The sequence below is a fragment of the Malurus melanocephalus genome, unplaced genomic scaffold, assembly GCF_030028575.1.
Source record: "Malurus melanocephalus ecotype Western Australia unplaced genomic scaffold, MMel_1.1 scaffold_50, whole genome shotgun sequence".
Taxonomy (NCBI): domain Eukaryota; kingdom Metazoa; phylum Chordata; class Aves; order Passeriformes; family Maluridae; genus Malurus; species Malurus melanocephalus.
Window position 1 is genome coordinate 29217 of NW_026623282.1, and position 72089 is coordinate 101305.

The following is a 72089-nucleotide window of genomic DNA, read 5'->3' on the forward strand; positions in this document are numbered from 1 at the left end:
CAATCCAACCTCACTTTCTTCAGAATTTTCTGTTCCCTGGCATGTRTTTGTGCAAATTATGTATTTATCCATCTGGCCTTGCACTATCCAGAAATATTGCCCAGGCCCATTTCTTTCTTCATGTACTTCTACTCCTACATCTCCCATCTTTTACCATAATCTGACCARAATGTTCTAAAAGTAAAAGAAATCCATACCTGACAGTAACTATGAACACTTGYATACTGACAAATAGTTTAAAGGCARAAACTGACAGCAGAGCTGGGATGAACTGTAACAAAGATGGTACTGTGGATATAAATGTACAAACTATGGAAAATAAAACGTGAGCTTGAATGAGATGGACCTCAGAGAAAAATCTTAAGGAACTTCTGCTCCATCACTGTGTGCCTGGATTAACATTTTAACAGAGCACATCTCTTTCAACTCAAGCYTCATTTATGCCTCAGGTTCAACACATGGCCTCTTTTTATATAATTYCAGTTCTTGCATTCCCATAACAACCATCTAAGACACTAAAGGAGCATGCATTAAGAGAAGAGTGAGCACTGCTCAGAGCATTTCCAAAAAGCAAATGGATATAAAACGCCTTCATCTACATACAGAACTGAAATATGCCAGGCCAATCTCTGCACCAATGGCCTCTTACAGTGCTTGTGTCTCAGCCTGCAGCAAAGCCCCAGTGCCTCAGTGAATGATCCTAGGAGTGGCCTCCTTGAACCTGTAGAGCATCTCTCCAAACAGCAGTCTCTCCACCMTTAAGAAGAATCACCTCTTCTACAAGATCCAAGATTCTTGGGTCTCCTGTTTAAATCTCCCATGTATGCATTCACTTCATACTAATAACCTAACTAAGTGCACCCACCCAGAAACAAAAACCTCAAATCTCAAAACACCCCACACTACCTCAGGTGCAAGAAACAAAGTCATCCCAGTGGAYCAAGAAGTACAAACAGAGCAGAGAMTGAAAACAAATGTTCTAAGCCRTACAGAGTATCCCAGCTTCTGTATCACAGTAACTAATTTTAGCAGTATTAACAGTAAGGCATGTGTTTTTTCAATGCAGAACAAAAACACCATCTCAAAAGATAATTAAGGCAGAATTTAAAAGTCTTTAGAAAACCTTCCTGCCTAAATGCACCATGAATTAGTGCATATTACAATCACAAAACATTTATTTTCAGCAGGCTTTGGAAAACCAACACAGAGATATTCACCCCTTGCCATATGAAACCTGAAAGCGAAGCTGGCATCTCACAGAGATGAAACACAGCAGACCCTAATAAGCATTACGGAATYCAACTCCTGCATAAATACAGAGGCACATCAAGCTTACTGTCAGTGAGACCAACCGTGTAAGAAGAGACATTACTGTGTATACATGATGGGTTCTCAGCATAGGGCAGGGATCTCACGGAGCAAAAGGAATCTTTGAATGAAGTGGGTGTTAATTTCTTCCCCCTTACAAAATTTGCTATGARTTCTTTCTAATAATTCTATTAATTTTAAAATAAATAAATACTGTCCATTAAAATTGACATCATTTCTTGGGATTGACTGATTAGGCAGTGTGGTGCGTTAGTCATGGCTAGAAAATACATAAATACCTAAGAAAAATAATTCTTGCTTGTTAGTTAAGCTTGTGCCYACTACATCTTCCCTGTAATTGTGAGATCTTGCAAATCTGCAGTGACTTGCAGGCCTAGCCATTGCTTTAAGGGCTGACGGAAAGAACTTTTTTTAAAATCTCACCCATCCACTAGAACAAACCAGTCTTGATGGGGAACCAAGWGAGAAAAATTACAGTGTGTGCAGCTACTCCTCTCATCCAGCCCCCTGGAGTGATGTGTTCTGTAGTGTTGCCATAGAAAACGGAAAGGAAGCCTCCAATTAGGGACGAGGTCACATTTAAGCAGAGATATTATGTAAATATCAGCCAGCCAGTACCCAGAAAAACAAAAAAAAATAAAGGCCTCATCCTGCCAGCCCTCCAAGGGCAGACCCGGGGTTTGCTCCTGGAAAAGCCCTGCCAGCAGGATCCGGCTTGAGGAGCAGGTGCCACCTCCGGAGGCTGCCCCGGGGACCCCCCRGCACCGCAGGTCCGGCCCGGGAGGGGGCGGGCGGCAGAGCCCTGCGGGGACCGGGATGCTCCGGACCGTCATCCCGCCCTGCCGCGGGTACCGCCGGGGATGGGGGAGCACCGGCAGCCCCCGCAGCTCTCCCGACCCCTCCGCGGCCGCGCCCCGGCCCGCTGATGGCTGCGGGGGAGTTGCGGGAGGGCGGGGGCCAGGGGGGACCAGCCGAGMGGGCCCCCACAGCCTCGCCCCGCCTGGGGACAGGCAGCCCCTGCCCCGCCAAGGACCGGCCGCCCTTCCCGAGGCTTCCTCGCCCGTCGGGGCACGGACGGGAGAGCGGAGAGGGGCACAGGGTCGCCCCGCCCCGGGATGCACTTTTTACCCTTAGGCACCTGGCATGACCAAAGTCTCCGGGCGCGGCAGCATCCTCCCTCCATCCCTCCATCCCTCCATCCCTCCATCCCTCCATCCCTCCATCCCTCCATCCCTCCATCCCTCCCCTGCCACCCCCGCATCACCCCCTCGTGCCTCCCGCGGCCGCCACTCACCCACACGCGGCCGGCGACGGCGGCAGGGCCCGGCCAAGCCCTCGCCCGCTGCTCCCGGGGGGCTCGGCTGGCGCGATGCGGACACAGCGGCCGCGAAGCACCGCCCGGCAGCCGCACCTCGCTGCCGGCGCCGGGTCCCTCCCCAGCTGTCACCGGCGGTCCGCCCTCGGGGGCGGTGGCGGCCGGGCCCTCCCGCGGCCCCGCCCCGCGCCCGGCGCCGCCCGGGGTGCTCGGCAGCGGGCGAGGGGCTGCGGCTCCGGGAGAGCCCGCACGGAGCCCCGCGGTGTGCGAGACATGGGCACGCTGCCCCTCGCTCGGCTCCCCCGCAGCGCGTCCGGCACGGGGTGCAGAGCAGGACGGACCCACTGCATTTTTTGTATCACACGCGGCCGCCGCACACGAGAATTTAGAGTTGTCAGATTAACTCAGCTGCTGGACGCCTCTAAACCCTGATGCCATTTAAACCCTCGCTCTTTTGTCAGAATGGAAGGGGATATCAGCCTGAAGCTCCCGGGCCCAGGCTTTGCTGTAGCTGACTCCTCTGTGCCGATGTTCGTCAGCTGTGAACGCATCTTTACTAAAATGCTGTTCTTGGTTATATTTCTGTTGATCCAGATTCAGTGACTGACCCAGTGTACGCAGCAGCAATGTGTTTCTGTAAGCCAAGTACCGAGACCTCAAAGAGTGGGAATGGCCATGATAACTGGCTCAAGTGTTACATTGATGGCTTATGCAATATTTGTGTAAATGGTCCCCGAATCAAGGAGAAAATCAGCAAGTTTACCACTCCATTTGTTTTGCTGTTGTTCTTGCTGCTGTAGTGCTAGGTTTGTACTTAGTTTAATAAGACAAGGTGGCTATCGGAAAATAGATTTGAAACAGGAACCGCAATATACAAGAAGTGTTCATCAGCTCAAAACCTACTCAAGGTAGTACTTTGGTGAGGTTCAGCGGAAGGATAGCTCAGGGCAGGATCACAAGCACAGAAATTTGAGAAGGGAGCACTTCAGTGTCCAAGATAAAACTAACACTATTGATGGCCACACTGAATGATTAAAATCCAAATTGGAACGCACATTTTGACAGTCAAGGCAATTAAACGGTCAGAAACACCTTTTGAGACTAAAAGGGAACATGCGTTGCTGGCCGATGTGAAGCAGCACTTACACAGATATCTTTCCAAAGGGAGGAATTTCAAACAGGAGCTAAAGGAATTCTTGTAGCCAGAATAACCCGAAAAGTTCCTCCTCTGTAGAGAAAATGCTGCTTCTGATTTTAAAATCAGTATGAATTGAATGACCCAGTTGATGTTAATTACTTCATATGGTTAATTTGTTCCATTTTTCTAAAAAAAAATTTCAGGTATAAATGTTTGATACTTATGCTTTTAAAAAATGCCAACACATTTATTAGTGGCTATGTTCCAAATCTGGATTAATGAAACCATAATGAGSAGCTTGTTATGCTTTAGCTGCTATCTAACTGTTCCTCATAGGAGTAGGAATCTGGGGCCTTGGTTCTGGCCCTGGTCAGGGAGAGAGGAAATTGGAGYTCATAAATAATATATGCATAGCATTATATTAGTGTTATGTTGTGCAAGGATACAATGTTGTGTTCTGAAGAAAGGACGTTCTGCAAATAAAGGATTTGCTTGTACTGGGTTGGTTCATAGGTTTTTACATGCAAAGTATCTTCTTATTAAATATTTTTCGCTTGAAAGTACTTGAAAATAAAGAAGAAAGTGAAGTTTATAAGCACTTTGTTTCTCTATTTGAGCTTTTTTTTAAACTTAACATAAATTTGTTATAATTTAAAAGTAAGATCAGGTGATTATCTTGTCTGCACAGTCAAAAATATTAGCTTCTTGTMAGGCATGGCTCTATAACCTGCTGTTCCCTTCAGCTAGAGAGCAACCATCACYTCATAAACCCTAGAGCATTCTTTTGAGAGCATGGAGTTTGGTAATTCACTAATGCCTAGAAGCTGAGGGACCCATTGCACTGTCTGCACTGCACAGATGTAAAGATGGTCCCATCCCCAAAGAACTAATGCTATTAGTGGTCATGGAATCRTCAAGACGCTGGCATATTAAGTGAAAGTAAAGATTTATAATCTGGCCTGGTTTTTGTTTGCCTATTTATTTACAGCAGAGTTGTATCTTACTGGAAGAAAACTACTCGGTCAAACCCAAGTTCACATAGGAATTCTGTGGATCAGCCAAAAATTAATCCTGATATGTCCTGGTAACTGTGGTGTCCATGCTGATGTGAGAAACATCTGAACAACACAAACRGAGTGCAAAATCGTGAAATACAGAAGATATCTACAAAGGAAGAGAAGTATTTTGCCCAGCTATCAGCTGATTTGTTTGGTCAGTGTGTTACCAGCTTCCTAACTCTGCTATTAGAGATTGGCAAAGCAGACTGAAATACTGAATGTGAAAAGTGCTGTGTGRGACATCAGCAACAAAATACTCAGCTATGCTCTGAATACTTTAAAAGTCAATGCAAATTCTTCATTTAGTTCAGGAGGAATAAAACTGACTTTTCAAAGTAACAGTTGAAAAATGTATTAAAAACCTTTTGGTAATTTTATGACTATGCAATTTAGAATTAGAGTCACTTTGACTTTATTGGACTCATGCTGCAGTAACTATATTAAGTAGAAAGCAAAATAAAATTTCAAGGACAGGTCATAACTGGAAAGTTAATTCATTTTTATATTGATATACTCATTTTAAAGACCTTTAAGCCTGCAGATTATCATAGTAATATCAGACTCCTTGCTTTAAATTTGCCTTTTAATCATAATTAAAATCTCTTGTAAATAGAGGTGGTCCTCCTGTTCGGGTAAAACTCAAAGTTTGAGAAGTTTTTGAAGCTGGAGGTCCTAATARTAGTAATGCCTTAAGCTTTTACATTCTTTTAAATCCTAGAGCACATTTAAAACTGATTTACATACAGACTATCTACTGCTGTAAATGTAAAAGCAGTGCATTGATTATTTTTATTACTGTTGTTATTATTGTTAATATTATGAAAATTATCACTTAGAAATCAGAAATACACATCTAAAGAACAGGGKTTTTTAAAACAGTATGTTTTTTTCCCATTGAAATGCAGCCATCTGCAGGCAGTTATATAATAGTGCATAGCAACAGTACAACAATTATGTACAATGTGTGGTTATATTTAAAACCTCTTACAGCGCTGATTATTATGAATGTTAATACTGATCAGGACAGACAAGAGAAAATTAGTTTTAAGGGAAACCTTAAGTAGGCTGATTATAATTAGGCACTTTAAAAGATTTGGGTGTGTTCTTTTATGGGAATGATTTTTCTAGAAAAGTTGGATTCAAGACATCTCTTTCAGAAAGCCTGGGAGATTCAAAGTCATTGAAATGGAATGAGGTTTATTCTTCTAAGCTATTGTGGCATTGTGAAACTTGCAGTGGATTTTCATTTAAAACAGTCATGCTTTTACATTCATTTACATTTTTTTTAAAAACACTATTTATTCAGATTCAAGATTGCTAGAAAGAGGTGGCCTGATTTTCTGTAGCTGAGATGTGTTTTGCTGRGAGAACTGGCTGCTGAGTGTCTGTGTATGGGATGCCTGGGCTCCCCCTCTGTGTTGTGGGTGAGTCTTTGGCAAGGCTGCCCTGGAGCAGAGGTGCCTCTTACAAACCTCAAGAGAATCTGCCTTGCTGTGCAGTCATGTACAAAATTGATAGTGGCACCAACACAGAACAAAAAAACAATCACCTACCATGCTGCTGGATTTCCAAATGCAGAATATGTGTCTGCCACACCAGCAGGGGAAGCAGTGCTGGTGTGTGCAGCTCACAAGGTGGGGCCATCACTGCTTTGGCCAAGGGCAGAACCTGCTCACACCTGCCACGAGCCGTGTGTGCATTGGATAAATTCTTCCTACAACACACGTGTTGTCAGAATCTCACCTTTTACAAATGCTTGAAATGCTGATATGACAAGTTGCAGTATATCTTCTTGGAGATGTTCTCCCCTCTTTCTCACCCTGTTGATGGGTTCTGCCTTGGGTGGGTGTTGGTAGAATATCCAGAAATAGAATGTGTTACAAACTCGTGCTTCTAATTGGGAATAGTTACCATGCAAGGGTATCAATAGCAACCTAAGGAATTAGACTGCAATTGATAGTTGAAATATGTAGTTTTAACAATCATAAGTTGTGTTTCTGTATTTTACTGTACAATATTCCTTTCTTTTGGGTGTCAGCATGTGTCTGAGCAGATACGTATGTGCTTTTAATGTTTTCTTGCACCTGTTTTAGAGAAGTCATTTCTTAATAGAGACGGAAAAATCTTCTGGGAATATACACCCTGAAATTAGGATTTATGATAGGCTTTATGTACAGCTGACTTGGTTAAAAGCTGCCTTGCTGTGCAGTCACATATCAAATTAAAAATGACAATAYAAATAGATGAAGTTAATGACTATGCTGTGGAATATGGGAATAAAGCATTTGACTCATGCTAAAACAAAGGGGGAAACTGAAGATTCACAATATATTAACCATATGTGGTTAAAGGTGCTGCTATAGAAGCAAGCAGTAGTGCTTTGGATGGCAATTGATTTCTCGTGCTGCACTACCTGCATAGCCCTCTTTAATGCATATGCTGAGATGATTAGCTGTAATAAGGAGAGGCYAGGGATTAAAAGTGTAAAAATAACAGCCATTATACTTCTTAGAAGGAATTCTCTGAGGATGTGTGCCTGTGGCTCACTCACGCTTGCTTTACTACATGATGTATTGAGCTAGTGAGAGCTTTGTTGGAAAAAGGCTGCTAAACATGGCTGTTAAAATCATGACATTTTGGTGCACCTTYGTTTCTCTTCATGATTCTTTTTCTTTCTTTTTAAACATTAGTTGTTGGATGATAATGACCACCTTGACTTTCTGAAGACAAGATCTTATAATATTGTATATGTTTATAATATAAGTTTATCAACACTTGAGCTGTAGCATTCCTGTTATTGAAACTTATTATGCAAAGGAAAAAAAAATAAAATAAAATATGCTTTACTGATCTTCCAATTAATATAATATTGAATCATTTATTCAYATTGAATATTTTAGTACTGCCACACCAGCCTATATGTTTAGAATGTAGGTGTATTTTTCTTGTATCTATGGATTCAAAACCACAGGTTCAGGAAATAACACAAGGTTATTGTCATTTGAAAGGACACTAGCTAGCTGGAAATGCCCTTTAAGAACTACCACAGCTTCTGTTATGCACATTGATGTAAATCTTCAATCTGTATGCAAAATCAAGAAATACTTTACTGCTGTCTTGCAAGGTCTTTGTTTGAGGGGGATAATGAGGAATTCCCCTGGATGTGTCTTTCTTAGAGAATGAAAAAAGGTTGCTCTCATATAGTTCATCTTTGTGAAGAAATAAAGGGTGATAGGGAAGTGAACAGATAGTYTGATAAATTCCTTCCCTTTTCCCTATTAAAAGAGAAGGTTGAGCCAAAGATTTGTTTATCTTTGGAAACTAGGGTGTAACTGAGCATAGGAGATGAGTAAGATTTGCTGTTTCTCACTTGGAAGCAGCTCTCTTCAAAGACAGAGTAGGACTTCAAATACTGAATGAGATCTTTAAAGGCAGAAAGTTGATAGGACCAGTTGCTAACCAAAGATACTGGAATCAGTGAGTATACCTTGTGGAAGATGAAATGGGCCCTTTCATTACTCACCCCAGAGATGCACTACCACAGTCAGTGAAGATACCAAAATTCCTCCTGTATTATCATATTCTTGCATATCTGAAGTTATTCCTTGCTGTCTGTAGATTTCTGGTGGTGCAGAASTTGGGTGCTTTTRTATGYAATAAAAGTATATTTAATCTCTGTWAAGTGAMAGCTTAATGTGCAACAGAGGAAAATAAAAATGTTTCTCAAGTTTAAAAAATAATTACATCAGGTATAATTAATAAGAAAAAAAAATTGTATTAATTGCCCCTATAGCTTTGGTCTCCTTGTATCACTTTAAAGGCAATTTCACATAAATTCAATAAAGCAGGCTGCAATTAGCAGAAAGTTTAGACAGGACTGATGACACTAGCTTTGTCTTTACAATGTCTGTCCTTAGGAAAGGTACCAAATTGATTATTTTGGTAAAGTACACTGCTCAGAGTTCARTAACAACATGAGTAATTAAGAGTATGTAAACATAGACTTCTGTCCAAATAGCATGGAGTGCATTTATATTTTCCTATGGGCCCCTCTTTTTTTTTAGATGATTTCTAAAAAAATAACTTGGAGAATAGAATGGAATGGAATGGAATGGAATGGAATGGAATGGAATGGAATAGAATAGAATAGAATAGAATAGAATAGAATAGAATAGAATAGAATAGAATAGAATAGAATAGAATAGAATAGAATAGAATAGAATAGAATAGGACAGTTGAGTTGGAAGAGACCTACACCAACCCTCCAGTCCAACTGCAATATATGCTGGTGGAGATTGCCACTATCATTTTGTAATGGAGGGTGGAGTGATATTGCACATAAAGACTAAGAAAAAAATGGGATGCAYGTCAAACAAAATTTAATTAAACTGTGTAATTGCAGGCTCAGATAAAGGGTAACACTATGAAAATGTTGTAAGTACTCCCACAAGATTGCATTATACATACAACAGTTTGAAAAAGGCTCAGTCATTTTTTGTGTAGCCACGGTAATGCAGTAGTGGGTTCAAACAGATCCAGTGGGTAGATGATGGTAGAAGGAATCAGTAAATTTGGCTATGAGAAGACAGAAAGAATGTGTAATGGAGGAAGGGGTAGTCAGCACTMGAGGTGACTGAACTGCTGTGATTCCTCAGCTCACACTGTGTATGATTTGGCTGCTCCCAGCCCAGTGGGCTCATGTCTGTGCTGCTTCCCTGCAGCTTGGTCAGTCTCTGTGCAGGCTCTCGAGGGCTGGCTCTAGCCACAGTACTCTGTAATAGGGACTTTTTCCTCTGTGGCTCTTCCTTTGCTGATGATTCATGATTTACTTCAAAAAGAGAGCACTGCCAAGATGATAAATTTAGGCTGCAGATCCTGTGTGCAAATTAATTCTGTCTCTGTGCAGTCTTTCCAGTTTCCCAAAGCTCATCTAAGGAGGTTGCAGGGCAAAAAGAAGCAAAGAGAACACTGTTCATTGATACCCCAGAGCTCAGTGTATAAAATGTGTTTAATCTGSTGAACCAGGTAAAGCTCATAAAGCACCCAGAAGATGCTCAAAATTTCTGTATTATTTCCCTAGATTATTTTTTATTTATTTAAGATGTCAGTACAACTGCAGAACTCAGTGTTTGAAATGTATTTAATCTGGTGAAGCAGGTAAAGCTCGTAAAGCACTCAGAAGATGCTCAGAACTTCTTCATTATTTCCCTAGCCTACTTTTTTATTTATTTAAGACATCAGTACAACTGCATTTGGAATTTAGCCTGCCTATTTCCTGCAGAAGCCTTTCTTGCTCAGATGGAATGAGTCAGGCACGGTGTGTATGAAACACTTTGTGGTGCCAGACACMAGGCAGTGTAAGGCAAAGTATTTCTCTGCTTCAAAAAAGAAATGTCCTCTTGCCTAAAGTGAAAATGAAACGAAACCTCCAAAGGCATTTTCTGTTCCTCATGTACCTATCAAAGGGTATAACAGTATTGAATTATTTAGSTAACTTTTCCTRTTAGACTGYGTTCTTTTATGAATCATTTCAAGTGGCTTGGGCCCTCACCATAAAAAATCTTAGCATATTCTAAAGACTTTGAGAATGGCCCAGAGAAAAGATTTTAGGTGAGTTAAAAATTTATAGCCAAAAAAATTCTGTGAACCTCAAATTGCATTTTAATGAAATAATCTTTTTACTCTTGGCAGATGAGCTRGTTTTGGCTAAGGTGGAGTTAAATTTCTTCCCAGCAGCTGGTATGGGCTGTGTTTTGGGTTTGTGCTGAACACAGAGCTGATAACATAGAGGTGTTTTGGTTATTTCTGAGCAGCATTTAGATGGAACCAAACCCTTTTCTGCTTTTCATACTCCATTCTGGCAAAAAAGTTGGAAGTGCATGGGAGGCTGGGAGGAGACAGAACCAGGACAAATGAMCCAAACTGACCAATGTGACACATGCTCTGTATATAAAATGAGGTGGGGAAGAAGTAGGAGAGAGGGGAATATTTGGAGTGATGGTGTTTGTCTTGACGTCTGAAATCACGGTTGCATGTGATGGGTCCTGCTGTACTGGAGATGACTGAGCACCTCCTGCCAATTGGAAGCAGTGAATTCATTCCTCATTTTGCTTTGTTTGTGTGGTTTTTGTTGGTTTTTTTTTCCCCTGTTACCTTATCTTCCAAAATCACCATTGCACGTGATGGGTCCTGCTGTACTGGAGATGACTGAGCACCTCCTGCCAATTGGAAGCAGTGAATTCATTCCCCATTTTGCTTTGTTTGTGTGGTTTTTGTTGGTTTTTTTTTCCCCTGTTACACTGTCTTTATCTCGACCCATGGATTTTCCAGCTTTTACCTTTCCAGTTCTCTCTCTGACCCTGCTGGTGGGTGAGTGAGTGAGCAGCTGCCTGGGGGTTGGATGATGGCTGGGGTGAAACCACAACCACACAACTTAAAAAAGAAGGCTATACCCTTCCCTGCCCCCTCTCACTCCACTAAAGTGCTACGTTAGACAACTAAAGGAATCTAACTCAAGAATTAAATTGGTCTTTTTTTTTACCCTGTGCCCCAAGAGCTTATTGAAGATTTGTTTTCTCTCCCCACTATGCTGTTGAAAGTTTTATTTTAAAACTAGATGACACTTTGATCACATGTAAAGAGCAGATCTCTACTGCATGAAGCTTAATTAATGCAATAATTCACATAAGTATGTTAACAAAACCACAAAAAATAAAAGGCAGATGTGTTCCCAACTTTCAAATTGCTAATTGTGAATATTGTCAAACAGTGTGTTAGCAAAGCATTATGCTGATTGGATATCTAAATTTGGCTCTTCCTAAAATAAGTCTGTATGMTCAGTGGTCTCAGCTGTGTCCAGCAGAAAAGCCTTTTTAGGTTAACTTAGTGAGATTAACAGAGGTAGGAAGTACTACAGAAATATTCTAAATATCATGTCTTAAAARAATTATATAATGCAACATATGAGTGTAATTGAGCACTTCAACATTCTGAAGTTCATCAAACCTTCTTTAAAGGAAGASTGATTTACAAAGTGGGGTAAGTTGAAGAATAAAGAAATGTTGATAAAAATCTCAAAGCTGGATGAAATGTTGATACATTATCTGAAACTATCTTGTTCTCCAAAGCATTATTCCTAATACCTGGATATCCCCCATAGCAGGATGTCCCTTTGGATTGCCTCCTCTTTAAAAAAAACCTCCAATGATGGTTGCACAGATAGCCTGCTACASTTTCCTTGTAAAGTTTTAATATCTAATCTAAATCTTATATGCTGCAAGTTATTACTTCCTGTTCTAACYTCTTTGAGTACTTGAAAACATTCTTTGCAGAAGGTTTTGCACATTTCGAAGTGTCTTCTTTGCCAAGGCTGAAAGACCGATTTTCCCCCCTTTTTTTCCTAAATTCTATCCAGGTTTTTTACTCACCCCTCTCTGCTAGACTTTATCCATGTGATTTGCCTTTTTCCAAAGTATGGACCTGGATTTTGAAATGTGGCAGCTGTGGCCTTACAATCCTGAGTAGTGAAGGGATTACCTCCTCTATGCCAGACATGCCACAAGTGGCACTTGCTTTTATCTGAAATAGAATGACATTCCTGATTTATCATTTTTTAATCTACTGTAATCCCCAATGTACTACTACTCAGCCAGTTATTCTTCATCCTTCTTTGGCTTCTTGATCCATCCTGTTATTGACCTATCCTATAGATTAGCTCTATAACACATAACATACTGTATTAAATTCTTGGGTGGTTTGGGGTTTTTTTTCCAATCTATTTGAATCATTGTAAGGTAATGGTAAAATAAGTGAAGAACTGTAGCAGATTGTCTTTGCATGCCAGGAGTAATTTTATTTAATCTTTCCTGGAYCAATTACAATAAAGTGGATCCTGAATTAGTATAGGGAGAGAGCTAGTAAAGAAATGGGTTTGAATTTCTTCTACTACTGTCTTTTTATAAACACAGAGTGATTTTTATCAGTAGTTTCCTTTGCAGTTAATGAAGTCAGCAGGAGACTGACTGGAGACAATCTTCAGTAGTGAGATGTGTGAAATGTCATATTTTGTTTGTTTTGAGCTGTGTTGATAAATTCTAAYCAGAAAACTAGTTAATCTCCTTGAATGAGATGTACATATGAACTCTGAGTTCAATATAGAAATATAATTGTATCTTCTGATTAGTATATTAAGGAAAATAGGGAAATGCAAACAGGGAACTGCAGATTTTGTCATWCGTTGAAGAYATGCCACTATTCYTTTTTATGAAAGCCAGAATTACATKATTTATTTGTTCCTCATGAGCAGTATTTCTAGGAGRGGTATCTCAGAAGTGTATCTCTTGYTGTACCKGTGACTGATGCAAGAGCATTATAAATGCATTTATCRGTGGAGAGGAACAAATGGTCCATAATAAAAGCCAGATGCTGTTCTGCATAGTGTTTGGGTTGGGGGGTTTTGGTAGCTTTTTTCTCGGGGTGGGGGTGGAGGAGATGGGAAAAATATTACTGTAGCCTTTAATGTTAAATTCTGTGTTCTCACTATGAACAATATAAATGGGGACAGATGTAAGTACAAGTAACTAAGCTTAACTAAGAATGTGAGATTGATTTTTAGATGGGTTTTGCTAGTGTTTAATACCTTATAAAATTTTTAGTGTTTCATAATACCTAAAGTGTTTGCATGTCCATGAGCTTGGATGGCCTTTTTTTTCAAAAGTATCACTTTGCCCGATGGGCAATAGTAACTTTTGCTAAATCTTTGCCTTATTTAACAATTTGTAAGGTCCTTCAGAAGGCCAGTTAAGTAGCTCTTGCAGACAGAGAAACAGAGYTAAAGAAAAGAGCAAATATGAGGCCTGAGTCAAGGCAGCAGTTCAGTCCTGATCCCAGTCTTTCCCAAGAAAACCCCATGCCTTTTCATGGATGAGATGGTTACTGTCAGGCCTTCTGTGTCCAGGAGGAAGCATTTCAGTCAAGATCATTGTGTCTTCTGATGACCCATCTTTTATTCTCAGCTGATTCCAACCCTACTTAGAGTGTGTTGTGTTCAGTTTAGAGATGTTACATGCAATGCTTTGGAGATAAGAAGACAACAGGTCCTCTCATTATGAAGAAAGAAATATCACAGAAGAAAGATGCTCAGACTGAAAKTCTCAAGTAACTCCCTTAAACATTGGCATGAAGAACTCCAAAGAGAAAATAATGAATGGTATATCTCTAGAAACAAAGTCCATTTATAACAGAACTGTGGGGGCTTGAGGTTAAGCATAATTTTTTGTCTTTCATCCTCTGACAGTATTGGAAGCTGGAAAGTAAGATGACAAAGGGGTTTTGTGTATGCATGTCTATGGAATGGACTTACTGAGCATATGCACCTGTATTAAATGCAGAATGTCATCACAAAAAAACCCTTATCTATGAAATCAGGGTTTGCTGGAAGTCTTAAAAGTATTCTCTCTATAAGCATTTGTGGTAATTTTCCTCTACCAGCAAATAATGGGTCTGAATTACTTATTATTTAGTKGATAACAGCTTCCAGCTTTACTAAATACTTTGGTCTTCACCATTCTGTATTTCTTCCATCCAAGCAGAGGAATTAAACAATGACCTGTTTACTGGACACCTAAACAGTCATGCAGGTTTTGATTTTATTTGTGGTTTTTTTTTTTCCTGTCTCTTCATAGCAAAAGAGCACCTTGCAAGAAAGCAGAACTTCACAGAACTTTTCCAAACATTTTAAGTTATTGGATTTTTTTTCTCTACTTTGTGTAAGCTAATAACCCTAACTTGGGAGTGCATTTCATGCAATTGTATGATACCTGCATCACATTTATCCATGGACATCAAGTTGCCAGCATTTAGACCCATTTTTTTTAGTAGAATCAATGAATATGCACCAGACAAATTCAGCAACTTCAAATAGTTGAGAGACTTCCAGAAGGAACCTGCTATTTTTCACTTTGTGCTTATTGCCTCTTGAACACCACTGTGAAGAGTCTGGGCTTTCTACATCCTTTCATCAGATATTTACAGGCATTGGTAAGATCCCCTTCTCTTCTCCAGACTAAATATCTCCAGCTCTCTCAGCCTTTCCTCATAYRAGAGAGGCTCTGRTCCYRCCTTCGTGGCCATTCACAGCCTTGTTGCCCACCAGAGTCCCCAGACCTCATGCTGCAAAGATGCTTTTCAGCTGAGTGACCCCCAGTTAGTACTGGTTAGTGTGGTTCTTCCCCCCAAATGCAAGATTTAACTCTTCTTCTGTAACACTTCAGTTTTTAAGATTTGCTTATTATTACTAGAATTTGTTTYAATGCTGGCATTTTAAGAAATATCTCTAGGTATACTGAGGTGATTCCTTTAGAACATTGAGATGTATCTCTGTTCATAGTTAAAAGAAACCATGGCATTACGATACTGATTATTCCCAAGCACTGCTGGATAAATGTATAATCTTCAAATTTGATCTTTATCTCTTCAAAGCCAAAAAATTGTAACTGCATGAGAAGAAATTTAACAAAGTAATTATTAAAGGAAGGATTTAAAAAATTGACATTCTTAAAGAAAAGAGAATTAAAATGGCAATGCATGTCAATTCGACATTCCAGGCTTCTGAAGTGGATATAAGTGTTTTTGCAGGTGCTTTTTGGAATGTGGGCTATCAAACCTGCTGTGCTGCTTTCTATTCCAGTGCTGAATCTATCTGGAAAGCATGATTAGAAAGATTTTGGACATGCATATTAAAAACTATGTAAAAGGCAAATTAATGCTTACAAAACAGAATGTGCAATTCTGTATCTTTTTCTCTATAGAGAGGAATTTGTAAGTGTAAAGATGCATTTGGTACTTTAACTTGGTATATYGGAAAGAGGTTGACTGAACGTAGCACTTCTGTTTGAGAGTTAATAAAAAAGAAAAGGATTTAGAAGATGGATAATAACATTGAGGGATATGGATTCAAGAGCATCTGTAATATAGATCTAGTGAAGCACACAAATTCAAAAGGCAATTCAGTGGAATGAAACCTTGAAATCCTGTGCAAGAACAGGAACATTCAGGTATAGATCTCTGGYCATGAACATTTAAAACWAAAAAAAWTTACTCTTTGTGTTTAGCCTTTGARGAAATTTTAGSMAGAGCTTTTTGAGRAATGAGAGGCATTCTCTGGTAAACTATGTAGGGGAAGACATTGTTGAAGAACAATTAAATAGATTCATTTCTGAGGAACAGTAAAGTAATTCCTCTGTCCCACTGCAGTAGGTCATAGAGAACACCCTGTGGCTGCCAAATTATTGTGCTGATGCTGTGCTTCACCTGAAACTGCAGGGAACATTTCATCCTCAATCCTCAGGCAAATGCCACAAGAAACACCACTGTATGGATACCTTACCAATAGCTTCCTGTCATACCATGGTTGTGCAGTGCTGTTTTCATTTCATGTTGTAGAACATCCGCGAGTTACGACAACCTCAGCTTTGGCATAGGCAGTTGTAGCTAAATTTAATGGCAAAAGTAGGGCTATGATGATTTCTTTAACTCACACATCAGACTCTGCTGTGCTGAACCTCACATTTTTGCTATTGCTAGGCTTAMTGCATCTGATTTCATGTTGATGTTGATAATTCCACGTTTATACATTTAAGTCATTAATGAATAAAAAATTGAAGTCCCTTTTCCTCTAACTTCTGCTACCATTATCCAAAATTCACCATTGCTCTAAAGAGGTTAACAAGTTACCGACGTAACATTGAAGAGAAACAAAAAACTAATACTGTTTTTTTTGCATTTACTGGACTATTGTTTCATGTTTGTACTACTGTGAAGGAATTGAATAAGGAGCCAACAATCAAAGTATTAATTATTTTCTTGTACCAACATCTAGCTCCGCAATTTAAGAACTTTTATTCCATTTTAGAAATCAGCATATTGAGCTGAAATTAAATTTTGTGGCTCTCAAGTTACTTAGAAATTCTTTTTARGAATCTGAATATTCAAACATTATTCTTGTGCCCTTCCAGTTCCATCTGTAAACACTGAATGACACATAATTTTTCTGTGATGAATCTTCCCTTTTATGATTAATAAATTGTGTACAAAAGAGTACAAAAGCTTTTAATAACTTTCAAGCCTTCTGAGAGCCTTCCTGCCAGAGAATTGATGGAAGGCTGTTTGAAACAAGGAGAAAAGAATYTTGAGGTTACTTGAAAGGCTCCATGTGTCTAAGATAACCTTCTSTTTGTTAAAAGTATCAGAAATGTTTTCTCAGGCTGATTGATTTTTCAAAGTAYAGTTGTTCAGAATTATCAGCTCAAATAGCGTATGTCCATCAAGGTGATTCCTTTCTCCTGCTTTTAGAATTGCTGCAGTCTGACTGAATCAGCTGTGATCTACCTCACCAAATCAACAGCTTGCTTTCTCTCTTGGGGTAATTAATCTGGCAAGCAGTTATAAATATTCTCCTATTCATAAATCATTTTYAACTTGAAAAAATGGGTAGAAATGGTGTTCTGTAATGATAAAACACAAATTTATTTCTTACCAGCCATTTTCCATCTTCCATTCTCCTCTATCCAGCTCCCCACCAATTCTTCCTGCAGGCTTCTCTCTCCGATTTCTCATCCCACTAAATAGGGCTTCAACTCTAACAACTTATTTTCATCAAAAAGTACTATTTCAGGAGAAATAAAGTAATTTTAGAAATATTCACAACTCTTTAGATCGTTGTCACCTTTTAACCAGCTAAAAATGGCTCTGTTTCTACAATTCCTCCATTCGCTCCAGCTCCCAGATTCTAAGGTGATGTTTGGGCCTTCAGGTTGAAAWCTGCCTGACTTTTAACTGTTCACAATGTTTGTTTACAAGACTCTTGGTCTGAAACTGTTGCTGAATCCTGCTTTCCTTTACACAGCYCTAGCTTAGATCAAATTAACAGTGGGAAAACTTCAGCAACTTGAGAAAGCCAGAGCATATGGCATTCACACAGATTCATAACCAGCCATGTCTGTCTGCCTGCCTGCATGAACACCACAATGAACACAGCAGGGCTGCACTGCCATCCCAAACATGCCACCACCCAGRTTCCAGAATAKTTTGTGGATGAATGACAGTATTTCYCTCCCAAAGTCTTGCAATATTTTYYCCTCTTCCAAGAATTTTCTCACACAACGTTTTGTTGTTCATTTCTAATCAAAACACACAGAAAAATAACATGTAGGGGCAGGGAGGAATCCTAAGTGTCTGTGTTGTCTTATCCAAACCTTTTCTAAGCTTTATTTAATAGTTAAATCTAGGGACATAWCAGGAATACAGTCACATCAAAAGGAAAATAGTACATGAAATTTGAAGGGTGTAAGTGCATGGACAAAAAGGTACAACAGAAGATTCATCTTAAAAGTGCCAATCTACCTGTGAAAAGAAAAAGACTGAGTCATACATTTTTTACAAGAATCTGGGCAAACAGTAATGCTAAAATGGGTACAGAGCGGAGCAAACATGACCTTGTAATACAGTGAGAAAGGAACTATTTCTTGTATAAAGTGTGCCAAACCAAAGAATTTACTAGTATTTAACTCAGCACTAATGGTGAGAGCCTTTAATTCATATCAAGYAGCCCTGAATTCTGGCAAACTAAATACTGATGCATAAAGAATCAAGTATAAAGAAGAAAAAAAACAAATAAATCAGTATAACATGACTTTATAAACAATTTATGTAGTGAATCAACTGTCCCTCATCCCAAGTGTATTTGGTAGTGGGGGGCCTATAGGYTTCTTCTTTGAGAAGCTGYCAGAAGCTTYCCCCATGTCCAACAGAACCAAYTCCAGCCAGCTCCAGGATGGACCCACCTCTGGCCAAGGACGAGTCCAGCAGCAACCGTGGTTGTGCCTCTGGGATAAYAGAGTTAAGAAGGGAAAAAAACTGTGCAACTGCAGCTGGTGAGAGCAGAGAGAATGTGAGAGAGGAACAGCCCTGCAGACACCAAGGTCAGCGCAGTGGAGGAGGTGCTTCAGGTGCTGGAGCAGAGATTCCCTGCAGCCCCTGGTACAAACCGTGGTGAGGCAGCTGCGTCCCCACAGCCCGTGAGGTTCAGGGTGGAGCAGAGATTCCCTGCAGCTCCTGGAGGACCCCACGCTGCAGCAGATGGATGCCTGAAAGAGGCTGTGATCCCATGGGAAGCCCCTGCTGGAGCAGGCTCCTGGAAGGACCCACTGCTGGAGCAACCTKTTCCTGAAGGATTGGACCCCTTGGGATGGACTCATGTTGGAGCAGTTCATGGAGGACTGTCTCCCATGGGAAGGACCCCACACTGGAGCAGAGAAGAGTGGGAGGAGTTCTCTTCCTGAGGAGGAAGGAGCAGCAGAGACAATGTGTGATAAATTGACTGCAGTCCCCCTACCCTATCCCCCTGTGCGACTGTGGGGAGGAGGTAGAGTTATGTCAGTAAAGTTGAGCCTAAAGAAGGGGCTTTTTTTCATTATCCTACTCTCATTTGATTGGTAATAAATTAAAATAAATTTTCCCCAAGTCAAGTTCTGCTAATGAGAGTAAGTGGTGAGTGATCTCTCCCTGTCCTTATCTCGACCCATGAGACTTTTCTTYGATTTCGTCTCCCCTGCCCAGCTGAGGGCAGTGACAGTGACAGTAGCCAGCACCTGGCATCCAGCCAGGGTCAAATCAGTTATATACATGATACATTCACTATGCCAAAATTAAAAAGAAAATTTGCACCAGAAAGTGTGTAGAATTTCAGGCCAAAGTTGCATCAGTTTGCTACTCATCATACTGAGGTCTGCTTGGATCCAGAGGTGATGTAGAGACATATTTCTGCATCCATGCCTGTATTGGAGGACGGGCAAATAAAATCAAAGGTGATGTAATACATAAAGAAAAAAAAAAAAATCATTAAGAAATAAGGCGATAAGAGATTTTTGCAAGGAATTAGGGTGAATGGGGTGAGAAATAAAAGCCAGAAATTACCTAAGAAAAGTATGGGGCAAATGAGTGCATCTCCATGCAGGTTTTGCTACTGACACTTCACCACTAGTGGCAGTCAACTAAGGCCGTATGTGTGCAAGGTTTTTCTCCTACAAAAATATAGGATAGGAGTAAAAACACAGSATAGGAATATAACAGTTGTACAGTATTTACTGAAGAGGATTAAGTCTAGAAAGAGCATGTCTTTTGTTTCTGAAGATGTGAATTTGATCCGTCTAAATATGAATTAAAATTGTGTGAGGTTGAAGCTTCCATTAGCAGATTAGCATTTCACACTATATACTCTCTACAGTTTCATCAAAAGACGAAATTATTTCAGTTTCTCAGGAGCCAAGTGGAATATGTTACTGGTACTTACCTTGAAATAGCTATTAAGGACCCAACAATGACTATTTCCCAGCACAATGCTCACTCAGCACAATGTTCCCAGACTTTTTTCAAGCACTTGTACCTTGAGAATTCAGAAAAATAATTTTCTGTCACCTTATCAGAAATCACTTTTTTTCCCCTTCTAATTAGTACACTACATGTATTTCTACCATCTAAAATAAGAGCAAATGCGTTAAAGGTTGAAGAGTGTTATTGCCACCTGGTGGGAGTTTTGCGTGTAACACGTACTAATCACAGACAAGATCGGGAAGATGTTGAAATAGCTCAAACTGACCAACACCATCCTGCAAGAATACATTCTAAGTAYACCTGGCATCAGGAGAATAATTAGATTATTGCATTTGCTAAGGAAAACCAACATTATTAAAGAGCTGCAACCTGTCCCGACATGCCTTTTAATGTTGGGTAAAGGCACTGTTAAAGTTCATAAATTCCAGTAATTTTGATGTTAATCAACACAGTTGGAGTACTGACATGTATAAATAAAATCTGAACAAGCTTTTAAATAAGAAATAGGGTAGAAAATATAATTTTCAAATTATATATGAAATACAGCAGAAAAATTGTATTTAAAATTTTAGGAAGATAGCCCACTGCAGGGGTGTTGGAACAAGATGATCTTTAATGTCYCTTCTGAGACATTAAAGGCATTCTAGGGTTTTAGAACTGTGCAAAAACAATTTACCTTACCTGGACATGGAATGTTAGGAAATGGTTGCCACAGCAAGTAGTGCTTTCTGACTAAACCCCCAAAAGCCATAATATGTCAGTATTTGATCTGACATGACTAATAGCATACATTAGATGTCAGAAATTAAATTTTCAATGTGACAGTTTTGCACATTTTTGAAACCTTAATTACATTCTGCATAATGTCTACTACAGAATTCTTTTACATTAAACATGCCTAATACTGAGACGTAGCATGGCAGTTTTTCAGACAGCAATTTATATGTAATGTTTTGTGGTTGGAGAACAACATGTTCATGTTTGCTGCTGTGTAGCAGGTGSAATCCTAGGAAGGACAGAAAGTAGTTTATAGAAAAAAAATTGAAGGGTCTTTTGCRAAGTATTGACAGTTTATATTTCAAGCCATGTCAACTTGTCTGAAAAAGGAATGATCATCTCTATTTGTCCAAGCAAGCCCAAGATTACTTCCTTCTGAAATGTGTGAATATTCTTATAGTTTAACTCTTAATAGTCAWGGATTGAATTAGCTAATTCTAGAGCTAAATTCTCTTTAACTATCAAATTGCAATTTAACACTGCCAACCATCAGTAATATTTCCTGCTAACTTACTTTCTATGATGATATCCTCCACTTTTTTTCTCCTGCAATTTTGGAGAAACAAAACAGAAAAATCTTTGCTTTAGAGCTTCTCCCACCCCTTATTCATGCACATTGCTCTGCAAAAGAGCAGGGAAATGCTAAGTTCAATGAACTTGAATGAAGAAAATATATGTAATATATTGATGTCAATTCACAACTATTGAAGTTAATTAATAGCTATAGCGTGGTCAGGGTTTGAAGAATCTGTACATTTTACAGCAGTTCTTATAGAAATTATTGCATCATTGCCTTCTGATTTCTATCTCTCATACAAAGTCCAGTGCAAGGCTTCAGAAAGTAAAAGAAATCTCTTGCACTTAAGAATGCTGAAAATTACCTGAACTTGTTACCAAATGATTCAAACCATTCATGGAGTTTTTGACAAAACAAGTATCTGATCAAAATGGCACAGAAATGAAGAATCTTTAAAWTCTTTATTTGGTATGGCTGAGGGAATGTGTTTGGTTTCATGGTTTCTTGTTCATGTTTTGCATGCTTTATGCAGTGTGTCATACAGTCAAGCAAATGGCACACACACGTGTCCCCTCATCCTGGTGACAGTATGAACACATACCAAGTTCTACGTGGATTGCCTTGGATCCACTGCATTGTCGCATCCATTCACACTAGAGGTCACTGTGAGCAAAAGATTACGCTCGATTTGTAAAGACAGGAACGCTRATGGATAGATTTACAGGACGAAATTTGTGGCATACTTTCTAATTTGAAAGGTTGATGCAAACCCATCTGTGTTAAAAATTTTATTTGAGGGCGACCATGGCACTTCTTAATGTAACCTCATTTACTGACAAAATGTTTACAAACTATTGAGTAAGCAGTTATTTCTATCAAGAAATCCTTAGTGCTTGAATACATCCAGTTCAACATTAGACCAAGCTTAAACAGATTCAAGATAAGAGTTCCCGACTTTGTTGATTCTTGTAGGAGTTTTTTATGTAAAACATTCTTTCACTCTAGGAAAACTGCCCTGCTTTCTCTGCACTGTGGCAGAACAGTACAATTTTGATTCGGGTGCTGCTTCCAGAGTTAAGCAACCTAAGTCCCAATGGTATTGTGGATTAGGAATGAAATCAGTAGCTGTTTTACAGTAAAGCTGTGAATARAACAAATCTAGAACATGCAAGGAACTGGAATAGGAGTGCACTCCCCTTTACCTGTTCCAGGGAATGTATCCAGGGCAGTGCTGTGTCAGACCTTCACAGCCTTACTTATCACCTGCATATGGTTGTATCAGTGCCTGGATTTAAAAACTTTTCCTCTTTCACAGTGCATGTCCAAGWTTACAAAAGATGGCTGAGCAGTAAGTGCAAAACTGAACATCTGATGCCACCTAAGTCACCTATAGCTTCCTTTAGAGTAGGTATTCCCTTGAAAAGGAAAATGTTAACCGTTTCCTCATGGCTGAGAGAGCYAATGGGAGAATGAATGATACTGATGCTTTTCTGTATACAGCAGTGATAATGAAAAATACTGTGCTGCCATCCAAAGAGTATTTGGCACAAGGACAGTGAAATAAAGGGAGATTAAAAGAGCAGTGGACAGAGAATAATGCTCATATTACCCTACATACTTCTGTGCATGAAAACAGTGTTTATGCGGAAGCCACTCCAACCCTGAGGTGACAGAGGCAAATTTAATATGCAGATCTGGGAAGAAGAGTCCTCAWCACCATCATCACAAAACTCCTCAATTCCTATTTTTGCCTGCTTTTTGTGCCCACTTCTTGTGATTTTCCTTCTGTTTCCTTCCATCCTCACCTTTTACTAATTCTTCCTACTGTATGTCCATCCAAATGGCACTAACATCTTAGTTGTTCACATCATATTGTTGATTCTCTGTATTCTGTGTCCCTTGTCTCAGAATGCTTAATATATTATGCTTTTTCTGACAGAAAATACCTTCCACTTCAAATTACACACTGCCTCATAAAAAAAAAATCCAAAGAAATCTGTTTTCATGGTCCTTAGTGTAATGAAACAATAGTACCTAGATGCYCATGAAGAATGCTGCAGCTTTTATTGCACTAATATTATGGTGATGTAATGCTTCCATCAATTAAATTATACTGTTAAAATGGGTGTAACAGAGTAAACGACAAAACCTATTATTTTGAAATAACAGCTCTTTTCTTAATTGGTAAGGTGTGGCAAAAAAAAAAAAAAAAAAAAAAGATGATTTTTGAGACGGGTTTTAGGACAGGTTACTCAGCATCACTCAGACATTTTAATTTCCGTAATGTACTTCCTTTTGTAACTATTGAAGATGTACATGGCATTTTTCTAATAATTTTTCAGCTCTTCTTACTCTTACAAGAGCCCTGCTGACARGATTTTTGCTGGGATTAACATATTCCAAAACCATTCAGAGTAAATAAGCTCAATCTGTTTCTGAGTGTACCACGGACTAAAGAAATGGGATCTCATTCAGAGGCGTTGTGAAAAACATACATAGCTGAAGATTATTCATTGGAATGAATCACACTTCATGCAGGTCTGTTTTCTTGGATGATCACTGCTTTCTCTCTTCCTTTTAGGAAGTGTGATTAAATAGTTTTCCTCYGGACTGATGAGAAACTACTTGTATGCCAGCAATGCTATAAGTGTGATTTCATTTCAGTGATATGGGTAAATAAGTTCAAATTCATGGATTTAATAAAAAAATGTTGTATTTAAATGTTGCTTAGCATAATCTTCTGCAGTTTCAAATTAATTTTCTAGAAAACAGACTTTCCTTAAACATTTCAATACTAAACACATGCCTAGATATAGAAATACAAACTTCACAACAGAATGTGAAAATGTCAGTTTATATTACATGCAGTTTAACAGAGGCAACATATGAGTTGCTCAGATTATTAGATATCCCACATATATTTCTAGAACTCACTGATGATTATATGGAAGAGCAGTTAATTTCAGCCTGCATCTCAGTAGTGCTGATGATGTTCAGACATGTTCATTTCTACTGCACTTCATCATCTTGAGTAAACAATGTTTACAGAAATCAGTGAAAGTCAAACATCACTCCGTAAACCTTAAAAATACTTGTAAAAGGATTATTGATTCCCTAATACAGAAAAGAACCGGGTTTTTCATTTTGCTTTTGTTGCAATTAAGTTGTTTTTTTTTTTTTAATCTCAGCTGACATCAACCTCATGCAGTTAAACAAGTGTCTAGTTCTGGACTCCCTACTACAAGGAACATGGAGGTACTGGAATCAGTCCAACTGATGTCCAAATGCCACTAAGATGATGAATGGGCTGGAAAATCTCTCCTATGAGGAAAAGCCAAAAAAAAATTAAGCCTTTAGTCAGAGACTGAAATATTATGGTAAATGACTTAAACATTGCTATGAAGGAGTTTTGCCCATTATGGCATAACTGTATAAAGAAGCTGTGGCCACYGAAGCCCACTAAGCCCACCCTACTGAGAATTTTCCTCCTGAGTGCAACCTTGGACTGTGAGTTCAGCYGCCTAAGGGAGCTGAGATAAGGTGTCACTATTGCTCAATCATCTCAGTTCTAGGGAAAAGCAAACAAGGCTGAGGGAGAAGAATGCACCCACAAGAAAGCCAAACCCAGCAGCTGTTCTGAATATCATCCCTGGCTGGGGTCGAGTTGGGGAAGCCATAGCCCCCAGCCTTATCTGCTGAGGCCAGGTTTGCACAGACTCGCCCCCCAGCCAAATGGGGAGGAGGAGAATTTTGGGTGTGTGGTGTAACCTCTGGTCAGAGGCAGTGAACACCCATCCTCCCTTACACAAACTGGCTCAGCTGTGAAACCCCCACCCTGGGAAGGCCACATCCATGGGACATTGATGTGAGAGGCAGCTGAGGGGGTGTCATCATCCATCAAAGACCCCCAAAGTACTCCCCAGACAGATTCCTGAGGCCTTGCACCAGAGCACTGCACAGGATGCAAAGGGATGCAACAGATCCAGAGGCTGCTGTGAGAGACTGTCAAATTGCTCCCTCTCAGGGGAGGTTCCTGGGTGCTCCCACCTGACACGAATGTGTATCAATCCATTGAACCCTGCATTTTCAGGGGACCCTCATCACCAAGACCAGATGGAGAGGATCAACGGGACACCACTGGGATCCTCAGAGTGGTGATATTTTCTGCTTAATCTGTCTCTGTCACTATCTCTGTCTCTATCACACCCTCCTCCTACCTCKATTTTCTATTTCTTTCTTTCTCTTTTCTCTCTCTCATTTACTGTTAAATAAAATCCACACTATTGACTTTGGCATATGGTCACATGTGCACCTTATTTTGGGCAGAGGCATCTCATTCTAAAAATTTTAAGAACTTGATTGCAACACCTGTTCAGCCTGGAGAAGGCTCAGGGGGATCTACCAATGTACATAAACACCTGAAGGGARAATGCAAAGAGGACAGAGYCAGAATCCTTCCAGTGGTGCCCAGTTACAAGACCAGAGGCAGTGGGCACAAACTGGAACACAGGAGTTTCCTTGTGAACATCAGGAAGCACATTTTTTACTGGGAGGGTGACCAAGCACTGGCACAGGTTGGCCAAGATGATGGAGTGTCCACCCCTAGAGATTTCCACCCTTTCCTACTCTTAAAGCCATCTGGACACGGTCCTGAGCAGACAGCCCTAGGTGGCCCTGCATGAGCAGGAGAGAAGAGGAGCTGACTTCAGGATGTCCTTTCCAACCTCAACCATTCCACTGATGCCATGAGTCATAACTGAAATTTAAATAGGTGTCGTGCCAAATTATTACAGTGCTTCCATGTTTCTTCTCTGTAGCTGTAACAAGTTGCAATGGTGATAATGCCACATGGGAACTCATCATTTGCAATGAAGTAAAACCAAAGTGAAATCAGTGGAGTTGATAATGGAAGCTGCTACCACGTCTGAGTTTGATTTACCCTCAGTAATGTTATCTGTATTTATATAACACATATGAGGATATAAGGTGTTTATGACAATTCATTTACTGCAAAGGTTTAGTTTGCTTTAACTAACTGCCTGCTGAAATTCAGGAATGGCACTAATGTGTAGGATCAGCCATAAGCAACCACAGAATATATTTTACATCAAGCCTTGCTGTTAAGCAGGTTAGCAGCCAGWGTGGCACTTTTACCCTTGAACAGAGCTCCTCTGGAATGGCTTCTGCCATATGTGACTGCCTTGTGCTGGAAAGCAGCAGGGGAGGCTTGATTTTACACTTCCTTTTTAGTTACTTTTCCAGCTACCACCCTCATTTCCACCTGTTCCCTAAGCATGTTACATCTTTTAAGCACACCCACTAAGTATAAAATCAATTGTATACAATATCTTGGAAGAAATGTGACTAGCAGGGCGAGCAGATTGCAGAAAAACTTTGTCGTATGAGTTAAGTCATGCTTAACTTCAGTCTAAAGCAACAGAACAGGTGACAGTGGCTGGCATTGCATTGCATGCTCCTGATGAAACCACTGCAACTCAGACTGCAAGTGATCTTCCTAAAGTAAATGTGGGGCTTTTTTCAAGTTGAAGTATATTTTGAAGTAACCAGAAGCTTAACCATGTTTGTTTAAACTAGTTTTGTGTAAAAAAAAAAAAAAAAAAGGATTCTGTTATGCCTTCCCAGGCAAGGAAATGACACCAGGGACCACATTTTTGTGTGGGGATTAAACAAATGCAACACCCAATGACCACAAAAATGAAACATTTTTAAAAATGAAAGCTTCCCATGATCTTCTGCAAACTTGGAACTTGTGGGAATCAACAAACTAACTTGTATGAATGATTGAAGTTTAAATTTAATCTCCTACTTTGAATTTGTAGGCTATTTGATTGGGTTTTCAATTAGAAGGTATTCGAARTGCCATATAGGGCCCTTGACTTATTTATAGCAGCTCATAAATAAAGAATATTTACAAAAAGCAGTAAGTTCTCCATCAAAACAACAACAACATCTAAACGKAAATTTACAGCTCGCTTCCACCCCAGGAGCCTTCCACATGTGGCAGAAACGCTGGTACATGTAGTAGCAGCAACTTAGAGGGCATTTAGAAAAAATCAGTTACTCGGTTACCGCCCGTTTACCCATTGCCTCGCTCCTGTTGCTCTGTACCGGGAATGCTGCGATGGGGGGAAGGTGCGGGGCAGTGCCGGGYTCGCTCGCACCGACAGCGCTGGGGCAGGGCCAGGGCCGCACCCGCACCCGGAGCCGCCGCCTCTCCCGCCTCACCGGCACCGCCATTTTGGAGCTGCCCGAGCCCGCCCGGCCGCTCCGTGCCCGCATCCCCGCATCCCCTCATCCCCCATGGGTGGGCGGCCATTCCCCGCCCGCTGCACTGAGCGGGGTGCGGAGGCACATGGTAACAACCCCCGGTACCGCCATCCTCCCGCTGCCCGCCCCTCCGCTCGCTCGGCCCCGAGTGCGGCCTCCGCCTCCTGCTGCCGGCCCCGCCCGGCCCCGGCGGAGCCTCGCCRGAGCCCTCCCCGAGAGCGGAGGGCGGTGAGTGGCGGCGGAGAGGGGAGGGGAGGGGGCAGCGGCCGATGGGCGGGCCGGGGCCGCCCCCCAGAGCTGCGGGCTCCCGGCGGAGCCCCACTCGGCGTCCGGCCGCCTGCGGAGCCGCGGGGAGATTCCTCATCGCGGGTGCGCCGCTGATTTCGCCCGGCCGGGCTCGGTGAGCGTCTGGGGCGGGACCCCGCGCAGGACGGCCCGAGCTGCCGGCCCCCTCCCGCCCCACGCCGGGGCTTCCCGGCCTGCCGGAGTGACAGGGCCGCCCGGGCGCTCCCGGACCTCGCGGAGAGCGGGGCCGAGCAAACTCCGGCGCTCCTGACTGGGAGCGGCTGGCGGCGGTGGGTGCGGAGTCACCGCCCGCTGGCTTGTCAACARCCCGCAGGAAAAGTTGGTGGTGCCCTTTGTAGGAAAAGCGCAGAGTGRCTTTTGGGACGGGAGTGTTTTTGCGAGCTGGCAGACAGTGAGGTGAGCCCCTGCTCATGGCTGTGCTGGAGAGGCGCTGGTGCAGCCCGTTCTGGAAGGAGCCGGACCCGTCCGTGCAGCGCATCCCTCGCCGGGCGCGGCCTGGCTGCGCTCKCTGCCCTGTACAAAGCGTTAAGGTCAAGTTTAAAACTGGAGGCACAGTAACTTTTGTGATTGTATAATGGTTAAAAATACTCATGCTGGTTTACCGGGAAGGTATTTTAATCTCTGTGTTTTCCGAGGAATGTTTGATGGTTGAACTGAACTGTGTTGGTTTATTTATAACTTGCTGTAGAAACATAATATAGAAACGCATTTACTTGTTTACTTGTATCAGTAAAATATTTTATGGTTTAGAGAAGTTTAATTTCAGCAGCTAAATTGTCAAAATGCAAGTAATATGTTTGGCAATGGTGACATTGCTAGCACTTTCAGCACCCTGTCGTGATTTKAGTGTCCATTAAGGGGAAAAAGTTGGTTAAGTGGCATCTTGGTTTTGGCTACACTACTTTCACAAGGACATCTGCAGCTCGATATTTAATTAATTAATTCRGTATTTATACAGAATTTAAAAATATTTATGRCCAGGTACCTTCTACAATGCTCCTTGCAAATTGCTGAACTTCAGGGAAGTTGCTCTCAAGCAGCAAGAGCTACTATGTGTTATGCTGTGATAGTATATGCATACCTTGCTTCTTCTGTCTTGTAAAAGCTAAACTTTYAGTAAGCATTTTTATGCAAGTTTASTTTTTTAGGGAACTTTTCACTACAAAGCGGAGATCCCTCATTCTTTTGGGGAGGGCTTACAGTTAAAAGGCCTTTCTCTCCCTGTCACACTATGAGAGGGATATGAGTAACATTTTTAAAAGCAGGATATACAGGTATTTAAGGTAACCTTATTTTGAATCGTGGGCTTTTCAGTTGGTAAGGTCTAAAAACAGCATCCTTGGTGGTGTCCCTCCTCCAATTTCCCATGCAGAGTYTTACATCTCCTCCTTTGCTTTCTTATCATTATTGTCTGTCTCCTGATTAGGTGATGACAGTTAACCAGGCCTTTGATATGAATTTTTTCTATTATTACATCCATAAAAATATTATAAAAATTATTATATCCTTAAAAAGTTAGGGGCCAGTCTTTATTTTTAGCATAAAAATTCTTCTTTAAAGAAGAAATTAATACGCAGCATTTAYAGGATTCATTAATTCATTTTAGCATAATTTACACTTTGAAACYAGTTATGATTAGGAAAAAAAGCAGCCACTATTCTGGCACAATGCTGTATATATGGTCAGACTTAGTCAAYAATAGCTGCTTGTGCTTGGAATTATTGAAGAATGCGTAAATAAAACTTGAAATTGCTATCAGCCTTCTTGCCCTTTTCTGATTATATGAACACATTCAGATTTCAATTTTTTATTCAATTTTACATTGTAACCCTGCTGTCTGATAACTACTGTTTTCCTCTTTAGCAGCTAAAATGAATTCGGATCCTGATCCCACCTCAAGTCCRTCTCACCCCCAGCAGCATCTTGGAAGGTCCCAGCTAAATGCTGCTCCTGTGAACCACAGTGCGAACAATCAGAGATCTGGACCATCTTCAGCAGATTCTGCAACTTCTTCAGTTCCTGGCTACTCCCGTAGCAGGGAGAAAGCAGAAAAAAAGGGTAAGTATGAAAGCAGTTGTTATGCAAAATCTGCTTATGTGAAACATTGGGAGATTGTGTGTATACGTATTTTAAACTCTGTTTAAAGGCTTTAGGAAAATTTCTTCAATTTCTTTTAACCTGTTGTTGTGGAAGAGTCTTCTCTACTGTGGCTTTCTTTGTGTAAATTTTCAAGATTTTCTGTCAGATTTTTCAGATTTTTACAAAGCAGTAGGAAAGAAGTTTGTTTGAAAAATTATCAGGGAGAATTAATTAAATTTAGCATMATAATGTTTCAGTTTCATTTCTTTATTTGGGTGGAACACCTGCTAACTATAGTTTAATACGAATTCTAATGTGGGTGCACAGACACTTCTGTAATGTAGACTGAGATCATACGTGAAGCCAGAATTGAAGTTAATATTAGCAGTAAGATAAGGGTTTGGATTTACAGTTGTGTTATACCATGAAAGGCAGAATGACAGGGTTTTTTCCCCTACTTGTTGTGCAACCATTGAGTTCTAGAGACTGTGGAAATTGATAGGATGAGAGAAATGTCTTGTGTGAAATGTCAAACAAAAAATACTTGGTTCCTGTATTCACCTGCTGAGTTCCAGTTTTAATTCAGTTTGTAATTTAAGACTTGTGCAAGATGGTCTTGTGCTGAAGGTCTAGCAAAACTGCTGCTTTTTAACTCTTTAAAATTTCTTTAATATTGTGACCCTTTTACTCCCAAATATGTGTCAGTCTATTGAAGGCAATAAGGCTGTCCAAGAGTTTAAAATTATTAAATGTGTGAATAKCTATGTGGTACATACAACTGAGCCTGCACATAGTTTAGGCCAGTATTATGGCTGTGTCAGCAAATCTGTTTGCATCTAATTCAAACTTTGCATCTAATTCAAACTGTTGGAGCMYTTCTTAATAYATGCAAATATTTWGTGCAGCAGAATGAGCTACCATTGCCATTGTGTCTTGCTGAAGTCTCTAACAACCAGGATTTTAGTGGATTTAGATAGACAATATCTTCAATGGGTTTTTTCAGAGATATGCCATTTGTCACAGTGCTAACAGTTTCTAGAACTGAAAACCTTCTTAAAAGAAAGGAAGTGGAGAGTTTTTCTTCCACCCACTGTGGCRCTGGTCATCAGAAGTTAAAAATGGGGATTTTAGTAGGACTTTAGAAAGCAGTGTGATTCGGAAATTCAAAGATGTACATATGAAAACAAATACAAAAGAAAGTTATATCTCACACGGAAAATTGGCACTTCAGAAATGTTCAAAATATATGAAGTGACAGAGAAGGTATTCCATGGAATCATTGGAGTCTTTACCAATAAGTAACAATCAATCAAATTGCTGATAGGTCCAGAAAAAGTGAAGGATTTGGACTCTCAACCCTGGCATATTGTGGTTTGGTTGTATGAAAAGGAATATGGTGTAGACCAGATGTTCTGGGAAGGGCTACTCTGACTTCTTTCTTGGAAGATTAAGAAGTCAGGTAATGTTGAATAGTCACTGGGATCGTAACTAACTCRGAGTGATGTAGAGCAGGACAGAAAAGACCGGCTCACTGATGTACAGAAAACTGTCTCAATTTTACTAAATGTGTAGAACGTTCCTCTTATAGGATGACTTAAGTATCTTGCTCAAAATCAAATTACTTCTATTACAAATCTAAGTTTATATACTTTTCAATAAATTGGTGTTGATTTCTGTTTGAGAAGGGGAAAGGTGCAGTGTACATCTCAATTATCTGGAAAGGCAGTTTCACCTCAGGACTATCTACCACACACCCATGTGCCCTTCCCCACAGAAGGTCACTGGTATCCTGGGCTGCAGTAGTTGAAGCATTGCCCAACAGGTGRAGRGAGATMYCTCCCCTCCTGTCAGCACARGAGTGCTGCATCCAGTTCTGGGTTTCCCAGTGCAAGAGAGAATAYRTGGAGAGAGTTCARCAAAGGGCCACAGAGATGATGAATGGGCTGCAGCATCTCTCCTGTAGGAATCAGCTGAGAGAACTGCAGATATTCAGCCTGGGGGAGAGAAGGCTCCCCCTATCAATGTGCCTAAATAACAGAAGGTAGAGTGCAAAAAAGATGGAGCCAGGATCTTTCCAATAGTCCCCAACAAAAGGACCAGTGGCAGCTGGCACAAACAGGAGGCTCCCTCCTGAACATCAGTAAACACTTCCTTTTTTTTTTCCTGTAAGAGTGACTGAGCACTGGCACAGGTTATCCAGAGAGGTCTTGGAGTCTCCATCCTTTGCGATAGTCAAAAACTATCTGGACACGGTCCTGGGCAGCCAAYTTAGGTGGACCTGCATGAGCAGAGAGATTGGCACMRGTGACCTCCAGAGGTCCCTTCCAAMCWCAACCATTTTACTAATTATTGTAATAGTCTTGCCAGCGTATCTGTATTTCTGATCTGTGCTTTTTCTTCCAGTTTTTATTTATATACACTGTGTTTAAGGCTGTAGCGTCAAAGTGAATGTTAAGTAATTTGTTTCCTGGAAGCGCACATCWCATCATTTATTCCTGCAGCATTATCCATATCTTGTAGTATAATCAGCAATTTAATGAATGCTTTGGCTCTGACTCAGTAAAGCACTTAAGCATGCACATATTCTCAGCTGCACAGGTATTTCCTTTGGATCAAACTCTCATACTGCCATTTTTTTCTTAGCAGTTTTTCAGTCTGTATTCTGCTAATGTATCATTAGATAGTGTTTGTGTCATTCCTTGTGTAATTTCTTTCACAATGGGAGGTAACAGTGCTTTGGGATTTATTGATCAAATGAAATCAGGATTTACTAAAAAAAATTCAATCATTAGGATCATTTGCTAGGTACTGGTTTTGTTGTATTAGAAAAGAAAAAGGGGATGTTCCTATTTCTACCCAAAAGTCTTGCATTCTGCTTATGTACGTTTTTGGGTTTTATGTATGTAGGAATGGAATGAATATCAATACATCAGCTTTTACATTTAAAATTAAATGAGAAAAAGAATTGTTACTCTTTGAAGGACATTCATGGACAAGGAGCTTATTAGTGAGCAAAGCATATACACTTCTAATTAGAGCTCCTGAAATTTTAAAGCCGTTGAATSATCAGTATCCATGTAAGCAAATTACAGGAGAGTTTATGTATAGCAGGGAAGACCCATGTYTGCTTGCTAGTGAAGTCTGTTGAAACAGACTGAGACTCTTATCTCCCAAGACACTTTTATGCCTCTCAGGTGCACAGGCCCCTCAGTTTCTGTTCAGGTGCTACAAACCCCTTTCTGGTTTCTGTGTTTCATCCATTCTGTAGAATCTCCTTCCTTCAGATACAGCTCTAAAGCAATGTGAGAAGACAGAGCTCAGCTGAGAGCTCCGGGGCTCCCAACACCAAATTCTCCAAGTAGGCTTAAAACCATCGTTCTTGCTAGTGAAACAATTTGCCCCACTTGTACACAGAGCAGAGCTAGGAAAAAACATTGTGTGGTGACTTAGCATGCAAGTATCTGTAGCACTGCTCTTAATGTTTTTTGAAAGAGATGCYTGAATCCAGTCCACATAAGTACTCTGTATTGCTGAGCTAGAAAGTAAGGGTTCTGTGTCCCAGAGGATGTTTTACTTTTTATTCAGATGAAAGGAAAACAGAGTTGAGAGAAACTTCACAATACAATGGTGATCAGATACTTGCCTGTGATGTGTGGATTCAAGTAACTGCATGAATTCAGCCACAGTGGTAACTTGAACTGAATGACTCCCACCCCAGGTGAACATTTATTGTGCTACAAGTTATCTGGAAGAGTTACCATTTCTTATAATGGTTAAGTATGTTCAAGCATGTAAAGTATCTTTTGYAAAAATTGACTGACTGCCATTCAGSAGGTAAAAGAGGTCGTGCTAGGATACTAGAGAAACTGGGGGCAGTTTGAAGATGGTACTTTTTCTCATGTGCATGAAACAGATTCTGGTTTATTACATTTGCTAATAAAATGTGCTATTATTCATGCACATTCGCTAATAAAAAAGGTTGAAAAGGAGGAATTGCAAAGCTCAGTTGCAGTGCTTGAAGGAAAGTCTSTTTGGTTAAGGAACTAGTTGGGTTTTTTGTTCATGGTTTTGCTGTAATCTTTTGCTCTGTAATTGAGAGCACATAGGAAAGAGCTTGTACAGAGAGCTTTGCAGACAGAAATCAATTTCTTATATTTTRTAGATAGACAGAGTTCTGTGTGTACTTAGGTTATGAGGCTTTTTTGTRTATCTAGTTAAGAGAATTATTGACTGACTGATTTCAMATTTATAAATAGYAAAAGAAGTATTTTAAACAGTTTRCAACACATTGCRRYAATTTACAACAGTGTGTCTCCAAGGCGTTGCTAAATGATAGCTAAAAATTAGGGAACCTGTCTAATTTACAAATATTTTCCAAGTGTTAGCCTCTTCCACTTAAGGTTACAAAGAACCTTTGTTTGAAAGCTCTGTTTTAGCACTTCTGTGTCTTTAGTTTTTGGCAGTTAGCTATYACAAACTAACTCTTGAGGCAAAGTGAAATGTTTGTGCAAAGCTTGAAGAAATCTCAGGAAAACCTTTGATTATTTGAAGGGGAGAATTATGCCTTGAAGTATTAAAATTACTYAACAATTTATCTGTCAGTGTATTAATGCCCCTTCAAACTTTACCTTTAAATACCCAGGCTTCTGGAAAGCTCATTTGCCAGGCATTGCTGGAGGAGAGAAAGGATTCTGTCCAAAAAAAAGTTAATGACTGTATTTTCTAATAAAATTTTGGGACATCATCACTGTTGGTGTAGAACAATGGAAATGGGCTTTTTGGTGTCTGCTGCTATTGTCAGTACCATACTGGTGTTTTTACCATCTATGGGAGGAAGATTGAACACCCATTTATTTGAGGAAACATTCTCCATCTTTCCCTCCTCCACCATTTGAAATGCATGAATGGGGTTTTCTGGCTGATAACAAAGATATTGTTATTGCTAGCAATTTTTACATTCACATGACAAACCAGATTATGAAAAGTACCCTAGTCAGTCTTCATCCATTATTTTCCAGGTGGATCAATTTCCTAATCTGTTTATGATAACAAAATTCCTAGCAGAGTCCCAGGACTGGAAGAAAGGAAGATGGGAAGGGAMGAGCTACATTCACATTAATAAATTGTGTAGTGAAATGGGAGTGGCCCTATAAATTCTTTGATGTGAAGGACTCAACGCTCCTTTTTAAAAAATTAAAAAATTTAATCTAGTGGTTGGAATCTTTCCAGTTTCCTTCAAAAAGGATCCAGTGCATGTCTTCACTGTGCAAACAAATCCGTGTTACAGTACAGTAACAAGGACAGATTTGGAGCTGTTACGGTGCTGGAGGGCCTCTTGCAGCAGCAGCAGCCTCACTTCACTGTGGAAGTTAGAAGGTGAAACTGGAAACAGTAAACTGGGAAGTAGGGCTAATCATTTGAAAAGTTAATTATTGGAAGTGCTTACTAAAGACATTGTGGATTTGCAAAATGATTGGAATGGGCCTTTTTTATGGGCTCTTCTGTTTTGGCAGTGAATGAACTGCTGGAGTGTCAGTGTGGTGAAGTACTCAAACTGCAGAATTGCTGAAATTCCATGTGCATTGTGCAGGTTGTTATGATAATTTTCCGTCTGCACGACAAAAATATGTAGGCTTGGTGAGCTCTATGATCTTAACTTCTCACATTGCATTTCATTACTTTCTCCTTTTTTTGGTGGAAAGGGTTAATATTGATGACTATCAACTAAAAAATGACAAAATTCTAATTTATTTTTAATTCTGCAGTTTTGGAACTGCAGATTTATGTTAGATTTATCGCAGCTTATCCATAAAGGATTCAATCAGAGGTGCCTGCATAGAAGAAGCAGCAGAACTGGCTCATTAGTTATGTGTAAAATTATTTTAATGACTTTAAAAGATCATTGTACAATAATAGCTATGCTAGAAAAATCCAGCTTTTAAGAATAGCTTTCCCTTCACTTTTAGAATTTCAGAATTTATAGTCTATAATATCACTCTTAGACTTCCACCTACATGCTTTTTTTTTATTGCTCTCCTGACAATTTACCTTTATTTTGTGGGGGTGCAGAAGTTATTCTCATTTCAATGTAATGTTACTTGATGACTTGCAATTGTGGTGTGACTAAGACTATTACCATATCTRCAAATGCATTGCTCCTCCCGGAGAAAGCAGAATTGGGTCCTGGACTTGAACAGCTCTGTAAACAAATGTTATTCCCTTGTCTCCCATCCCTGTTATCACCTTTTAAAATAGAATGCRTGCCAAAGTGTGCTAGTGTAAGAAATCCAAATTGCTCTTGGGACAAGTAGGACCATCGTAAGATCTGACCATGGAGGTTAAAGGGAATAAAAGAAAAACATGCAATGTACTCTTAATTGTACCAAGCTCTTAACTCTGYAGTTAAGAATTCAGGAGGCTTCTGAATGGATGAAAGGATTCAGCACTTATACACAAGCAGCTAAGCATCTAATGTTAATATAACCTTTTTTCAAATTGTTGGTKTTTGTTGTGCAAAGTATTTCTTCTTCTCTAGTCAATTTTTCTGTGTCATTGTATTTGATATGTACAAATCATGTTTATGACATGATGCTTGATGCCAGCTTTTAAGTGGAATGTAGTCTTTCCAGAAACTTTACTCCTACATAGTTACTGCACACAGCACCATTGAACTTTAGGAACTTGTGGAAAGTGAGGAGGAGGATTTCTCTAGAGACTCAGACTGGCTCTGTTGAACACTGAGAGCTCAACAGTACAATCAAGTGACACCAAAAAGCTGTTAGAACCTGCATTTATTGTTATAAAATGTACAGATCAACTTTTTCTAAAAGTACATTGATAATGAACTACTACCATATTCTACTTGTGGATGAATGAAAAAGATCTAATGTCTTTCACTTTGGAGATAACGTCACAGCATCGTCTAAAAGCATCCTCTAACAAAAGAAATTATTTTTATTTTGTCTTTAATTGTGTATGTCTATACTTCTAAGGGTCTCTGAGATTCTAGAAATCTTGTTTCATATTGAAAATAAAATCTGTCATAAGTTGTATGCTGTTCCCTGAAATTCTTGAATTTGTTTGATTTTTTATTAACTTACAGAAAGACCTTTTTCCTGCATAAAATCCTGGGTAACACTGTTTCAGAATTATATCATACATTATCACCATGCACTTCCAAAAGGRACTGGAGGTATTATATAGGATGTTACTCCAAAAGAAATACTTTCTAGGCAGATTCTGCACAAAAGTGTTGCTCTACCTCTTTTGGTTGATATCCATGAGCAGGATACGGATAAGCAAATGTGCTTCCATTATTTACTTTGTATGTGCATGYATTCTTGTTGCCTGCTTCCTACCCAATATTACAAAATTTTCTTCATACTAGCAAATGAGCTATTAGTGGAAATTAACCATTAAAGGATTTTCTATAGCTGGTATTTTTAATTTGTGAAAATTGTTAAAGCAAATTCATTCACTCTTCTAACATAAATTAACTGCTTCATGTTTGCAGCTGGGTGTTATTCCTGATAATTCAGTCATGCTTTGGGGGTTTGGGTTTTGTTGTTTTTTGTTTTTTGTTTCTTTAAATAGCACAGCTAGACCATATGATTATAATACAATCCTATAATAGTTTTGAATTATGCAGTRAGACCTCTCCTGACTTCATGAGAAGCTGTAAAATTTTCTGACTATACTACAGCAAAGGTAAATACTAGATAAATAGAGAACAAGACTGATGAAAGCTGAGGTACAGAAGAATTCCCTTTCAGCAGTTGTCTGAGAATCCTGTCCAGTCATGCAGAGCTGAAAGAGGCCAGTGCCTCAAAGTAGTCCACAAATATAGAGTTTTGCAGGTCGGTTGTCTTTAGCAGCTTGGTTTGTAGGAAACCAAATGATACCTTTAGTTCACTTTGGGTTATTTCTACTGCAGGCATTGAAATTTAGGGAACAGAACACATTTCAGCACCCTTAAATGCAAAYTGAGGATGAAAACTTAATATTAAAAACTGACTTGCTTTCAGCAAGCTGATTGTAGATATTTATGATAACGGTTAAGCTGATGTGTGTCCTGTGGTGTATCACCCTAAATTCTTTTGGCACAGGAGTCATGGCAGGTCAGTTTTTGACCTGTTACTGGCTATTTCTTTTTCAGTCTCATCCAATGCTGGATGTATAGCTGCATTTTAATTTTTTTAATGATGAATCTTACAGCACAGAGTGCATTTGTGATTCTAAACTGAATTGTAGAACAGTTASACCCTGTATGCAAGTACTACTTAGTCACTTTTATTAATACCAAAAATGGGATAAGCTTTGTATRTTGGACTTCAGAGGCATATTTTTATGGAAATCCCTAGACATAAAAAAGGATTAAGTAAAAATCCAACTTCAAGTTTGTCACAATGAAAGGCATAGAAGAGGCTTTTTCAAATACAAATAATTCTGTATCTGTCTTTTCTGTGCCATGTCAGTCTCCACCTACACRTTCATTTGTTCATCTTACCTTGTGGAGCATGGTGGGAGGAGGGAAGTTGAGCAGAGAACATAGTTTATTCATACTAGTATCCTCTCACAGTAGAAGCAAGTAATTTTCCTTGTAATTCAGACATTAGTCCCTTTCAGAATCAATTACAATAAAACCTTCTTGTTAAAGCAGTAAAGTGATGTATGCCTGAAGCTCCAAATAAGTACAGTGCTGTGCAATATGACAAAGTTCAGTTCAGACATGAGTGCTCTTCATGGTATACAGAGAATTTGTTCATATGTGGGAGAAGAKCTAATGTCAAAGAAGACATTCTTCACTCCCTGCTCCCACCCCAGTAATTTAGCTGGTGGAAATGCCTGGGGATGAAATCTTGTTCCACGCTACTCTATCAAATGTCTCAGTTACTCTTGTCAGTTAATAGCATGACACTGAGGGAGATGCCTGACATCCTGTGACTTCTTATAAGTAGAAAACCATTTAACTTAGGCAGTGGGCTTTTGGAATAAAGCTAATGAAAATATGAAGTGCAGTTTTCCTTCCTCTGGATGCCATCCAGCTTTTTCTTATACCGGAACTCCCATGGGTGTGTTCACTTTGTGAAGGCTCACAGAAGTTGCTGTCAATACTCAGTGTTCACACTAGAGATTTGTGAGAGGCTTTTTCAAGTTCAAGGTTCTTGTTACCTTTCTCATGAGAATCCTTTAYACTATTATTTACAGCACACCTGTTAGGCCAGGGGGCTTTTTCTAAAGGCAGTGCTAATGTTGTCCTTATTTTATTCAGAATGTTTTTTTAGCTACTTTCAGCCTAAAATTTTTTAAAAACCTTTTTCAACTAGTATAAATGTTTAGCATAGGCCAAATAGTTTTAATYTGTTCGTGCCCTTTAGTTTTTGTATTTGGAAAGACATTGGATGGTCTYTCTGCTTACCTTCTCCATTTCATTCTCCTCAGTTTCTTCCCCAGGTTATAAAGCTTTGATAATAGTGTCTTATTAGCATTGAGCTGTGTTTTTCATAAAACACTACTACAACTCCAGGGTGTTACACTGCGTGATAATAGTTCAGAGCTTATCCCTATGTGTGCAATGATAAAATGCCTTCATGGTTTGCTGCATTTCATCTGGCCCTTTATCACTTAATTAGTCATTAATCCTTCACAGGTTTTGCTTGAGTTTTTTGTTGTGTTTTTCCTGAATAACACAGAATTATCAACAGATTTTGGCACCTTGGCATTAGCCACTTTTTTTCATTCACATATGAATTTAATGATTTAGACCCGATTTTATATCCCTGTGTGGCTAAACTGATAATCTTTCCCCTGGGAGAATGAAAGTTGTGTTTTYCTAATCTTCATATTCTATTGTTTAATCTCTCCCTTTTCCATGTAACAACCTGCATTTTGATTTGTTTAGAGCACTTATGTGAGAAGCCTTGCTCCCAGTCTTTGGAGATGGAAATATGAGCTGGATCCACTTGTCCAACCCCAAATATCTTATTTTAATTAATTAGAACAAAAAAGGGTTTGTATCTTCTGGTTTCTCCAACTACTTAACCTATAAAGTTATTTATTAAATGTATTTAAAATCATATCCTGKTTTTTTGAATGTAGAATTTTATGGGATGTAGTTGAGGTCATTATTGTTGCTTCCTGGCCTTTTTGCTTCTCTGAGTTTTGTCAGTGTCTTAGTTATGTTTATTATGTCTATACTTAAACCTAAAATTTGCAAGATCAGTTGGAAGACTGCCTACTTTGCTTGCCTCACTTTGCTGGGCTACCCTGATGTAATTTTCACCTGTGGCAGCTCAGATCTGATGGAATAGTGAAAATGTTTTTTCTAGGTGTGTGCTCAGTGGGCTTGGACATGTGTTCCCAGTGGGTTGGACTGAACATATCATTTGTGTTGTTCATATGCTCAGCTGTTCCTGACTGTTTTCAGTCACTTCAGGAATACTTGCTGTACTGTAAAATGGGAAGGTGAGTCCAGAACTCTTGTGTMATATTTTGTCACCTCAGATCATTTATTCTCCCCAACATGTGGCTTTTTTTCCCTACTCCTGCACATTCCTGTSACTTCTTTTTCTGAGCCCAAATGAATGCTTGAAGACATGATCATATAAAGTGTGTGAGCGTTGTACCAGTTTCTTTCATATTCTTAGTATGGGTGTTGCTTAATGCATTAATCTTTTGTTCAGTAGGGATTCCATGAGCTTTAATACTCACTTGTAAAACCTGTAATTTTTTTCAACTTATGTATTTTGTATGTGTGTTTCATTGTTGCTTCCCATCTKAGAAAATGTTTGAAGTTTTCCTTTTATCCTTTTCTCACGAGGTTTTCACCTTTTCGTTCAAACCTTAGTAGCGCTTAGCTTGTATTTGTTTGAAAAAATTACTTGTGCATGATAGCATGACCATCATGGGGCTGGCCTCCAAAACTATGTGAACAAATATGGTCTCAAGCTCAGAAGGCATAAGAAATTGTGATCCTTTAAAATACTGGTTTTTTTGCTTTGTTATTCTCTGTTCATGGTCTTTGGCCTCTTGCTTAATCTGGAATTCAGGTGCTGTAGCTGTGCTGTAAGAAGAAAGCTGTGTGCACCTGGCCAGGGGGTTGGATTAGCAGGCAAGGGGCTAAAACTCCCATGAGTTGAGTAAATCCATTCTGCTGTGAGCTGTAATGTGTTTGTGTTGGTAGGAAAGTAAATCTGCAAACACTTATTATTCAGCAAGCACTTTCTTGATTTTTTCTGCACGAAACAACTTTAGTAGATTTTTTTGAAGGAAGGCAGTGCTTTTTGATGGTTAGTAGAGCACTGAGAAAATTGAGGCTGTTCTATGTGATGGGTGTGTGTGTTTATGATCCACTCTGTGTGCATATATATATAACTAGAAATCTTTGTTTACATGAAAGGACTAATAAATGCCTTTAAAGATTTCGGAAATCAAGAATGGAAGTGTCATACACAATGTCATTTAAAATGCTGGGGTTTTGGAAGCAGTGTTCGTCTAAAATGTTTGTAAAACATTTGTAAGACACTTTGTAACAAGTYAGCCAACTACAGTGATGCTCAAATGATGTGATTCAGTTTTGTATGTTAAGGGTGTTAGAAGGGTTGGGAATTACTGCATTTATTACTGATTTGTGCTAGGATACTGGAAAGGAAATGATCTTCTGACAACCCCAGTTTACTTTATTTGTCTATRAAGTCTCTTGCATTGAAAAAACCTTGTATGAATGTTGAAGAGTTTGTTTGGATTTTAGTCTTCAATGTAGTGTGAAGATGAGGCTTAGATGTTATTTAATCTATAATCTATAATGGCATCTTCCTTTTGTGATTTAAAATTTTAAGCACTGGTATCTTACAGTCTTACTTGGGCTAATCCAAGTACTACTACTGTGGATTAACTGCCTTTTTGACAATTTAATGGCTACATTTCAGAGGTACAGGGCATAATTGCATCCTAGCATAGTACTTAAGAAACTGAAATGTTTCCTTTTCAAATATTTCCTGTTTCTGATCAAAACCTRACAGAAACAGTAAAAATGCCTATGACAGAATGAATGCTAGATTCCCATTTGAGCTTACAGCAACAAAGCTGGAGTCTTACTTTATTGTGGCCATTGTGCCAAGGAATGTGTAAAGCTTCAAAAAGTAAGTAGTCCTCTTTAGTTTTTATGAGCCTGTTTGCAACTTCCCTACATGGACACTTGTGTTTAGACTTCTGTGTTCTGAGTATTTTTCCTGGAATTGTAAAACATACTTTTTACTAGGAAAACAGGAATTGCTTTATAGTTATGTTTTACTAGTACCATTGAAGTCTGTCATTTACTAACAGGAAGCTTTACCTTAGTCTTCTTCTGAAGGTTGTATGACTGTGAAATGCATACAGGTCTTTATCACTTYATTGAAATGAGTCTTTTTTAATATATGATTTCATAAAATGGGTTTTTAGGGACACCTTGAAACTGTCTAATTAAAAGCCTGAATATCAAAAGTGGATATTTCTGTAGGCCTTCAAAAGTTTAAATACATRAATGGCATAAATGCAGCAAACTCAGAAATACGTTTGCATTATACTTTGCAGATCACAAATAAGATTTTTCCCTTTTTATTCAAGTGAAATTGAGAAAAATCATACAGTGTCATTTAATATCTTAAACCTAAGACTTAATCACACAAAATTAAAAAGAAACAATTAACATTATATCAATWATGTTATTGTTGCAATATACATCAACTAATTTATGCTGAATGATCTGTCTCTGGGAATGTAGAATTAACTATATTGGGAACTGGATTACAGAGCAGCCTCATGATATGAAGTAAGCTTTACACAGTCTTGAGGCTCATGATGACAGAGTTGGAACTACAGTAAATATTAAGTACTAACCACCCTTCTACATCCCTGGTCTTAATTTCTTTCTTTTATGAATGCTACGTGCTGTCTAAAACTTTTGTGCTTTCACTTGCCTGCTTTCATTTGAATGACTGCAGTGCTTGTGAGCCTTGAATAACTGATAGACTTCATTGGCTTATATCAATGCACCTGACACAAAACAGCTAGTGAAGTCTGTTTTAATTGTCATAAAAGATATGTGAAGTATTGCAAGATGAGTATCCCTGTCTTCTGAAAATTTTTATATTCAAGACAGTAAAATTTGACATTAAAAAGACATGAGTTTTTAGCAAAGCTGGAAAAYAAAAGCTTCCACTGACAGCATTTCCATTGCAGTACTCTTATGTGGGAGGAATACACATGAAGACATTTTCTGACTAGAAACACACTTAAGAACAGGGGTGATAAGTTATAGATCATTTCTTTTGGTATTGTTATAGGTGCGCACATAGTCTTGTGTAGTGTTTGTTCTGGTGTTGAGCTGAATTGAAAGAAAGTGTATGTTGTCCATCCTYGTTCTAAAACACACCTTGACTGCGTTTTGGACTAATTACCTTCAGAGACTGACCTATATACCTTGTGAGAAAGTGGTTGATAATGGCAGTCATGAAACCAGAGTCATTCATGCTTGACCTGTTGATTATCTTTCAAGGAAAGGAAAAATATTGCTGGTTACAGGAACTATATATACTAAGATATTTTAAATTTGATCTCCACAACCCGTTCTTCCACCTTTGCCCTACAACTACAGAGTCAACCCACAGGCATAGTTTTAATTAACTATCTGTTATTTATATTCATAGATCACGTGCAGGTACATAGAATTGATAACTGGGTGGGAGGGATTGTCCACTAAGTTGAAAATAACAGCAGAAAGTGTTTTTCCCCCTGGAAGTCAACTCTGTTAGAACAAACATTTCAACAAGCTTACTGCAATAACACCACTTTTTTTTTTTTCTCATTGAAGGAGGTAGTTCACCATAAGGCTGCACATTTTTAATTTTTTTCCCACAACTTTTCAAATAAAATTATAAAGATGTTAATCTGCAATGCAATTACAATAAAGTAACTATAACCTGCTGTTGTAAAACATTTCTGTTTTTTTTCTTCAGCTTTCTGTTGTAGTAAGTTTTCTTATCTAATGCATTCTTCAGATCAAGAAGAGCTAAAAGGACTCAGAGCTGTGCCATGCTCTTACATGTGCCAAGTGGAGCAAGAGAGAAAGGAAGAAACTGTCTTCCTTATTAGGGTTTTTATCAGCTTAGCAAATTGCTTTCTGTAGTTTGGCTTTTTTCTTGTGTGAGTAAATTCCACTTAATTAACCAACACTGACTTCTGAATAGTGTCTCCTATATTCTCCAGAGTATCACTAAAATATTTGTGGTGTTCTCAACATGTAGAAAACCCTCAACAGAAAAAAAAAGGCATTCTTAAGACAGCTAATACTGAAATTTTGATGCAGAAAGAGATTTGAAAATTAATGAATTGAAAATTAATTTGAAAGCACAGGAAGAAAAAGAAAAGTACTGCCTTGCCCAGCTCATTTCATTTGGGTGGGGTAGGTGGATGAATATTGTTATTCTTCCTTCAAACAATATRCTCTCTCCTGTAACTTGTTGTTTATTGTTAGCAGAGAGTCCCTGAATGATGTTTGCTGGTGTTAATGGTACCGTCTGGAAAACAGGCTTCTGACTTTTTTAGAGTTCAAATTATGTTGGTTATATATCAGGGCAAGGAGATTAAGTAGTTAATTTTGYTGGGATGCTGTTTGCCTATTTTACAATAATATTTTTCAGCTTTTTGAGAAGACCAAGTAGTAAATGAAAATTATTTTTCATTCTGGGCCTTGTTTAGGCAGAGAACATGTTATAATCTGGCATTAAAATTTTTCCAAGTGGAGCTTGGCAGACAAAACTGTGGCATGGTGAAGAAGAAATCTTACTTCATGGTTTGTTCTTGTTACATACATCCATTTTAATGAAAGTGTTGGCTTGTAGCCTGTCCTTGTCTGAAAATAGTCCCAGTAACAGGGACGTTAAAGAATGCAAGTAACACTGTTCTTCAGAAGATCATGTGGAACAGGGTTTTTCTTCCTTTCTGCCATGTTCTAAAGAAAAGCTGATGCTGGCTGGCCTCTCAGCTGGCAGCACTGCTCAGCAGCTTCTGGTGTGACTTGGAGTGGATGCCTGAAATTCMGTTTCCTACGTCTGAAACTGCTTCCCAAGCACGCTTCTCATGCTGCCACTGCCCCAGGACATAGCTATAAAGTGTCACAGTGTGTATGTGTGGGGTACTGTGGTRAATAGGGGTCAAACTTTGGTGCTTGCTGTAAAATTTGTATCTACCTTTCCATGATTTTAGATTTGTTGGTTAGTAAAGCTATAAGTCTGATTCATTGGTCAGTTGTCCATTTTTACCCAACTTAAAACATAAACGTTGTATTGATTTTTCTCTTTAAAAATTTTCCAAACTAATTTATGAGAAGTCATCTCATAAAAAAGTAGCAGTCTTGGCCTTCATCAGCTTTGTAATTAACTAATTCTTCATGCATTGAGTAGCATGCAGCATGATGTTGTTTGCAACATGGATATCAGATARAGCTCTCAAGAGTTTTTCTTTATGATTGACTGGTGGAGCAGTATGATGCTTTTGAAGAAAAACAATTGTGTAAGTCTATATGTGTTCAGTAGATGGGAAAGAAGAAAAATACTAGTGGAGTGTGGAGCAAAACTGAAAAAAAATAAGATTTAGTGCATGTAATTGTTGTTAGTTTCTGTATGCTCCAGAGACTGAGGAACTGAGCTTTCCAATACACTGTTTTGAATGCTGATTAATTTTTCARAATTCTAGAAAAGGTTGCAGTGCTAAATAAAGAGATTGACAGGTGAAAGACTGAAGTGCTATCAAGAAGAGAATGGTAATAGTACAAAAACTGCTCCCTATTACATGTTCAACATGCGCTCATATTAATGTAATGAACATTCTATTGAGAAAGGAATTTTGTGGAAGTAAATGAGAACTTATAAACTGTGCCATCCTGTGGCATGTACCAAATAACAAGTAAGGGTAAATATGCTGAAGTACAATAGTGAGGTGGAGGGCAAATATTGTAATGTTAATTTCCACTTTCCTTGCAAAACACTTGTGTTGGAYTTTTTTGTTCTGATCATTTAATTTTTCAACCACATATAGCAATCATTTTTAAAATACTTCAAACAATTGGTAGTAAACAATTTTCTTTATCAAATTAATTTATAGAGGGCATGAGGGAAGAACCTGAAGCGCTCTTTGAAGAACTGCTTGAGAGGGCCAAAGCTGGAGAACCAAAGGCACAAACAGAGGTAATTTTATATGTTTTTGTCTGGTCTTGTTTACTCTTAATCCCAAAAATAGCATTGCCTGCTGTAGAACTATTACCTCTTCCTCAGTTGAATCGTGTCTGTTTAGATGCTAAACTATTCAAAGAAAGGTGATGCCAACTGGTTTCTCTGCTTTGAGAAATGCTGCTTCCTTGGGAGTGTGAGTGGCTTCAGGTCCAACTCTTTAGCATGGAGAAGGTACAGAACTGATTTTGTTTTACTTTTTTTTTTAAAGAAGCATGTGTAGAGGTGTGCAGATAGGGACTGTTAAATGCTGTTTGTTCAGCACTGCACGGTATACAAAGATACCAGGGCTCTTAGGCTGGACTCTGTGGAGGAAACTGCCATGGAGGTGCTTTAGCAGGGGCAGAGCTTGGTTGGCTGATRTTTTGCTTGTGTGCCATTTCTCTGTTGAATTAACACATTTTAGAAAAGAAGCCCCTCCTTATTTATTGAGATTAGCTGTGTTTACTTATTTAATGGCRGATAAAATTGAATTAACAATAGCAATTCCAATCTGTATTTCTTTGCACTTCAGGTATTTCCTTAGGYTTTAGAAAAATTGAACCAGTTTTCTACTGCATTACATCATCTGGTGTATCTAGAATAAATAGCCTAAAATTGTCTAGAAGGGTTTGAATTTGTTAATTGTGTTTAACTTGGTTGGTTTTTACTTGGGCATTCTTTTCCAAATTCAGCTTTGCTGCCAAGAGGGAGTGGTTGCAGTCTCTTACATACTCATTTGTGGTTTGAATTTTTCCCCAAGGATCACCACTCTTACTGTAAATAAATGAGAAAGAAATTCTTTTAAAGCTGGAAGAAAAAAATACAGCGATGCTAGGCTTGTTCCCTTTCCATCTCAACTTGTTAGAGAGGCAGGCTGACCTTGGAGTTGTAACCTGAGACAGTAACAAATTCCTCACTTTGAAACAGCTGGGAGCTTTGTGGAGGATGAAACATTATCCTTTAGGGAGTCATTGCTGTAAAATCCATCTTTTGGCTCTATTCCTCCATACAAAATGAAGCAAGCTCTGTAATATTCTTTCAGAATATAACTTCCAATTAAGTAAAATACTCAGAAATACTTATGTAATCTAAGCCTAAGATGCATATGTATGTACATAAATGATGGGGGGTTTTCTCCTTCACAGTTAATTCTACTTTCACTCCCTCCTTTATGTCTTCAACTGTGTACATTTTCTATTCCCACACAATAATAGGMTTCTTATCGTAAAGAAATACACCATAAAATTTTGCTTCAGTATAAACTCAGGATTAATTGACTGCCTGAAATGAAACCCAAAATACAATCATTTCTTTTTTATGCAGTCACATTTCTTGTTATTTGTGGAGAGAGAATTAGCTTTTAGWTTTTAAAACTCTAAAAGAAATTTATTTCTTCTCTATTGTTGAGTACATTCCTTTAGAATCAATTAGAAAAATGTATTTTTATTTCTTACCTTTGTAGGAGTATGAATGAGAAGCTGAAAGGCCACTGTTGTGCTGTTTGYTMATAATTASAAAGTCAAACACRTGAAATTGGATGGTTCAATGGCTTGAAGTTATTATTCTGTGTTTTTTCAAAAGTAATTCTACAATGACTGTGGAAATAAATGCCCTCTAAGTGACTGTCAACATCTATTACTGAAACTTTATGGTTTTTTGGGTTTTTTTTAATTGAGAAATAACTCTATGGCAGTTACATAAATGAAACACTGATAACTGGAATTCTGTAATGGAGAAAAGGCAGTTCTTTGTCTTTAACCAGAGAATATCTGCAAGGGGACTGCTTGAGAAGACTACCTCACTTAGCAAAGCCAGAGATGGGAGCAGCCTTTGGAGGAGTACAGTGTGAGAGTCTGTGTTAAGCTGTTATGAACTATGACTTCATTTCACAGTTTCAGCTCATTGGAAAGAGAKAATCCCAGATTGCTTAAATGAGAAATTAATTTAATTCCATCTCTTCTTCCTCCTTTGACTGCTGCAGGCAAGARCTTTGCAGCCATTTTCAGGTGGTTTGATATATGAACTTTGCTGTTAAAACCACAGACRAGCCAAAAAACAATTGCATAATAACACAGGTGTTATGCTTTYATTTTGCTTGTGCAGTAGCCTTTTGTGCTGTGACTAGTCCCAAGATCTGTTAGTTGATGTTTGCAATATGTGTTTCTGTGTCGAAGAGGTCTGTRGAAACTTAAGAGCTGCACCATTAAGTGCTGCTACTCTTAAAGCTTTGCTCAAAATCTCAGTGGCTATAAAGATAAACATGTTCAAGAAACAGCTGTTCTTGTCAGATGGATGTTACTTATCATGTAACTTGTTCAAGCAATTATTTTCTGAAATAAATAGCTGAAGGTTCATCTCCAGTTGGGTCGTAAATTACTATGCAATTGGTGAAATCTTTTTTTTATCTCATACRCTCTCTTCTTGGTGTGTACCTCCCATTGAACTCTAGCATGACTTTGTTATCTATGTTTGGATTACCTAGTCCAATTTTCTCCATGTTTCAGTATGGTTTTGGATAGCTTCACTGTATATGCTATGGATTTAATGTCTRCCCAATAACTGTCTGTTTTGGAAGTTTTTGGAGCACTCACTTGAGTGTATGAAACCAGTTAAATGGCTGRAGAAATAACCTTTACTGGAAGAGGAAAGACCTTTCCAATTATATCAGTACATTTAATTTACATAGGGATAATGTAATTTCCTAATCTTTCAACAACATTTCTTTAGTCACCTTTTTTCATTTGCAGTAACAAATGAAACTTTAAGTGAAATTTTCAGTTATTTTTTTTCCCAGCAGATAATACTGTGGATTTGTGAAGCTGTTCTCTAAAGGTATTGCACTAATTGCTCCTAGAATGTAGCTGAAGTAATGGTAGGGAGAGAGAGAGTGCCATGAGYCAAGCAGAAACATTTGCCAGATTCTCCAAGTATGCAGATAAAATGTCCAGTAGGTTTGGTCATTTTCTGCTGTTTAACATTTTATTGCCTTGTGCTGTGATAAACAGAAGCGTTTCATACTTTGGCGTAAATATATTTACTAGTATAATTTCATATATTTTAAGTTTTAGAAGGAAGAAAAAAGGTGGGTTTTTTTTTTCTTACCTGTAAAACAGTAATATAGACAGCTGCTTGGTAATTTAATCCTGAATAGGAGAATTTTTATAAGCTTTTTCACTGCAATTGCTTGATTCTTAAGCAGTATTAGTTTTATTCCATTCACCAGTTAATCATGAGTTTGCTTTGACCTTCAGTGATTGAACTGCTGTGAGTCAGGGATTTGCCCTGCTTGAAGCCTGCTTCCATGTCAAGGCCTTGTCAATAACTTCATCTGAATTTCTGATTGTCACTGGCATCAGATTATATTACATTCACTTTTTCTGGCTCTAAAATGAGGCTAGCATATTGTCTGGTCATTGTTGTAGGAGGAAAAGAATTCAAGAAAACTCTCTAACAGGAGCTTCACCTGATCCTGCCAGATGCCTGAACACTAACAGCAACGAATTCACTGACCTGAGTAAATGGTTTGCAATTCCTTCTTGCTTCCAGTTCTTCCTGATCTTTCCAATAAAAAGATCAGCTTTGATTTTTAGTGCTAGGAGCAAATGTTTTGACCTTTTGCTCAGAGTTTATCTTAGCAGAGTTCCAGGGGATGGGAGGAAAGACAAGACAGAGATGAAGTAAAATATATTTCAGTAATTGAAGGAATTTTGTTGCCTTTTTATTATAGGTGGGGAAGCACTTCTTGAGAATAGCAGAAGAGGAGGATGAAGAACTTAACAATTGTAGTGCAGTTGACTGGTTCATCCTTGCTGCKAAGCAAGGTCGAAGAGAAGCTGTCAAACTGTTGCGTAAATGCCTGGCAGAAAGAAGAGGTATGGGTTCCCTGAGGCTTTCAGCTTGCACTTCCCTCATTATTTGAAACAGTACTCTGTAATTCTGAAAAAAGGGTTAAAGTATGATAGAAATTATTGTGGTAAATTGCATGGSTAGTTGCTAACAGACTGCTCCAACAGGTAATTTTAAAAGCATTAATTGCCAGTACTGCTCATTAAAGCATTTTTATTAATTATTTGCTTGGATTCCTTCATTAAATCCATGTTTGTTCTTCCCTTCCTCACCTTTCAWTGAAGTTTCTTTGCACTGACTCTGAAGATCATATATAACCACACACTGACATACCTGCTATCGTTTCWCTCTTTTGCCCCTCTCCACCTCTCTTCTAACTGGTCCCATTTTAGGATTTTTGTTTTCCTTCATGCTGCTTCCCATGCTTGGAATGGTGTGTTCTTGTCTGCCAACTATCTGGACTCTTATGGAGGCAGGGGGAAAACCCAACAAAACGAAAAAGAGCTTTTATTCAGTTCTTGGTGCCTTTGCATGTTAGCCATGCATATCTGCACTACCTTTTGCCTGGTCTGCTATACTTCAAAAGCTGAAGGAAGACATAGTATAAGGCATATCTTGCACATCTTTGAAGTACAGTTTAAATTTAAGCAATGTGCATAGATTTTGGTAAGCAATGGACACAGGAGGGATTTGAGTAATTTATTTAGGTGGTCATAATGTGACTAATACTTTAGAAGTTTCCAGCTAAACTGAGAAAAAAATACTGTGAGCAAATCTATGATTTCTGCATGGGTGTGGGATAACTATGTRTGTGTATGTTTTTTAATGTATTTTTTTCTTTTCTTGAGGCATCACTTCAGAGAATGAGGAAGAAGTGAAAAATTTAACATCTGAGACTGACTTGGAGAGAGCTGTGCGAAAAGCTGCCTTGGTCATGTATTGGAAATTAAACCCAAAAAAGAAGAAGCAATTGGCGGTTTCTGAACTACTGGAAAACGTTGGGCAAGTTGATGATGGAGGTTTGTTTATGGACTGATTTATGGTATTGATAGAATACAGATTTATGGGCACCATACAGCTAGAAACTTACAGGGCTTTATAAACAGTCAGGCAGGAAATAATGGTAAATGTATGATCTACTTAAGATAATGGGACTCTGTCAATGACAAACCTTCTTTCAATAACTGTGCTGTCTGGACCACCACTTGCTGTAGGTCGTGGATCAGTTAAGCACTTATTCAAATGACCAGGTATTTTAAATATCTTCATTTAGCACTCGCTGTCTTTGGRAAATAGGTACTTCATTGCTTTGCTGTATTTGATTTTTTTTTCCTCTACCTCCCATCCTGATGATACCTTACTATGTGTTTCAATTTACAAATTCAATCTTCAAGACACCTGGTTCACTTTGCCACTACAGCACTATATGTTAGCTATAGCAGTCCTGTTTTCAAATATAGTAACAGAAATATACAAAACTATATTGTCACTTCCTATCTGTTTAAATGTAAGTTTGTCTTTTCATTACTTTGAGAAAATACCCTTCCCCAGATGTTGCAGTTAGTATTTGATCACTTTAATTGACTGCTTTAACTTACCATAACCTTCTGTTATTGACCCAGATGGTGAGAAGCAGCCTGGCCCAGTCCCAAAGTCTGTGCAGAAGCAGAGAAGGATGCTGGAGCGATTAGTGAACAGTGAATGTGAGTGCATGCTGCTGTTTTCAGTCTTGACCRGTGGTTTTAGTTTCTGGTTTGTTTCAGTAAACATTTGTTTACTAATTGTTTAGTAAACAATTTTATGTTGCCGCAGTAAGAATGTGTAGAAGGTTTGGATTTCATTAAACTGATAGTGGCATTTTATTCTRTGTGCAAGGCAAATAACTCATCTGCCTGTGAGCTCACAGAAGACATCACCATTATAGTCAACTGCTAAAAGGAAGTTTGCATGTTTATCTGTTGTTTCTATATTCTTGTCCTTTCAGCACTCATCTACTCAGCAAAAAAAAATTTGCGCTTTCAGTACTTTTTCTTTGTTCTAAATGCAGTAAGCTTTCTGATTACAGTAAGGGAATTAATTATGCACCAACTTAATGCAGACAGATCCCTCATTCTATTTGCCTGGCTTCTGTTTGCCCTTCCCTTATAATTAATATTTGTCTTTTCATATTTGTTCAATGACTGATTTAGGAAAGATGCACCAAGATACTTCTTTTATTATTTACAGCATCTTAGTTCATGTATTGTGAAGAACTATACCTCTTAACACACACGAGGTCAGGTTTGTAGACCCAAATCTGTGAGTTTTTTAAGGTAGAGTGGGGTGGAGATTGGAATTAAAAGTTATCCTTAGTCTGGCATAACTAAGAAATGCGTATGTGTTGCTGTGCTTTTAGGAGGAAAGTCAAAGTGTTATATGAAGAAAATGAATTGTCAACAATGCAGCATGTTTTTCAAGAACAGTATCTAACATAAGGTTCAATTATTCATTGTCACGAAGACTTCAGTTTTTTGAAATGCACTAAGTCATATGGAATAGTTCATGTGCAATCTAGATCAGTACTTGAAGAGCACTTTTAAATGTCACAAAGTGTATTATTTACTAATACATCTGTAGTTGAGATTTATGTGTAACTAAAGTGTCATACATGGAACAAGGACCCAAATCTGAGGGTTTGCAGGTTTAAACTCCTTGAAAGATTAGATATTCATTTCTTTAGGTAAATTTGGCCTTTACCTTCAACGATTGTGTTCATTACACAGGTGACTTCTGAAAAACAACATTCCTAAGATGAGTATTTCAGTTCTACATTAAATTTGACAGAAGTAARAGGGGAGCAGGGCCATGTGCCTGTGTGTGAATAAAGGGAGTAAGTGATGTGAGAAATAATATTTTGGAAAGCAAGCTTCTGGTGCTATCAAACCTTCTGTGAGAGTGTGTCAGCTGTTTTTGTGACCTGGCTGCCACTTCTGGCAAGCTCRAGACAGTCCTGCAAGGACAAGACTGTTGTGTTTCATTGTCTGGTCAGTGTATCATATCACAAATGTATTTGGGTTCATTTGAGCTGTGTTGCTTTGAGGTTCTTTCCATTCCTTTAAGTGACTGGTCTGTGCTGCTACTGTTTGAGTGCACAGAAAGTAATTTTGTTCTGGATTCTTCAGTAATTCAGAGAGTTATCAGAAAAGGAACTGGCAAATACGATTTTTTTAAGCCTTAAATTGCAGATAAAATAACAAGGCAGAAAATGAACCTGTCTGTAAATGTAGGCAGAAACTGATGTGAACATTTTTCTTTTCCTAGGGTGGATGGGGGGAGACAGGGGAATTTGTCATAACCAAATTGAAAAAAAAATCTTCAAATAATAAAGTAGAATCTGAAAAATACGCTTTTTATATCAATTTAAGAGACACTTGGGTGACAAAATACTAATGACATTTAAAAATGAAAAGTTTTCATCAAGCACATAAAGTAGGAGTTAAGCTGTTACCTCTTCTCTAGAGAGCTTTTACCTTTTCATRGAGAAGCAAGAAAGCTGTTACTCTCCAGCATTTACTTCTCTGACWCACTGAGTTTCATTTACCTTGCCAGCAGGAGATACCACTTTCAGTTAAAGTACATTGCCAATACTTGGAAGGTAATTTTTAAGCCAGATATGTATTTGSAGATATCTGATCTGGGTTGTCCTAAATGGAGATATAAACAGAAAATTAGAGGTGACATTGTCAGTGGGCAGTTGTTGCATGCCTGAGAGGGTGCCTGTCATTGCAGTGGATAGGCCATCTATACATAGTAAGTTAATAACTCCTTCCTTCTCAGGACGTCCCATGATCCTGTAAAAGTGCTGCTAAGGTATTTTTGTGAGGTTCTAACTATGTCTGCTTGCTGATTCTACACAAGACTATTTCAGCCCTGTATATTTTTTCCCAATAAGACAGTAAATTTAGATGACACATTTCGTATTAGGCTTAATCTGAACCCCACCAAGACAGCTAAAGAGTCTCACAGATTTCTTGATGCAAGTAGTATTGCCTTACAGTCTGTGAATGATATAGTTAGCAAAAATAAATCCTTTCTTGTTTCTTGGGAGGCATGCCAGGTGGTATTTTGTGGGACATAAGGGTTCAGGCATGGAGGAGGGGAGCTGTAAAAGTCCAAGCAAAAGGCAGCATTCATATTGTGAGATTAAACCAAAAGATAGATTGTAAAATGCTGAGGTTTTTGTTGAAYTCTTTTAACATTCCTTTACCTGTAGTATGTGTCTTGAGACAAATACTTTATTTTGTTCTGCATCTACAGTGTTTTCARTATTAAATACTGAGCTATTTATATGTTGCTTCTATAAAGGTAGCATATTTAAATTAAAAAATTTCTGGGCTCAAGCCCACTAATCCTATGATTTTAAATTGGATGTAGCAGTTCCATTTTCTGTCTCTTTAAAATCTCAAGCTMGTATTAAGCAGGCCAGCTTTCATATCTTTGTATCAGCTGACTAGTTAAATTTACTGCGTAGGAGGTCTATTACAGATTTTTGTCATTCAGTTCTTTCATGTATACAGCAATGACATTTGCTTTAGTGTATGGGAAAAATTGCTGTTAATTATCCTCCTTTACAAACTGCATCAAGCTTGTCTGCCATAGAAACTAGTTAATCCATGTTAATGTAGAGAGCTAGCTGTGCAAAGAGTTTGATCCAGTGCATAAATCATCTTCTGTCTTGCAGTTCCCCTAGAGTTTTTGGRAGTAACCTCATGCCTCCCTTATATTCACAGGAGTGGATAAGGATCTTCCAGGGCAGAGGGATAAATTTTGTCTCTGTGTAAACTGAGCAAGGTCTATTTTATGGCTGGCTATCTGTGTTAGACACAATTGATACAATTTGGGGAAGGCCCTTTGTATAGGCACATAGCACATTAAATTAATACACTGTAAATAATCCATATTTTGTCTCATAGATAAAATAATTGTGTGTTTCCCATAATCATATGTCTGTAACTTCTGAACTGAGAAAAATGACTGTTAAATGACAGATCAGAAGTCAGTTTTTCAGTTGATAACAGACAGATAATTCATTACTGTTCCTGTACAAGTCTCTCTTTCCAATGCAGCAGTGAAAGATTTCTCTGAAGCAGAGACAATAGTTTATTATTTAAAACTGTGTGACCTAATCCAGTCGCCTTTTTTTATTGTGGAATACTTGCAGATAAGCTACATTCACTCACTCTGTTCTCCCACTTACCAGTATAATAAACTTACTTGCTGGTCTGACAAGATGTAGAGTAGTCATATATTGCTGGCAGAAGGAGCTTGTTGTTTTCAGCAGAGATCACAGGACAAGTTGCAAGGTAAACCTTGTCAGTAGTTCACGTTTTGTAGACTAGATTCTGGCAGGAAAGAAAACTAATATTCCAATTCATAATCAATATGGTGTTGTGATAAAATTTGCTCCAAATTTTCGTTTTATCTTTTTAGCTAAAAAATTTATTGCTTTGGATGACTTTGTTGAAATTACCAAGAAGTATGCAAAGGGTATCATCCCATCTAACCTGATTATGCATGAAGAGGAAGATGATGAGCTGGCAGGGAAGAGTCCTGAAGAATTACCTCTACGACTGAAGGTAAAAAAGCAATATGGAAAACAGCTTATGTTGAATGGGCTCTTGACTCAAGCATCCCAGACAAAACAGGAGTGACTTGCACTTCTCTCTCAATACCAATGTTTAGTCTGTATAGATCAGTACAAGATTTGTTGCTTTAACTTCTTTTTTGACATGACTTCATATAAATGTTTCAAGTTTTGTATATATGAGTCACATATTTAAAAGAAAGTGATAACAGTTTTCCCTGTAAGAGGACAATGTACCTTCATTACATGTTCAGTAAGGATTTAAAAGTACCTGTCATCACTGCCCTATTGTTATTATAGATGTTGTTATATTCTTCATATCTTTCTAATTTAAACAGGACCAAGCAGGTGGGGAAAATTATCCATAGCATGAAAATGTTCTGTTATGATGGAATTCAAGAATGGTGAAACTTGCTGTTAGCTTCTACACTGATATTCTCTAATTAATGAAATGAGAAGGGAAAATTAAGGTGCATGCCTTCAATACTGGCATAATTTTTAAGCARGTGTGGCTGCTGACCTGAGAGGTTWTGTTGTAATTTTGTTGTCCATTATCATATTGTAKGGGTGGGAAAAAAGGGGGAGTGAAAGGWGTTTCTTTACGAGCTTTCACATGGCTAATTGTTCAAAAGAGATGCATTTATGAAGAAAAGAGATACTTYCATAAATGAACAAGCTTTTGCACAAATCATTGGGGTGTGTATTGTCCCAGTTCAACACATTGCCACAGGTATTTGCTGGAACATTCTTGACCTTTCCCTTGAACTAATTAATATAAAGATGTAACATCTGGRCAAACATAAAAACTGTTGTTTTATGGTGGAAGGAGGATTGACTGCAGTATCTAATGTCCCTACATGGTACTTGAATGTGCATTTGAAAAATTCTGTACCTTTTAATTGATCTTTTGTAAAGTGTCTGGTTGTTCATAGGGAGAGTGTTTTATCCAGCAGTTTCGCTGTTATCCAGTGACTGTTGGAAAATGCCATGTAAAATAGGTAGAATTTTAAGATCCTCTATAGTTACTATTGTGGAGTTAAAAGAATGCATAAATGTGTAGAAATTGAATTTAATACTGCTGCTGCTTCCAAACCAGGTTTTGACAGCTGCATCACTTGATGCTTGAGAAGRATTGTTTAAAGATAAAGCCACAGCTGTAAAGACTTCTTGTATGTGTATATGAATCTTGTGTATGTGTATATGCTTCCTCCAGTGTATATGTATCGAATGTATAGCATAATCCTTGCAGAATGTGGCAGAGTTACATGTTTTAAAGTACAGTACTTGCAGCTCAAGTAACGACTTCAGATAGTGCACGACTGTAGCCATGTAGTTCATCTTCAATATGAAGTTAGCAGAGCAGAATATTTGACTAGGAAGCCATTTAATTATATGTGTCAAATGTAATGAAATACATCTTGCCTGAAATCAAAATCGCCTCTAAGCTTCGTCTGACTGAATTAATCAAAATGGAGCTAATAATCTCAGACACAGTAATCTTATTTTATTGGCAACATTGATCTGAAATATAAATCTGTTCATGTCAGCTGAGGTTAGACAACTGGCTGCTACTGCTGCAGCTAAGAATATCTGTGATGTAAAGATACAAAACTGCTCATTAATAAAATGCTTCTTTCTCTTTTTCCAGGTTGTAAAATATCCACTTCATGCCATTATGGAAATTAAAGAATACCTTATAGATATTGCATCAAAGGCAGGAATGCATTGGCTGTCTACCATTGTTCCAACACACCATATCAATGCTCTCATCTTTTTCTTCATCATCAGTAATCTGACAATTGATTTTTTTGCCTTCATAATTCCWTTAGTCATATTCTATTTGTCCTTCATTTCTATGGTGATTTGCACACTGAAAGTTTTTCAGGACAGTAAGGCTTGGGAGAACTTCCGTGCTTTGACTGACTTACTGCTTCGTTTTGAACCAAACCTAGATGTTGAGCAAGCTGAGGTGAACTTTGGATGGAATCACTTAGAGCCATACATTTATTTCTTGCTCTCGGTATTCTTTGTAATTTTTTCCTTCCCTATAGCAAGCAAAGACTGTATACCATGCTCAGAGTTAGCTACTGTCTCAGTTTTCTTCACAGTGACAAGTTACATGAGTTTAAGCACCTGTGCAGAGCCTTACACAAGAAGGGCATTAATGACTGAAATGGCTGCAGGTTGCTTATCCCTACTGCAGGTATTGCCTGGGAATTTTGGCTACTTGAAATTCTTAGGTAAAACCTTCTTTACAGTTCCTGTAGGCCATTTCTTTGTGATCAATGTAAGCATCCCATGCCTTCTGTTTTTGTATTTGTTCTATCTTTTCTTTAGAATGGCCCAACTACGGAATTTTAAAGGCACCTACTGCTACCTGGTCCCATACCTGGTGTGCTTTATGTGGTGTGAACTGTCTGTGGTCATTCTGCGGGAGTCCTCTGGCATTGGGCTCGTTCGTGCATCCATCGGTTACTTTCTGTTCCTCTTTGCACTCCCAGTGCTGGGTGTAGGCATTGCCCTGATGTGTCTCGTCCACTTCATTAAGTGGTTTTTGTCTCTGGAGCTCATGAAAATTGTAGTGACCCTGGTTCTGTGTGCCGTGCCTTTGCTCTTTCGATGGTGGACAAAGGTTAAYTTCTCTGTAGTTGAAGTGGTGAAATCGCTCACTCGAAGCTCGATTGTGAAACTCATTCTGGTGTGGATTACAGCTGTAGTGCTGTTCTGTTGGTTCTATGTGTATCGGTCTGAGGGAATGAAAGTTTACAACTCCACCCTGACGTGGAATCAGTATGGTTTTCTCTGCGGACCCCGGGCCTGGAAGGAGACTAACATGGCACGTACTCAGATTTTGTGCAGTCACCTGGAAGGACACCGAGTAACGTGGACTGGGCGGTTCAAATACGTGCGTGTGACAGAGATTGACAATAGTGCAGAATCTGCAATAAATATGCTTCCGTTTTTTATAGGTGATTGGATGAGATGCTTGTATGGTGAAACCTACCCTCTTTGTGATCCCAAAAATGTTACACTGGAGGAGGAGGAATTGTGTCGTCTGAAGTATTTGACAAAGCATAAATGCCACATGAAAATGTTTGATCGGTATAAATTTGAAATAACTGTGGGCATGCCTTTCAGTAGCAAAAATGGAAGCAAGCCTATAGAGGAGGATGATATAACCAAAGATATTGTGCTGAAGGCAAGCAATGAGTTTAAAAAAGTGTTGTTGAACTTGAGGCAAGGGAGTATAATTGAATTCAGCACAATTCTGGAGGGTCGTCTTGGCAGTAAATGGCCTGTCTTTGAACTGAAAGCAATCACTTGCTTGAATTGCATGTCTAAACTCTTACCTGCAGGGAGGCATGTGAAAATAGAGCAGGACTGGAGGAGCACAGTGCATAAAGCCATTAAATTTGCTTTTGATTTTTTCTTCTTCCCATTCCTGTCAGCTGCATAATGCAATCRTGTGTTGGTTCAGTGGTATTTTCAGTGTCCGCTGCATTTACACCACCAAAGGTTTGGCGTCTTAAGAGGTAAAAATACCCAACAAAAATCTACCTTGCTGTAGCAGTGCTCAAAAATATGCTAATATAGAGCATTGGTTGAGTTTTGCAAGTGTACACAGTATCCTGACTTTAAACCCTGTATGACTGAGGTAATATGTCCTAGTTTAATATTATAAATGAATGCAGGGGATCGCTGCTGACTAATTGCATGGAAACTGTTTTGTCCAAAATGGATATATTGCCTGTGGTACAACACTAGATGCGTTCACTTGCTTGATGTTAAAAGCACTTTACTCTTTTAAGTATTCACAATGTGCCCATTTGTATTTTCACAGATATGATTTAGAATAGGTAGCTGACAACCGCTTATGTTGCATTTATTGCTTGTATTTATTTGGTGTTTTCTAGGGAAAAAAAGTGATCTTAGAGTCAGTACCTAGTGGTATTTGCATACAGAAATCATTGTTCCACTACTTGTTCAGAAGATAGTGACCAGTGTTTTTTGAAAGGGCACAACATTTCACACCCCAGCAAGGTTTTAAAAAGGCCCCAGGCTTCTACTTTGCATTAAATATCGTGTACAAAATTTGGTATTTGTTCTGATTGGTTACATTAAGGTATAGTCCGTGCTGGTGTGTGAAAGGCAAATACCAAGGCTGGTATTGAGATGGTACCAGTAATGAACAAGACACAGTAACTGAAATTGTACCTAAAAGTCTATAATGGAAACTGAAATAGAATGTTTAATTTGTATTTTGCAAATAAACATAAAGTACAAACTTGAATTAAATGGGTACTCTTGTTCATTATGCTTTGACATTGTGAGCAGTTGTGTTGTGCTGATAGCAGCTTTCACTGAAAATCACAATTGAAATGTTTAAAATATTCTGGTGTGAGATACTTGAACTTGTACTTTTTGAAGACGGTTTTGAAGCCATCAATAAAATCTGGTGTGCCAGGTCAAGGTTTTGTAGCTGTGAAGTCTACACATACTGCTTCCCCCTGCTTTCGATGTGGCTTTGGACCTCTTCTGACCACTGGCTGCATGTCACAGATACATCCTGCCATTTCCCTGACTTTTCCACTGAACCTGCTGTAGATTCCTTTTYGCCTTTGTGTGTCAGTCATCACCAGGACCAGGGAGAAGGGTGAGCGGTGACAACCTGAGAGGGAAGAGGAGCTGTTTGGAGACAGTGAGGCAATGGCTGCACTCCAGCCTGAGCACCCTCTTGAGCATTGCCCAGAGCTGCAGTTGGGAGGAAGCCAAAGGCACCTACAGATGTGCTGCCCAGTGCCCAGGGCAGAAGCCTCCACCATCCAAAGCCCCACAGCCACCCTTCAGYCCATCAGAAAATCTGTGAAGTAAAATCAGGTCTTCAGGGTACTTCTAGCTTTGAAAACTTGGCTCTGTTTCCACCTGGGGAAAAGCAAAGGAGTAAAGCAGCAAGTAAATGCAAGTTTTGACAGCTTCCCTTACCCAGTCCAATTTTGGCTGGAAATAAGCCAAACTTAGCCTTTTCTCCTCCTTTTGTTAGAATATTCGTTAGCTCTTTTTATATACCCAAACATTCTTCCTGGCTCTGAAATTTAAGTGCAAAATACTTTAATTTTTTTCCCCTTACACAYAATTGTGAAACTTCTATTCATATGTTTGTCAGGAGAAAAATAAAAAGGCAACAGYCTTGGGACTCAGAACTAATGTTAAAATTTTTCCTTTTAGTTTATACCCTTTGTAATAATGTCAACTTAGTGACTTACTGCAGTGCATTTTGAAGGAGTAGTTACATAAACTGAAAAGGAAAAAGTTACTTAAATCAGATGTGTCAAGTGGAGGAAGAGTACTTGGTTTCTTTGGAATAAGTTGCTTTTTAAGAGTAGACAAAAGGCTTAATCTTTGTACCTCAGTTCCCATCTGTATCTCAGCCTTTTTTGAGGACATTATTAGAGGATACTGGCATCTGAGTGTTACTAAATTTGCCAACGTTGATATATTAGCTAAAAATCTGCAGTTACTTTGAAGGGGAGAGCTTCCTCAAAGATATTCATATCAATATTGGTCAGATTCTAGGTTAAGCAATTACCCATTATGCACTAATGTGAAGGAAAAAAAAATACAAACCCAAAACCAAACCAAAAGGAAAAAGCCGCAAAGCCAAACTGAATTAGCTAGATCCTAGGAAAATTAATTCATGTGCTCTGTAGTGAGGGGTTGATGGGAACACTTGAATTTGTCAGGTGCCTCTTTCCAGCATAAGTGGGAAGTTTTTCACAATAGCACATTGGAAGTAATTTTCCATATGTTTTCAGCTCTTCAGTATAACCAAAAGGGACAGAGGAAGGAAAGTTTACTTCAAGACCTTTAMATAATGTCTTTAATGCTAGTTCTCAAGCGTTTTTCCTTGATATTTTTAAAWTTTTTACGGAAAAGAGGATGCATTAAAAGTAATGTGATGGATGGGTAGTCCATTCTCTTGTTAGTCTAGTATTTAGTGTTCTGAAACATTGACCAAATAAATCTTTCCTTTATAAAGGGTATCTTAGCTGACAAGCACAAAATTGCTGAAAGGTGCCTCTATTTACTTTGCACTTTGCAAGCAAACAGAGCTCAAAATAACTGTTCCAGTCCTGCTACAGCTCTGTATTCCAAACCAGTCCATCTTCTAGGTTGGGGAGACACTTCTAAATTAGGTTCAGCTGTTCTTCTGTAAATTCAGTTTTAGCATTTAGAATATACAGAATTTAGAAAAAATATTCATTTGAATTTCATCTTCAATGTAACATGAAAAAGTACTGCTTGTTCTCCAAACTGGTACATTCTTCCATAAGCACGGAAAAACAACACAACACATATAGAAATTCTGAATAACTTAAGAGCCCACTCTRTAATGACTAACAGCATCTTGCAGGAGGCAAGATGCAGAGTTTTGCCCTGTTCTCTCAGAGGGAAAAAAATGGTAGATCTGTAGGAAKTACATGTGGTTTTATGTCTTAGGACTAAGCGATCTTCTATTAAGCRCCATAAAATAGCTGTTATTAATTGGAAATTTGTTTACAATTATTTTTGTAGCACAGGGTGATGATGTTACCTGGAGATGCTGTGGCTGGCCCATCCTTGGAGGTGTTCAAGGCCAGGCTGGATGGGGCTCTAAGCAAACCAGTCTGGAGGAAAGTGTTCCTGTCCATGGCAGGGGGGCTGGAACTGGATGATCGTGACAGTCCCTTCCAACCAAAACCATTCTGTGTTTCTGTGTTATCATGGRGTAACACAGTGCTTTCTTATATTCCTACACTGAGCTGCCTGCCTGCCTTCTGGCTTCTCTATTTCTATTAAAAAAGACAAAAGAAGGTTCCACATTGTGAATATCTTTTCAATACTTGAAACCCATTGCAGCCTCTCAGGGTAAGAATCACATCCAGTAACAGCTGAAGGAGGTGGAAAGAGGCTGTGCTCCAACCTCAGCTTCACAGCTGCAATTGTTTGAACAGCAGATGGATACAAAGGAAAATCACCAATTGTGTCAATGAGTTAGAAAAATATTAACCCATGCAGCAAAATTTAGGTGCAGTTTTCCAACTTGTAAAGAGGTAACATACCTTCTCTGGCACCTACATAGAAGCCAACGTTGCATGCAAATAGGATTCCTGGAAACCAAACACCAAATCACATCACTGTTCAAATACATTAAGAAGGTTCATTTATTTTTGTATTATTACTTAAAAGCTTTAATTACCTTTTATTCCAGGAAAAAAAGAATCATTAGCATTCTGCAATTCCTCCTATAAATCGTAGCCTGATGTGAAAAAGATGAAAGTCACCTTCCCCTTGAGGATGGAAGTTTGGCACTGACAAAACTTGTATTTTCCTCACCTCTAGTAAGCTTGAACTTCAAGTTTTGAAGTAGAACAGGAACATAAAAACACTGCTTATAGCCTTCATTTAAAAATATTTTACATGTGCATGGAAGAAAATAGGATTTGTATCTGCYCACTGACAGCTACATGAAGCAGCTTCTGTAAGATTGCAGTTTCACAACATACTTTCTGTATTTTTATCCAACAAAAATTTTCATTTAAATCTGTGCAAGAAGTGATGATTTTTACTGCAYGCTGTGATTTGAGTGCTAAGTTCATTGGGATGTTTCCTCTGGTGGGAAACTGCTGCTGATGGAGCTGAGAGTCTTTGCAATCTTACTTAAAAACATGTTTATATACGCACACACAAATACATATATATAATCACACTTCTGAAAATACAACAGAATCAAAACAGCAGGTCATTGGTAATCAGCTTTGTACACAAGAAGCAGTTGCATGCCCARCACATGCCCCATGTGGGCAGTATTTCTGTGTGATAAACAAGGCATGCACTGGCTGTGTGTTTGCCCCAGAGCCACCAGACCGTTCAGTTTTCCCACAACCCAGTAAACGTGTCCCTGAATCTGCCCTGTCCTTGGGGCCCTCAGGACCAGATGTGAGCTGTCCCTCCCCAACCTCTGCCATGTGATAGACTCCTTTAGCCCTAACTCCCCTCTCCCTGTGACCTGTGGGCTGGGATGTGAATTCCTCCTTCACCATCTGTCTCGCTTTGCAATGAGGAAAATAAAGCAGTGAAACACCAGTGCACTTTGACTCATTCATATTTTCTTGTCCTGAAGGACAAGCAGGTTTTTCCATTGTTGAGTCCGCTGTCTTCAAAATCACAAAAAACAAAAAAAAAAAAAAAAGAAGATCTGTTCCCATATCAGTGACAATAACAATAATTCATTGCTTGGCAGCCCAGACATYGACAGCCTGCCTTAGGCTGACGGGTGCACACATGGAAATGTGGCTCTACCTGCTCAAAGAGRGCTTTGCTTCACAAGCTGCAGCAGAAACAGCATCCCCTCTGCTGGGTMTGGCTGGATTCTCTGCCCCAACACATTTACAGCCACCTGCACCCTCCCTTTGCAGGTCCCCACTCCACCGAGAAAAGAGAAGGCTCTACCCAAAGGTGTGTGGATGTTCCAGTGTGATAGGGATAGATTTACCATGGAAAGTTGCATTCCATTAGTTTTGAACTTTCCCACGTGCCACCAGTAATAAAAATTGGCCCAGGTTACATGCAGAGATGCCCATTCCAGAGCTGGGGTGTGCTGGTGTCTCTCTTATCCTGGGTCCACTGCCAACAGGAGCTCTCCAATGGGAGAGGGTTTGTCTTTTGATGAAAGCACATTGGTGGAATTGCTGCTGTGAAAGTCAAGTCTCAGTGTTGAAAAGACACTGTGTACAGTCACAGTGAGGTGACAGCATTTTCTACTCCAGAGAGCAAAGTGCTTTAATAGCGCTGTTTTTTCAGGGACATTCTGAACTGCGAGAGAATGTTTTGCCACAACCTGGAGGTCTTTGGTACTCCTGTGTGCAGAATGTGAGGATTAACACGGGCCATTTCTTCTCCCTGGCCATGCTAGGGTCTCAATCTTTTCTATTGCAACCTTTGTTCTAAGTGCAACATCTTTTTTAAGGTGCCAGTATCTTCCTGATCTACCTATAGATAACATACATCAGGTTGGGTTTTTTCCCGGGCCATTTGGAGAGGCTTGAATTTCCCCAACTCAGCCTGGCTTATTCTACATGAAGTATAGATGGAGTCTTAATTTAGGAAATTTTCAAGTGCCTGAGGTTAGCTGGTGGGATTGCTCCCCTCACTGCTTATCTTTTTTGCCTGGGCAGTAGCAATGCTGTAGATTTTTGACATGAGAAGAATCACACCTCCAAAGCCACTTTAGTCCATACACAGCACAGGTTTGGAAGCTAGGAAGAGGGTTTCAAGCTAAGAAGTGCTTGAAACACAAGCACTTCCCAGCAGGTGAAATCTGACATAAAAATAGAGAGAATGGTGTGGTGAGTCGCCCTCAGGAAGCTCCTCTTTAACATAGTGACACTGATGTAGGGGGATTTCATCTTTTAGGTGCATCTTCTGCCCATGAGGTCAGAGTGTCACATCCGCTTGACCTGGACAGGAAGGGAATTTGAATTACTCTACAAAGAATAACTCAAGTTTTGCACATAATTTGTGTGGGCATACGGTAGTCAGAATGTAAATGTGGAGTTTTTAACTTCTGATATTCGAGCACAAACTGTACCTCTTCCATCCTCTGTGGGTCTTGGTGACCAAAATGTGAATCATTCCCTGGCCCCTGCAGAGCCTCTCAGAGCATCCACACACTTTGATGGTCTGTTGGGAAGTGTTTCTGGCAAATGGTCATGAGCCTCTTCATCCTCCATATGTATTTCCTTTCAGTTTCATCAYTGAGCACATGGGCCACATGTTTGGAGAAAATCTTTTCTTGCCCTGTCTGTGCATGGATACCAACCATGGTGACACCGATCGGCCAGGGCGTGTTTCCAATGGCCATCTGGAGATAGGCATTGTTTGCCCTCACATAGTCTCTTTGCAACATGAATTTAACAATATCTCATATTGATTCTTTGATGACTGCAGGGATTGATTCTTTGATGACTCCTTTTGTGGAGTTTTCTGAAGAGCGGCCTCAGATGGAACTCTGTCTGTCTGTGGTGCTGTTCTCCCTGTCCTCCCTGTTGAACACAGTCCTCCCTGACATTCAGCTGATGGGCCCAAACTCCGAAGGAACTTCAAGAACTTTGTTATCATATCCATATCATAGTGATCCCTGTCCCAAGGATCGTCCCAAAGCTTCCAGCTCTTCAATAGCAGCATTCTCCTCATGGACTCTCAGGTCATTCTGGGAGTCATCATCTGCTTCTTGGCCTCCTACAATTTCCTTCACATGTTGATCAATCTTATGAAAAGCCGCCTTCATGTCATTGCTCAGGCCCTTGTTCACTTCAGGTGCAAGAATTTTGTCTTCCTCAGACACTGAAATGCATCATAATCTGTTTCCCCAAAYAGCCTGATGGGCTCACCCCTCTCATAACTTCCTGATAACCTCCCATCTGCAAAGAGTCATTGGCAACTTCTCCTCTGCCATTCGAATTCCAGCACTGGATTTGATGCAGCCARTCGTTTATCCTCCTCTTCCTGCTGCTGTACCTTGTAGCCACATCTCTGCACATAGGCCTCCTCTTCCTTTTTAGCCAACTCACTGCATTTGAAATACCTCTTATTTCTCCCCAGGAGAACCATCTCCTCCAGCTGCTGGCACTTCCTGATCATTTCCTGTTTCAGACTGTCCATGGCAGCCCCAGAGGTATCAGCCCAGACTAGGACAGGAGAACAAAAACATTTCAATTTAAATTCATTTCTTCTGATATTATTGTGTCATTAACATGGTATATTTACAAAGCAATTTYGATTCCTCTCCCTGGTCTTAAAAAGAGCATTATGATGGGTAAATAGTTYCCCATATGCAGAAATATATATAGGGTGAAGTAAAACATCACATGAATACACCAAGCATCATGACAGTCAGGGAGTTTTGTACCCCAATACACAAATGCTTCAGAACAAAATTGTAATTCCAATTTCTCTCTCAGGTCACATGTCGGGTGCCAAAAGATGTGCTGGTTTGAAAGTAAACCAGARGGAGAAAAGAACAGTACTCAATTACCTTAAGAGAGATTTCAGATTGGAGTTACAATTTAATAGAAAGATTACAATAAATGCAATGATACACAGAAAACTGGCTTAAGCCCACAAAATCGGAGTACAACMTGGAACCCTATGGGTCAAGACGGTGGTTACAATCCTGTTGACGGGATGCTTGTGGTCAAAAGGGGTGGTCCAGTGGAAGTTCTCTGACTCCATCCACTGGTGGTGATATCTCAAATCCAGTGTTATATCCGCTCAGGTTTGGGGGTCGGGGGRWGGAGAATGCTCAGRACCTCCCSCTRGGCGGGGAGTTTCACAATGGAGTGATGTAATCCTGTGAGTCACAGGATATTTTGGGAGTCCTTGATGGTTTTAAGTGGTTGCAGCTGCCTACTCTGCTGRTGCCATTGAGTCCATGATGCCCYATCAGCAGAGATAACCCCTCAGGAGGGTGGGGCTGAGCTGGAGTTTCCCCGGAGGGAGTTACCACAGCCCAATCATTGGTGTGAAGATAAAGAAACACTGCCCTGCCTSGAGGGGTTTGCCTTTTCTTYCTTATCTCATTTCACACCCAGCTCGTAGCCTGAGGTGCTGGGTGTGCCCTGGGCAGCTCCTGCAAACCACCCATCATTACAGYGTGTCAGAAACAGCCCCACAGCCTGCGAGAAAGGCTTTCGTGTGAGCTCTGGCGATTCAGCCCAAGTGGAAATGCAGATCACWCTGTGAGCTCTGGCTGTGCCAGCTCTGCAGTCCTGGGGTACACTCTGTGTTCTGCAACAAAATTCCCTGCTTCTTCTGCAGCTCCACCGAGGCACAGGGCAGCCACCCCTCAGCTCATGCCACGGCTGCCCCATTTCCAGCTGAGTTCCTGTGCTGTTACCAATGCAGCTGATTTTATTCACACTCTCATGTCAATTGATGTTTCTCTTATCTCTGTTCACGAATCTTACAACTACATGTTGTGTACATTTCAAAAAAAACAAATTAAGTTTTATGAAAAAGTGCTCTGTACGGGCTAAAACCTAAACTTCATTTAAAATCCTTTCATTTCATTGCCAAGTTTGTGGCTTCATTTGGTTGGCATTTTGTTTGTTATGAGGATTGGATTAGTCAGTGTTAGTGACATCTGCCTTGGCTTTACAGAGACGTCAGTGAATGATGTACAAAGGCAATTAAAAATTCACGTTTCCAGTCTTAATTATTGACAGAGATTTAGTTTTCATCTGCACTTTGATGCCAGGTGCCAGAAGCATCGCAACACATCACYCACCTGTTGATGAGTTACTCTTCTTCAGTATGTTCTCTAAAAAGTCAGAAATCCCAGTCTGAGGGCATCCAGGTCGTGTCCTCACACAGGGGCTTTAAACTCCAGAGAGAGCACACCTCTGTCCGGAGCCTGGCTGGCCTTGTTTGCTTTATTTATTCAGGATTTTTTTAAGGAAATGGCACATTTCCCGGTTCGGCAGAGGGCAGGTGTCCCCGGCTGGCACAGCCCTCACCTGGCGCTTTGTCCCCTGTGCCATCAGGTGGCACTCCAGGCTCACGCTGCGCTTTCCTCCCTCCGCTGCTGTCTCCAGAGGGCACCGCCAAGGAACAAAAGAATCAGGGTCTGGTTTTACTCCATTTCGAAGAGGAAATGCAGTTAGAAAACAACCCTCTTACGAAAAATAGATCACCATTTGTGAAGCCGATTCCCTGCCAGATACAAGCGAAGTTAAACAAATGCCAAGCAAAGACATCGCTGGGGAGTGTGCCTGCAATCCAAGACCAGGAAAAGGGAGGAAAAGTATCTATTTTTCTGTGTGATAAAAACCTGCATAATGGTAAATGAGCAGCATATGAAACAGTGCATGGCAAACTTATGAAAAGTGCAGCCTGGCTGCTTTGCAGCTCAGCAGGTTTTGAGAAGGTTCCTGTCTCTAAGATCTTATAAAATAAACCTGTCAGCATCAAYCTGCACTGTCTCATTCTGTAGTAAAGTGAGTAGTGACAAAACACAGTCCTGATGGTGCTGCTGGCGGAAACCCTGTTTTTTCTTGTGTCTTCATGTCTCAGATGCAAAAAACAAAAAATCGTGGTTTATCAGAGCTTAAGCCTTTTTATTAACTCTCTGTTATCTGCACAACAAGAAACAGTGTAAATCTGTGTCAGAGATCAATAAAAACTTATATAGAAGCCATGCTGATTTAAAGGAAATTTTAACTGCAACTCTTGCTTGAGGTAACTGTGTACTATAGTTAACACAAGGATTTGGGGAATGCAGAAAACTTGTGGCAAGATCACACACCCCAGGTAAAGGTCAATAAGAAAAACCCTGCTATACCGAGTTTTCATCTTTTACAAATGAAACAGATAGATGACAGCAGGTTGTTGGAGACATTTTGTTCTGTTTTTGAAGATGGCAGGTTTTTTTGTGCAATAATAGCAAGTTTGGCATCAGAAAGGGCCCTGCAAACGTTGCTGTTAACCACGGGAGACAGCAGTGCCTGACAGCAGGAGCTGTGTCACGCTAAATTAGAAAGGGCTTGAACCAAGCCCACAGAGCCCACAATATCCCGGGAATCAGCGTGTGTCGATCCCAGCAGGGCTTGTCTTTATCTGAAATAATTCCGTCACTTTAAAGAGCAAGGCATTTCAACAAAGCATCTCCTCTGTAGTTCCTCTCCTGTTCCTCCCTCCCCATTCATCGCTGGTGACAGCAGAGATGTTTCCACGACAACAAGCCATGCTGTTGCCTCAGGTGACAAACTGTAACTTCAATAAACAATCACTGAAAATGGCTTCAAACAATTAATTAGGTAATGGAAATGTTATTTTAATAGGGCTTAGATGCTTTGGAAGTAGTCTACATTCCAAGTTCTGATCAAGAATTTGTCTACAATCAAAGCCAAAGCTGCCATGTGAAGGTCGGGATGGATAGCACTGTCTAAATACTCTAAGAACCCTCTTTATAAAAAAAATCCTTCAGGATCAAAACATCCAATTCAGAAGATGCAATGCAAAACAAGTTGGGTTTTTTTTTGGGTGCTAAATTTTGTTCAAAGCGCATACTGTCAGGAATTTACCAGCCTGCTCACTGCAGGCAGTCCATGGCTGACCTGCTCCCCATGTGTGTGCCCTGGGTGTGACAGACAAATGACGACCCCAGCAATTGGTTTTGCAATAAATGGATTTTTCAGTTTTCTCTTTTACAGAGRTGCTTTCCTAGAGTTATAAACGGATGATTCATAAATCTCTCCTAATGCTGCTTCTAGTAACAGTTCAATTGATCTTTAATCGTTGTTTAAAAAGTGAATCTCCACGGAGTGCTTCAATSCTACAGCCTGAAGTTTCTTTAGCCCAGGGCAGCTCTTCTGTCTTGCAGCTTAGACRTACACAGTCCTGAAGTGCAGATGGGCACAGTGAGGATATTCCTGTGCCTTATATCACAGTCCTCATTAGCCTGGGCACCCTTTGGGGCTGGTAGTTGTCCTGGCAAATTTTCTTTTTTGCTTTACTTATGATATTAAGTTTCTCCAGAACAGAGCATCTATGAAGMAAGGGGCAGAAAGACAAAGGCTGCCTGATTTCCTGTCCCATTGAGTCTGTGGGCTGTACAAACACTGCCTTTGAGGTGCCACATGTGCTCCTACTTCCCTCAGAGGCTGGTTTTKGTTAAAGTCCTACCTTTCTGTGCAAAATAGTTTCAGCCTGTGGATGAGGGACCCTGCACTGTTCCTKCTGCGTGTTCCTTTCAGGCAGCTCCCTCTGGATGGATCAACAGCAGCCCTTGGAGCTCCCTTTGCAGTGGGATGGAACTCATCCCTGTGTGTCATCACACTGAGGACAGGGTAGATTGGAACAGAATGTGCACTAAACACTGGCAAGACAGAAAGTATTTGAGGCAGAAAACAGTGATTTGTCTAAGCTTTTGTAGATGTCCTGTTTTTGTTATCATTTGGTCAGGTCAAGGATAAAGTTCAGGTTTGCTGCAGGCATGGTAAGGAAACCTTGCAACAGCTCTTGTACAGGGTRTCCACACAAAGCAGAGAAAGGCCTGGCTCTGGTCACACAAATCCTTGGAAGAAAAGAACTGAGGGGAAGATGTATCTGAGCGAGCATTAAGATACTAAAGGTTGGAATTCTAAGCTTTACAAATCAGAAAATACATCCTGCATCACATCCTACATCAGTGATCACAGTCCCAAGCCTATTTCACTCTGAGTTTCATTGTGGGACTCCTTTATTTCCCCTTGGAAAGTCTTGAAGATCTTGCTTTGGTCCTGTGGGCATAAGACTAATATACAATGCCTTAGGGTTTCTCTGCAAAAAGATGCCTTTTTTCCACCTCTCTTCCTGCAGGAGAGCAAAGGATGTGGGTGTGGGCCATGACAGCACCCTCTCATTTGTGCAGGGAAGGGAGAAGGTTCAGCCAGGTGCCTCTGGCAGGTGGGTGTGCATAGGGCAGTTGTGTCTCTCTCAGGGAACTGCTGGAAGGGTTTTGTGTCTCGTGCATGACAGCTGCCTCTGTGGCGGATTTTATAGTTGAAGGTTTAAACCTTTAAACTGCTTTCTTAATGCAGTGGTGGTTGCTAAGATACAMCCTCTCCAATTCTGTAGATCCTCCACTTGAAACACAGCACACTGGCAAAAGGGGCTTTCCCCTCTGACAGCCCAGGAGAGGGGGAGCTGGCAGGGCACTGACCCCGGTGCCACTGAGGAACTGCTCCTGCAGCCACCTGGGGGGCTGGGACTCCCTGGTGACCTTCACTGACCCCTGGCCACTGGATATGGCTGGAGGGGAATGTGGAGAGTCATGGGWTGTGGTGGAAGGAAAGGCACAGGGAGAACAGGCAGCACAACAGGCTAGGAGGGTGTGTGGGGAAAGACTCAGGACTGACTGTGCAGAGGAAGCAAGGGAAATCTTTCTGTCCCCTGCTTTGGATAGCCTCAGGCTTCAATTGTCCTTCCCAAACAAGAATCATCTTCTCTGCTCTTTGAAAATGAAGAGTTGATCTCAGGAGAGTCTGGTTTTGGGACAGGTTTGACAAGACCTTGGGGATAAGTTGTGCAGGGAGAGATTTCTTTCAGCTCTAGAAAGTGATTAGGAGATACAGATTTAAAAGTAGCMCTAGATTC

The 72089-nt window shown here is 39.6% G+C and overlaps 1 protein-coding gene and 1 pseudogene across 7 annotated transcripts; one reads left to right on the top strand and one right to left on the bottom strand.

Moving 5' to 3' along the window:
- Positions 1–28020: 28020 nt before the first annotated feature.
- Positions 28021–60396, top strand: WFS1 (wolframin ER transmembrane glycoprotein). Of its 7 annotated transcripts, none has more exons than XM_057365242.1 (8): positions 28021–28040; positions 29982–30176; positions 46341–46423; positions 50175–50319; positions 51142–51312; positions 51916–51996; positions 55763–55908; positions 57565–60396. In XM_057365242.1, exons 2-8 carry the CDS (start codon positions 29990–29992, stop codon positions 59371–59373), a joined length of 2622 nt encoding a protein of 873 aa, XP_057221225.1. In that variant the 5' UTR covers positions 28021–28040; positions 29982–29989; the 3' UTR covers positions 59374–60396. The 7 variants fall into 7 exon arrangements, with proteins under 7 accessions (XP_057221225.1, XP_057221218.1, XP_057221223.1 ...); XM_057365235.1 differs by lacking the exon at positions 28021–28040 and adding an exon at positions 28082–28212; XM_057365240.1 differs by lacking the exon at positions 28021–28040 and adding an exon at positions 28082–28212 and having other exon boundaries at positions 29985–30176.
- Positions 60397–65610: 5214 nt separating this feature from the next.
- Positions 65611–66617, bottom strand: LOC130573073 (pre-mRNA-splicing factor 18-like; annotated as a pseudogene).
- Between the last annotated feature and the right edge of the window lie 5472 nt (positions 66618–72089).